General features: G+C 36.0%; 1 protein-coding gene across 10 annotated transcripts; it reads left to right on the forward strand.

Annotated features, from left to right (window-relative positions):
* Positions 1 to 32022: 32022 nt before the first annotated feature.
* LOC129902327 (myb family transcription factor PHL7-like) lies at positions 32023 to 38232 on the forward strand. 10 transcript variants are annotated; one of them, XM_055977528.1, is made up of 9 exons: positions 32023 to 32161; positions 33312 to 33366; positions 33579 to 33727; positions 35384 to 35596; positions 35964 to 36040; positions 36135 to 36177; positions 36324 to 36381; positions 36592 to 36664; positions 37503 to 38232. In XM_055977528.1, the coding sequence occupies exons 4-9, from the start codon at positions 35467 to 35469 to the stop codon at positions 38040 to 38042; spliced, it is 921 nt and encodes a 306-aa protein (XP_055833503.1). In that variant the 5' UTR covers positions 32023 to 32161; positions 33312 to 33366; positions 33579 to 33727; positions 35384 to 35466; the 3' UTR covers positions 38043 to 38232. The 10 variants fall into 10 exon arrangements, with proteins under 10 accessions (XP_055833503.1, XP_055833509.1, XP_055833504.1 ...); XM_055977534.1 differs by having other exon boundaries at positions 33673 to 33727; XM_055977529.1 differs by lacking the exon at positions 33312 to 33366 and adding an exon at positions 32264 to 32414 and having other exon boundaries at positions 32050 to 32161.
* Positions 38233 to 72089: the final 33857 nt, after the last annotated feature.

Below are 72089 nucleotides of genomic sequence, written 5' to 3' on the forward strand. Positions count from 1 at the left end.
TACAAGTGAGGACGTAGCCCTATCTCGAACGTTTACTCCACCTTCATTATTCTCTTCGAGTCTAACTCCCAATCGGGCTAATCTATGTACCTCATTTGCTAATCCCCTCCTTCCCTCCTCTACATGGTTAGTGCTACCCATAGACAACCTGCTAAGAGCATCAGCAACAACATTAGCTTTACCTGGATGGTAGATGATGCTCATATCATAGTCCTTGAATAGCTCGAGCTATCTCATTTGCCTAAGGTTGAGTTACTTCTGGCTAAAGATGTATTGTAAGCTCTTGTGATCGATGAATACATCAATATGCACTCCATACAGGTAGTGGCGCTAGATTTTAAGCGCAAACACCACCGTTGCCAGCTCAAGGTCATGAGTTGGGTAATTCCTCTCATGAACCTTAAGCTATCTTGAAGCATAGGCTATCACCTTCCCCCTTTGTATCAACACACAACCCAAACCAATTCTGGATGCATCACAATAGATTACAAAACCCTCTGTACCATCGAGCAATGTTAGAACAGGAGAAGTGGTTAGCTTGGTCTTCAATTTCTAGAAACTCTCCTCACAAGCATCGGACCATTAGAACTTAGGCTTCTTTTGAGTCAGCTTAGTCAATGGTGATGATATGGATGAGAATCTCTCTACAAACCTTCGATAATAGCCAGCCAAACCCAAGAAGCTCCTTATCTCTGTCGGGGATGTGGGTCTGGGCCAATTCTTCACAGCTTCAATCTTTTGAGCGTCAACCTGAATGCCATCTCCAGATACAATATGGCCTAAGAAGGCCACTGATGCAAGCCAAAATTCACATTTAGAGAACTTCGCATACAATACCTAGTCTCTCAAGGTTTGTAAAACGACTCTAAGATGATAGGCGTGCTCCTCTTCATTCTTGGAGTAGACCAGAATATCATCTATGAATACAATCACAAACATATCAAGATATGGTTTAAACACTCTGTTCATAAGATCTATAAAAGTTGCGGGGGCATTAGTCAGCCCAAAGGACATGACCAAAAATTCAAAGTGGCCATAACGAGTCCAAAAAGCGGTCTTCGGAATATCACATTCCTTCACCTTCAACTGATGGTAGCCGGATCTCAGGTCTATCTTTGAGAAACACGTGGCACCCTGAAGTTGATCAAATAAATCATCTATTTTGGGGAGAGGGTATTTGTTCTTTACAGTGACCTTATTCAGCTACTTGTAGTCAATACACATTCTAAGGGACCCATCCTTCTTTCGCACGAATAGGATCGGAGCACCTCATGGTGAGACACTCGGCCTAATGAATCCCTTATCTAACAAGTCCTTCAATTGTTCTTTCAACTCCTTCAACTTGGCTGGAGCCATTCTATATGGAGGGATTGAGATAGGCTGGGTGTCAGGAAGAACATCAATTCTGAAGTCGATTTCCCTATCAGGAGGGACTCCAGGCAGATCCTTGGGAAAGACGTCGGGAAACTCATTGACAATTGGGACCGACTCGAGAGATGGAGACTCAACATTGCCATCTTTTACTCGGATAATGTGATAGATACACCCTTTTGAGATTAGCTTCCTGGTCCTAAGGTAAGAAATAAACTTACCCTTAGGCGTAACAGGACTACCCCTCCACTCTATGATAGCTTCGTTCGGGAATTTGAATTTGACAACTTGAGTTCTACAATCAATAGAGGCATAACAGACATAAAGTCAGTCCATGCCAAGGATCACATCAAAATCAACCATGTCCAACTCAACTAGGTCAGCCAAGGTATCCTTGTGATGAATTAACACAGTGCAATCTCTATAGACTCTCTCAGCTAAGACAGAATCACCGACCGGAGTAGCTACACGGAAAGGCTCAAGAAGGCATTCAAGAATTTTATTAAATTTATTAGCCACGTAAGGAGTCACAAAGGATAGGGTGGAACCCGGATCCATCAATACATAACAATCAAGAGAAGAGACTCGAATCATACCCGTCACGACGTTAGGAGAGTTCTCTTGATCTTGGCGACTACCCATGGCATATAAATGGTTTGTACCTCCCCTTGTGCCTGAAGTAGTGCCCCTCTGATCACCCCTAGTCGGTGGTGCAGTAGTAGAGAACTGGGCTCTATCTCCCCATGTTGGACACTCTCTCTGAAAATGGTTTATTTGGCCGCACTTATAACAACCGGCCCTCCCCGCTCTGCACTCTCCCAAGTGAAGTTTACCACACTTGACGCATGGTGGCTTCCCTTGCGAACCTTGACCCACGCTAGCTTGTGATTGAGAACCCTGGGGTCTAAAATTCTGGTGACTCTATCCTTGCCGGTCATACCTTTTCTACAGCATAGGTGCACTTGCGGTAGATGAGGCATAATTGGGAGACCTCTTCTGGAAGAAGGACCTATTGCCCTTGTTTTGCCTCTGCTCATTCTCATGCCCAGCTGATCTTGCCTTTTTGCTCAGATGCTCCTCTCTGTCCTTTTTCTTCTCATCCTTCACCTGTTGAGCATACACCATTAGTCTGGAAATATCCATATCGGAGATCAACAATGCTGCTTTGCACTCCTTCTTCACATGCCTCCCTAACCCGGAGATGAACTTCCTCATCTTTGACCTCATATCTGGGATCATTTCTGGAGCATACCTGGACAGCTGGATGAACTTCAGGCCATACTCCTTAACTGTCATGCCTTCCTGTTTCAAATTTACTAACTCCTCCACCTTTGCTTCCCTCAATTCTCGGGGAAAGAAGTACTCAAGAAAGGCTCCCTCAAATTCATCTCACCTAGCAGGTTCAGCATCCTCACCCCTACCCTGTTCCCATTGGCTATACCAAATGTTCGCCACATCTTTGAGTTGATAGGATTCCAACTCAACCCCCTCAATTTCCGTAGCATGCATAGCTTTCAGAATTTTCCACATCTCATCAATAAATTTTTTGGGGTCTTCATCAACCTTAGAACCCGTGAATGCCTGTGGATCATTCTTAGAAAGTCTCAAATTCTGGCTACAACAGACGGCTCTTGGGAACTAGAGCTGGGAGTTGGTGAACTCTGGTTACCATTTTGGGCAGCCACTAATTGAGTGAGCATTGCAATTGCCCCTCGAAATTCTGCCTCTGATGTGGTTGCAGGCGGAGTAGCAGGCACTTGAGGTGCCTCCACATATCTCGCAGGTCGGCCTCTAGCCCTTGCTGGGCGTACCTCTGACTAGGGCATCTCGGCGTTATCAACATTTCTCTGGCTAGCCGTACGTTTAGGAGGTATTATCTGTAACGTACAAACGCACGAATTAGAAAGGAGTTTTATAGAGTTTAACTCTATCGCACGAAGTCAGAGTATGAAAGAAGTGAAATAATTCCTAATGTCCTATAGCCTCCTACTTATAAGTGTGGTGCACAACACACACATAAGCAAGACTCTACTAGACACGGCTTCATAGACTCCCTAGGACACTTGAACTCTAGGCTCTGATACCATGTTTGTTATGCCCCGGGAGGGTACCCTAGGCATGGCCGGCACTCAAAGGCCATTTCTGACCTCCGAGTGAACCACCTGGTCCAGTCATACATTCATTCAATCATATTTTCTTAGCGGAAACTCAATTAAGGGTATACTGTTCATAAGTTAGGGCCAAAGGCCAAACAATCATCAACTCAACAAGAAATTTTAAAAAGGGATACTCAAAAGGACAATTCAACATTTCTACACTCCGGTCAATGAAGCCTCTATCTACAATCTAGAAGGTGCCCATGCCAATAATCAAAATAAAGGAAATGACAACACACTATACAAGAAAGCTCAACATCCTCTGGAAACTAGGAGGACTCACCAACTAGCTGAGAGTGTATGTGGATCTTCAACGGAGTGCCGGTTGATGATCTCTAGTACATGTCTCTGCATCATGAAATGATATAGGCCAAATGGCGTCAGTACATGGAATGTACGAGTATGTAAAATGGCCGAATACAACGAACATCAAGGGAGAATCAATCAACTCGGAATCTCAACTCAAAAGGGATAACAACTCAATCACATGTCCTAAGTCTAAACAAGGATATGATTTAGATGGGACCAATCACATACAATTCAACTCAATCTGACTCAGAATACTAGCAAGTCCTATTTGAGAGTTTCTCTTACCCGACAACTATCACTTATGAGCCAGTGAAAGTACAATAAACCAACGTTGTTGCTGCGTCCGTTCATACTTTGCCAGGGTATGAACGAATCAACCAATCATGGATCCAATCCAACCAAGTCCTATAATATCAGGAAAAATATCTCGGGGAAGCATCCGACTTTAACGGTTCAATCCCCCCTACATTTGGCGACGTAGTTAATGGGTTCGAGTATGGACTATACCCTTGCCCAATTCGGTGTTCGATACTCCTCCCAAGACTCAATGCTCATAAAACTCCATCCAATCAACTCAATCAAATCATATCGACAAGTCTCATTACAACCTTGTCAACTCATCAACTCTATCACGCTCAAATCTCTCTCAATCATACTATCCGATCAATCTCAATCATATCTTTCAAAAGAAATTTTAAAAGCACATTTATAGCAACATATAGACATAACCAATCATTTACTCCATCCATTTGAGAAATCCTTGAGACTCATCACAACTTCAAGACTTTAAATCACACAATAAAATAGGCAACACTTCTTAAGAAAACAACATCTTTTATCATAATCCACATAGTTAAGAAGATCAATAAAATGTATTATAACAACTCATTTCCATCAACTCATACTCACATAAGGGCTCATTTTAGGAACTTCCTAGCTCAACAACATCAACACATATAGAATCAAATAAATTGGGGACAAAACTCATTCAATCATAAACCATACCAAGAAACTCCATTTTCATGGACATCTAACCTCAAAGCAAGAGTAGGGCACATAGGTGGACTCAACCCATGTTTTGGATAGCTTTACATACCTTAGAATAGACTCTTGAAGAAACCTTGTTGTTGGGTCTTCAATGGAAAGCTTGAAGTCTTGAAGCTCTTGGAACAATCTCTTGTTGGAAATAGAGAAGAAGAAGAAGATGAAGAGGAGAGAATTTTCTAGGGCTTTTCTAGAGAGAGAGTGGGGGCTGAAAAATGTGTCTCCAAATGCTCAAGGAGGATACATATATAATTTGGGACAATTCCCAAATTGCCCCTTCTCAAAGTTCTGAAAAATAGACAAAAATGCACCTGGCGCGATAGTGGTGCATCGCGCCATTGCAGCACCAGGCTGATTATGCCTAAAACCTGCACACCTCATAGTGGCGCGCCGCGCTAGAGACCCAACTACTGAGGCATGCTTTTGGCGCGATAGTGGTGCGTCGCGCCCTTATAGCGCCAAGGCCAATATTTTCTCGGGGTTCTAGAAATTGGCTTGAAAAACCCTGCACACCTTTTAATGGCGCGCCGCGCCAGAGACCAAACTATTGAGGCATGTTTCTGGCGCGATAGTGGCGCGTCACGCCACTGCGGAGCCAAGCCCAGTTTTCCAGCAATTGCAACCCAGGCCTGGAAATCTCTGTTATGCTAGTTCATCTTAGGATCGTCATTTCTTTTGACTCCAAACTCCAAAATGTACATTCTTGGTGGCGTTGGAAAGAAGACTCAACGACCATTAATTTAATAGATCGTGGGCCACCCAGATTATCATATATCAAAAGATAGGGTCGTTAGAAGTCAACCCCTCATGCGAACTCCTCCTCAAACTTAGTCACGACGAATCTTTTGGACTTGGCTTGGTCCTAGGGGTCCTTTGTGACCCCACATCACCTCTAACACTTCTCAATTTCTCAAGGACTCGTCTTAACTCATGCAAATGACTCGAGTTCGACCCTACCCGAATACAAGAAGGGTCCGAATCTTAGGGAAAAATTTTGAGAGGTGTTACAATATCTAACTAACCAGTGTAAATAATAGTAATAACTAATAAATATGTTGTCTTAATGTCTAAAAAGAAAGACATGAGAAAATAAGAGGATCTAAGACACCCAAATGGAAATAGCTCACCCTCAGATACTAGAGCGAACTCAACTAAATGCGCGGTCTGGTCGACACCTCTGGATCGTAGGTTGCACTGAAAAGAAAGTTCAGGATTAGCATCAATGCAAACACTATGTACTGATAGGCTTCATAGGCCGACTAAGATTAGTAACAAATATATAATTATGGTTACAAAACATTTAGGCATGCATTTGCACATAGTTAACACATAAGCACATTTAGCACCAATCCACAAGTCCTCAGCTAGCACATATAATCATGAAACACTGAACAAACTCATTTATCAATTTAACACATCATTAAAATCATCACATGCTTGTCAAAATGCAACAAGTCAATTCAATATACTTGTCATGACGCAATAGGGTAATTCAACATCAACATACCAATAAATCAAATTGTAATCATATCCATCCTAGCCTTGCAGTTGCATAATCACTACACCTACCAGGAATCAATCACATACTCTCGAAATCGTCAGCCTCACTTTTATTTGTACACATATGCTAATGAAAATTATGTTTACCCATCAAGACTTGACATTCATAGGAATCTAGATGTACATGTACTATACCGATGTGGTACTCGTTCCCACACAACGGCTCATCCATAAGCTCACATCGGACTCAAGTCACTCATCATCCGTATAGTGATTATGTACTCACTATATCTGCATATTTCAATATCCTACCTCTTCAATTACCTCTCAAGACAACATATCAAGCATAATAGCCACAATATCATCATTCAATAACATCTAATTACAAGTTCATAAGTCATAATATCAATATTAATCAATTCAGTAGTTTGCATGCCAAATCATACTATCAACACTAAGTTTTATCAAACAACCAATACCTATTTTCAAAGATCAAATCAACATGCAATACAACTTACATTACATATTGGCAACTTAGCAAAGTCTACTCCAAGTAAATCTTAACCTACCTTAATCGACAAATTGGAAGCGAACAAGCTAAATTGTCGGAGCTTTTCTTTTTTCAATACCTCAGAATGCTCAAAGTCTAATAAAAAAAGTATAAGATTACTCTAATACTCTATTTTATTCAAAAAAAAGTTCTTAGGTTTTAAAACTCACTTAATTCTATCATTTTAGAAGGTGTAACAAATAATTAACGAGATATTTATCTAACTGAAGGTTTATGATCAAGCCAATACCATTCATGGGGTTAGATAAATTCATCCTTGATTCCTTGGTTTAGGACCTTTATCTAAACAGAGGTTCTCTTGAATAATTTATATTTTTAAGAACTCCTTTTTACGGGGTTTCTAAATTCCCCCAATACTAAAAAATAAGTCTATATTAATTATTCAATGCTAGAAGATCATATTTAATAGAAAGCAATTGGAAGCATGCATAAACACCCTAACTTTACATCCTTCCCTAGAAATTATAACCCAAAGTTTTAACTTACAAGGTTCTACGAAAAATTCACCCATCAATTCTATGAAAAAAATAATTCTAAAGGAAAAGACGGATAAACATTACTTACCTCAAGAGAGAATAATACTAAGGCTTGAAAAGGTCGCTCTAGGTGTTCTATGGTCGAATATTATAAGTTATGATCAAGATTTAAATAAAAACCTGACTTAAACATGAGATAAAAAATTCTGACTTCTCTAAAGCGAAGGTCACTATAGCGAACAAAGCCTTTGCTATAGTGAAGTCTCGCAGCTTCGAAAGACTGACAGATTTTTTTCACTTTATTCATTTTTATTATTTTTGCTAATTCTCAAACCGTGGAGACCTATGCAAGATTAGTATGTTCTTAAATAACTATACCAATGGGAAATGTCATTACGGATAATAGAAAAGATTCTTTTTAGCGAGCTTGAGAATTGATGTGTATTCAAATCATGGGAGCTAAAAATTGACCCGATATGATTATATGTGTGACGTTATTATTATTGTGATCAAAGAAGCAATATCAAATATGCCCCTAGAAAGATTGGAAGTAGTCAGAGCGGTAATTCTTATCTCATGTAATTTTTTGTGATAAAATATCAATTGAAGTGGAAGGTTTCCTCAACCAACAAGGGATAGGGTCAACTACTTAAGCAAGTAATATTGAACATGTTTTTCATCTCTTCTCAAAATATAAGTGGGTTAGTTCTTTGTAAAACTGTGCTCAATGTGACCCGATTCAACGCCAAAAATTGGTTTGTCTCTACCATAAAGAATTGATATTTTCTAAAAACGATAAATCACAATAATTAATAATTTAAAATATTAAAAATAAGTATAAAAGATTTGATTGACTCTCGAAATTACTGCATAAATTGGGATAGAGGGAATAACATATATTATTTGAAAATGCTATAAATATTATAAATTATAATAATTATATTAATTAACAACTTAAATATTTAAAGAAATGTTAAAAATTTTGATGACTCTCAAAAGTCTTATTGGTTCAGCATAAATTGGAACAGAGAGAGTAACATTTATTATTTGAAAATTACGTAGAAAGTATTATAAATCACAATAATTAACAACATAAAATATTTTAAAATTATACAAAAAATTTGATTGACTCTCTTATTTTTTTGTGTCACATAAATTAGAACAGAAAGGGTGATATATATTAGGCCCATACTGGCATGAGCTCCTGTATCCAGTCTTATGAGAGGGAGTTAGCACACAACAGATCGACATGCCTGCATGGCATTAAAGGGTGTTAATGGGTCGCAATTTTGACCTTTTTGAAAAACCTACTTAAAGAGACAAAACATTTTTATGACTTTTAGAAAAATATCTAAAACTGAGTCATTACTTAATTTTTTTAAGACAAATAAGAAAAAACTTTATTATTTTTAAAATATTTAACAAAAACAATCTTTTAAAAATTCAAAGATCTTGGTAAGGTATCAAACAGCATTTTAAAAAAGATTTTACGCACTTCAAAATATTTACAAACATGTTATTTACCAGCGATATAGCAGTCATAATCATTTGTCTAACTTAGAAAATTACTTTTTTAAAAAAACAAAAAACTAATAGTAAACGTAACTTATTCCAAAATTATCTTTCTTAATTTTGAGAAAAGAGAGTAAATTATGTGAAGAGATATACAATTTCTGATTTTTAATAATAAACCATGATACTTAAAGAAATTTGAATGAAATTTATATTAAGGCAAAAAAGACCATAATTAAGAAGATGACTTGTCTTAAGAGAATTCAACTAAACTACTTTTAGAGTTAGTTAGGAAACAAACACATATAATTACAAGTATATCAAATAAAAAAAAATAAAAAATACACATTTTATTTTACCATAATCTCTAAAATTCTCTACCATTTAAAAAAATTATAAAAAATCTGTTGTCGGACACATCACTATCCTCTCTCGGATACATCTATATCCCCTCTCGGATACATCCTAATCCCCTCTTGGATTCATCCCTCGCCCCTCAGAGCCGTTTCTTTTTCCGTCCCCCCGCCCCGGCATCCCTCTCATTAAGTAATTTATCATTTGCAATCTATGAGCTATGTATCCGCAGATTTTCTCATGTATTTGAGATTCTGTAAATTTAAGGAATTTTTATAATTTGAGAAAAAATTATGATGTATTTATTTCTTAACACCATGGGATATATGTAATTTCAAAAAATATCTTGGGTCGTCGACGCAGATTGCTGAGAATAATTTTGGGCTGAAAGTCCATTTCTTGAGAATTTGTTGGATCTCTAAATTTTATGGTATGTTGGCCCATTTTTTTGCTTGCTAAACCCATATATCAGCTTCATTTAACTTGTACATCACCTTTGTTTTTTGTATATCATTCCTTTTTGTACTTCGTATATAAACCTTTTGACCTATGTACAAGTCCTTTTTGGACTTGGTTGAGGTTGATTTCAAGATAGTTGGGTTTGGACCAACAAAAATGCAAAAAAGAGGGTCCATTGAACTTATTTGAAGGATATCATGCAAAGAATAAGAAAAAGTAATGAGAATTCTTAAGAACACATGAACAGATTTCATGCAAATGTGCAATCGAAGGACTAAGTAAAATTATTCTATTCAAATATTAGCACATCAAAGATTAGGACACATGAACAAATTTCAATTTTAAAACTAAAACTAACTTGATGTTATAAAATAAAGATTAAATACTAAAATTGAATTAGTAATAAAAAGAAAATCAAGAAAGAAGGGAATAGTAGAGAAAAATGAAGTAGGAAACTTGTTTTCCTTAGATTTTTTTTTGTGTGTATTTTCTATCAACATTACAATGCCTTTTATTGGCATAAAAAAGGTATAATGAGGGTATAATGGACATTCATAATTATTTAAAATAATCCCCTTTGAATGTCCACATAAAATAAAAGTTATAGTGAAAGAACAAATATATATAATTATTCTAATACTCATTGTTTGTTGCCTCATTAAAAATCTTACAAGGAAAATCCATTGCGACAAAACCTCATTAGGAAAACATATTACAACGCATATTAACTCCCACTGATGAGAACATCAATCCAAAGACTTGAATCTTAGCATTCCAAGCTTGTATACCATCTTCTTGAAAGTTGCAGTTGATTGAGACTTGGTGAATAAATCAGCTACACTTTCACTCGAACAAATATGTTGCACGTTGATATTACCATTCTTCTGGAGCTCATGTGTTAGAAAATCTTTGGCGAAATGTTCTTCATCCTATCTCCTTTAATGAATCCTCCCTTTAGTTGTGTTATGCATGCTGAATTATCTTCATATATAATTGTGGTTGTTTTATCACATTTCAAACCACATTTTTCTCGAAAGAGATGTATCATAGACCCAACCACACATATTCTCGGCTTGCTTCATGAATAGTTATTATCTCAACATGATTTGATGAAGTAACCATGATAGACTACTTTGTAGATCTCTAAGATATGCAGCACCCTCACATATAAACACGTAGCTGTTTGAGATCGAGCTTTGTGTGGATCAGATAAATACCCTGCATCAGCATAACCAATAAGATTGGAACTGTAATTGTTAGGAAAAAATAAGCCCATGTCGGTAGTCCCTTTCAGATACCACAATTTATTTTTGACTCCATTCCAATGCCTCCTAGTAGGAGCAGAACTATATTTTGCTAACAAATTAATTGAAAAGGTTATGTCAGGCCTTGTAGTGTTAGCAAGATACATTAGTGCATCAATTGCACTAAGATATGGTACTTCAGGATCAAGAATTTCCTCATTCTTTTCTTGAGGTTAGAATGGAACCTTATTCATATCAAGTGATTTAAAACCATCAGAGTGCTTAATGGATGTGCTCCATTTATATAAAATATTTTCAATACTTTTCTGTATAGGAAGATTGATGGACAAAAATACTATTTGTTAAATGCTCAATTTGCAAATCAAGAATTAATTTTGTCCTACCAAAATCTTTCATCTCAAATTCATTCTTTAAATAATAAATTGCCTTTTGAAACTCTATTGGAGTTCCAATGATATTTATGTCATCAATATAAATAGCAAGTATAACAAACTCTGATGTTGTTTTCTTAATAAAAATGCATGGGAAAAATACATCATTTATGTAACCTTTCTTAGATAAATACTCACTAAGACGGTTATACCACATGCGTCCAAATTGCTTCAAACCATACAATGATCTTTGCAATCTAATTGAATACATTTTGCGAGACTTTGAACTATATGGTTTAGATATCTTCAATCCTTCATGAATTTTCATGTATATCTCATTATCAAGTGATCCATAAAGATAGGTTGTAACCATATTCATCAGATGCATAACAAATTTCTCATTGATCGTGAAACTAATGAGATAACGTAATGTTATTGCATCCATAACGGGTGAGTATGTCTCATCATAATCTACACCAGGCCTTTGTGAAAATCCTTGTGCAACAAGGCGTGATTTATACCTTTGTATTTCACTTTTATCAATTTTTTTCATACAAAGATCCATTTATAGCCAACAGTTTAACATCATTAGGTGTTTGAAATATCGGTCAAAAAAACTTCACGCTTGACAAGTGAATTCAACTCTGATTGATTGCTTCTTGCCATTTTGGCCAATCATTTCTTTGTCGATATTCTACAACAGATTGAGGTTCAAGATCCACACTCTCTTGCATGATTTTTGTTGCAACACATGTTATGCAAAAACATAATCCACTACTATTTTGGATCGATTCAGATTTGTTTCAGTATCGCTTGAATTTATGGATAGTTCCTCATTTATTTGAGTCTCAAGCTCATTGGGCCCCTCAAGGATATCAGAATTACTCACATCTTGAATTTCCATATGAGATTCTTTCATAGTGTAATATTGACCTTTTCTTTTTCTTTTTCAAGGATTTTGATCCTTGGAACCTAATGGTCTACCACGCTTCAAGGGTGCTTTTGACTCATTAACTATAACACTAGTAGATGGTCCTACAGGAACATCAATTAGAATTGGGACATTCTCTAGAGGAATATGTGATTTAGTAATTCTTTTAAAATCTGTAAATGCGTCTGACATTTGATTTGCAATTTTTTGCAAAAGAATAATCTTTTGTACTTCTTTTTCACAAGTAGAAGTTCATGAATCAATATGATATAATGATGGATTTTTCCACAAAATTTCTCTTTTTGGATTTCACTATTTTCTACCTCTAATTTTGGGAAAAGTGTCCCATCAAACTGACAATCTGCATATCTAGCAGTAAATGTATCTCCATTTAATGGTTTAAGATAATAGTGAATAATGGAGGGCAATTCAAACCCAACATATATTTATATCCTTCTTTGGGGCCCGATCTTAGTGCGATGCGGTGTGCTATAGGCACATATACAAGTGCAACCAAAAAATCTTAAATGGGATATATTAGGTTATTGAGCCAAAATTAATTGCAATGGAGAAAACTTATGATAATTAGTCGGTCTGAGATGAATAAGTGTTGCAGCATGTAAAATATCATGACCCCACACAAAAATGGGCAACCTAGCTTTCATAAGCAATGGTCTTGCTATCAATTGCAGACGTTTAATTAATGACTCAGCAAGGCCGTTTTGAGTGTGAACATGAGCTACAAGATGTTCTACTCTTATCCCAATCAACAAACAATAATCATTAAAGGCTTGGGATGAAAACTCTACAGCATTAGCAAGGCAAATTGTTCTAATCTGATTATCGAGAAACTGTGCCCATAATTATATAATTTATGCTAATAATTTTATAAACGTCAAGTTGCGAGATGACAATATGCACACATGAGACCATCTAGACAAAGCATATATTGGACCATAAAGTACCTAAATGACCCACTAGGTGGGTGAATAATTCCACAAATATCCCCATATATACGTTCCAAGAATGCAGGGGACTGGTGATGATCTCGCAATTAACTTACCTTGATAACAAGCAGTACAATAAAATTCACCATTTAAAAAAATCTTTAGATTCTTTAATGGGTATCAATTTGAATTTTCTATAATTCGCCTCATAATTATAGATCCAGGATGTGCCAAACGATCATGCCAAAGTAAAAAAACATTGAAATTATTAAACTTCTGATTTACTATAAAATGTGCCAAAATTGCACTAATCTTTGTCCAATACAATCTAGAAGATAAGGCCGGAAACATTTCTATAACACATGTCTGTCCAGAGATATTTTTGATTATACCTAGATATTCAAGATCCATTTCATCAATTGTCTTTATATGATAATCATTTCGATGAATATCTTTAAAACTCAACAGGTTTCTCTAAGACTGAGGAGAAAATATAGCATTATTTATTATGAGTTTAGTTTCCCTGAAAAAAATTATAATGGCTTTTTCAAAGCCCTCAATCAAATTAGCACTACCAGAAATCGTATTGACATTTATATTGTTAATACGTAAATGAGAAAAATATTTCTCATTTTTTAATATCGTATGCATTGTACCAGAATCAATCAAGCAAATGTCTTTATAATTGCTTTAAAAATTATTCATATCTTCAAAAAGAATGAAATTTTTTTATTAATACTTTATTTATTTATTTATTTCAAAGTAAAAGCTAGATAATATAATAACATATAAAACTGATGATAATTATCTAGTCATCATAACAAACTTAAAGTCTTGATTAATTTTTCATCGCAATAATATATATAAAATTAGGACTCCCTTTTATTGTAATAAAGAGAATCAAATAAATTAAATAATAGATAAATTAGTAGTAATAAATGAAGACCACATTTTGTTTAATCATGTATAAAGAAGAATGAGGGAGGCAAATCTTATCAAAAAAGGTGATAAATAAAGTGGAGGGGAGATAAATTTTATTAATAAAGTGATAAATAAAATAAGGGAAAAATCTTATCAAAAGATTCCAATAAAGTGGAGGGGACAAAAAAAAAATTCCATTATCAGAAAAAAAAATCATTATCCAAAAAATTTCCATTAATATAAGTGGAAATAAGTTTGTTTGTAGATGGCATTCTTTCTCATTATTTTATGTCTATTACTAAAAGGTAAGTTAGTAGTAATGCATGAACTACTATACGAGAATTTTAATGTATGTGCACAAGAACAAACACTTATATAATTTATTTTTTAATAGTACAAAAACAACAAACATTAATAAACTATCATTAATAAAATGTTAAAAATGATCATTATATTCTCCCATATTCACATAACCACCACCAATCAAGTGATCTATCTTTCCTTCTGGGTGGGCAAAGAAATTTTCCACATCCAAGTGTGTGAAGGCATCATGATTTTCGGTCATGAAATTAGCTTCAGGATCTTTATCCTTCTTTCTTAGTGATGTCTGATAAAGTTCAATCAAATATTTGGGAGTAAGACAATCACGTGCATAGTGACTCCTTCCACCACATCGAAAGCAGTTTGTTCTAATTGTTTCATATTTCTCATCTTTTTCTTTTTTCTTTTTATATTGATTTTTCTTTGGTGAATGATTAACACCAGGAAAAGAATTCCGTTCTTGGTCATAATTACGAACACGACCATGTCCACGACTAGGACCACGACCTCTTCCACGTCTAGCGTGGTGGGCGTAACCTAATTCACTTCAGGAGATGGTGTAGATCCAGTAGGTCGATTCTCATGATTTTTCATTAATAAATTATTATTTTGTTCAACCATGAGAAGATAAGAAATCAGTTTAGAATACTTTTTAAAACCTTTCTCTTGATATTGTTGTTGTAGGAGAACATTCGAGGCATGGAATGTGGAGAACATTTTTTCTATCATATCAATATCACTAACTATATCTCCACATAGTTTCAACTAAGAAGTAATTCTGAACATGACAAAATTGTATTCATGAATAGACTTAAAATCTTGTAGACTTAAATGCATCCAATCATATCGTGCCTTTGGATGTATGACTATTTTCAAGTGGTCATATCTTTCTTTCAAGTTATTCCACAAAACGAGTTGATTCTTGACTATGAGATATTCAATTTTTAAAATTTCATCAATATGATAATGCAAGAATATCATTGCTTTAGCACAGTCTTGTTTTGATGCCTTATTTTTAATTTTGATGGTGTCTCCTAGACCCATTTGCATCCAAATAGATTTTAGCATCTAGTACCCATGAAACATGGTTCTTGCCCGAACTTTGAAGAGAAACGAACTCAAGTTTAGTAAGATTAGCCATAATAAATAGAATGAAAATAATAATACCTTAGCCTTCAAATTTAGCCTTCGAACTTTGAGATGGTAGATCTCATATTGATAATGTGTTATAAAATAAAGGCTAAATACTAAAATTGAATTAGTATCACAAAAGAAAATCAAGAAAGAAGGGAAATAATAGAGACAAATGTAGTACGAAACTTTGTTTTCCTTAGTTTTTTTGTGTGTGTTTCTATCAACATTACAATGCCTTTTATAGTCATAAAAAGGGTATAATGGACATTCATAATTATTTACAACACTTAAAGAAAAGAAATGTGTCACGTTCCAATTTCTTAGGTCATGATGACAGCTACCATAACCCCCCGATAGGTAAGCCAAATCCGTAATCCAGAACTGCAAGTAATGGGTATAAGGGGGAAACACTAAACAGCACTAAGAGAAACCTGAATAAATGCTGAAATAAAGAGAACATAGATAAATAAATACAAAATACACAAAATGAATCCCTCCCAGAATCTGAAAGTCACTAGTATAGAGCTGCTACCAAAATAAATAAATACAAGTCCCAAAAGTGGACCAAAATATATATACAACACTAGCTAGTCTCAAAAGTACATTAATACGAGCTATCCAAGCTGAAGGAAACAGAATTGATCTCAAAATGGCAAGTGTTCACCCTGATCTCCGGAAATAGCTACAATAGGCTTGATCTATCTGTGATGGTAGCTGGTGCTCGGCCATGCATATCGAAAATAAATATAGAGTGTAGTATGAGTATCAGATATAAGGTACCCATTAGGCATCATAGGTCGATTGAGCAGGAAAGGTAAAAATAAGATGAAAAAGAGGAATAAGCCTAAACAAGAGTCGTAATAAGAATCTAAGGTAAGGAAGGAAAATATGCCAATGAACAGGAAGACACAAACTAGGAAGACTACAGCTAGTTACACCCAAATAGGCCCCTCAGCCGAGACACTCGTGCGCAAGGTTAAATGAAACTCCCACCGGGTATACAAAATAGTTAATGAACGGGAAGATAAAAACTAGGAAGACTACAGCTAGCTACACCCAAATAGGCCCCCATAAGCCCAGCCGAGACACTCGTGCGCAAGGTTAAATGAAGCTCCCATCGGGTACACAAAATAGCTATGTCTATAAGGCTAGAAACTAGGAATCTACAATACCAAAAACTGAAGAACCATTTTATTCCCGAACCAAGAATCTCCAAGAATCGATTAGCCATGAATGCTCTAAGGGCCGAGGCCGGGACTAACACTCGAATGTTCGCCCGAATTCTTAATATGATCAAGGCCGGGATTAGGACCCGAATACTCGCCATAATCCATCGATACGGTCAAGGTCGGGACTAGGACCCAAATGCTCGCCATACTAACAAGTCTGTAGAGGCAGGGACTGGAACCTGGATGCTCCCCGATGAGATTCTAGAATGGAGGCTATATTGGGACCAGGATGCTCACAGATGTTAATCGATGGTGCCGAATATTTTCTTTTCCAATTGAACAATAATAACCACAGAGGATCTCTTCCCTAATGAATCAATCAATATATCGCCAGAGCTTCAACCAGAACTGTAAGACCCTAAAAATGTGAAAGGTCCTAAACCAAGGAACCAAGAATGAATTTTTAGAGAAGTTGTAGAAACTGGCACCTGAAGCCGACCATGAAAGCCATCACGGACTGTGGTAAGGACCATAGTCTATAGTGAGACACCGTGGTGGAGATTCATAGACTTATACTGTAGGGACAAAACACGATGGAGGACCATGGACCGTGGTGAGCACCACAGGCAATGAAGCCCTCCGTGGTAATCCTTTCCCTAGGATCCTCAGGAATTTTCTTAAGGCACGGTCCACGGACGCCCATTACGAGTCATAGAAATCTACACAGAATGTGGTGAATCCTCATGGTGGACACTCTGCAGGTCCACTTATAGACCTGCACCACAGCCATATTTCACGGCCCGTAGTGATCTTCAAGGACCGTGAAGATGTCCCATGGAGAAACTTCAGAGACTACCCCTGCAGACCCTTTTCTGAATTTTTCTAAGTCCTTCAACATGGGACCCCACCATTGACAATGGTGAGCACCACGGACCATTAAGGGTCCTCTGAAGTCCTTTCTGGGCAAATTCCTAAAGGGGTATTTTAGTTATTTTCTGCATTTTAATCCAAAATGATGTCATTTTGGAGGATGAATTCTTCCATCTAAAGATCCTAAACCCTTCCAAGACCTCATTCTTCACACTTAATACTTAAGACTCTCAAATTCTCTCTTTCCAAAACTCTCTCAAGAACCTCAAGTAAGGACTAGGGTTTTCAATTCAAGGAATTCAAGTAACCATACTGCCTCAAGTTTTCTTTTGGGTATTATCTCCTACAAGGTATGTGAGCTTTTTATCCATAGGACATTCGACCCATAGAGTCCAAATGAATTTCAAATTTGATATTCCAACTTTCTTATGATGAATTCTTTTGGGCTTTCATATACTGAGTTTAACTGCATGGACTATGATATATTTAGAGTTTATATACCTATATTGATGTATTTTGGCTCTTAATTTCATGATTTGAATGGTTTAATATTGTGCCTCTATAAAGGCTTGGAGGAGGTTTTGAGTATGAATGGTGGGTTGTTTAAGTTATTCTAAATTGATGCATTTCATCACTTACATGCATGCAATAATTCTTCAAAATGCATTTAGAGATTTTATGAAGAGAACCCACCTAGTTTTCCTCATGATTTAAGTAAAGTTGAAGTGAAGTTTGACTCCAAATGAATGGTATAAAGTAAATTCTTATGTAAAGAGAGTCTTTATAAAATGAATGATTGATGAAAGAGCTTCTTAGCTGAACTAAGGTTTCAATGTGAAAGGACAATTCTTGCACTGAATCAAATAAAAGGTTTTAATAAGGTATTCCACCGAATGATGTTTTGTTTTTATGTAAAAGTTATATGTTATGCTACGATGATGTTTAAACGTCTTCCGTGGGATCTAGCACCGAATGTATCATGTAGATAGGGACTCTACTAAAGGAGTTCTTAAGTAAAGTCTCATGTTATATTAACTATGTGCCATCATAGGGGCCCTTGTCGGCTATTTTTAGGCTAGTGGATCTATAATTATCCCTTTAAGTTAAAGTTGAAGAATGTTTAAAATTGATGGAGTACTACCCTGGCAAGGTAGTCTCCCCTGTCTTGATGCAAGAGTCATCGGGTTGTCCCGATGCAGGAGTTATCAAATTTCATATAATAGCTCGCATGAAATTAAATTTCGGTTATAGTCACTTCCCTAAAAATTGATGGTTTAAAGGTTTTATTATGATATTTCTCATGAAGGCATTAACTTATGCATATATTTTATATATATGACATGATGTCCTTCATTTCAGCATGCTCTCATACTTAGTATATTCAAAGTATTAATGGATACTTTTGCCTGCATGATATCACCATGTAGGAACTGGCATTGCTCCACAGTCTCCTTCTCGTGGCTAAATTGTTCATTGAAAGCTACTACTAGTGGTGAGTTTCCATGATCCGGAACAACACTTTTATTTCTTTCTAGCTTATTATGATATTTAGACATTTGAGTTATCTTTGGTATCTTTTGACTAAATTTTGAGAGTGAGCTAGGGACATGTCTTAGCCTCCACCAAGTCTAAGGATGTAGAGGTATTATTGGGCAAGTTGATGATGTCTGATATTGTGAATGACCTTTATTTTATGTTATCTCCCTTAGCCCCACTACCCCATTTATTTTTGCTTTTGTTCATCATTACTGATGAAATGCTTAACGAAAGCTAAGAAGATTGGGTGAGGTGCCTCTGGGTACTTCATTCACTGTGTCACATCTAGGCCCTAGGTTTGGGTCATGACAAACTTAATATCAGAGCACGAGGTTTTGAAATAGTCCTTGGAGTCCAACATACCGCGTCAAATAGGGTCTTATTCATGGTTGTGAAGCACGCCACAGGTATAAATAGGAGACTATGAGATATTTAGGTAAGTCTTCACTTCTTTCAATTCATGTTGTGCCCTAGAGTATCCTAAGTTTTCCTCTGATTACAACCAATTTTATGTTCTCTAGATAATGCCTCATGGAAGATCACCTCCAAGAGCAAGGGTTGACGATGATGACTAAGCTCATTTGGTTCCCGTTATCCCATATCATGAGGAAGGGGTAACCCATGCCGAGTTTCGCAATGCCATTACATTGTTGGATCAAGCCTTAGACAATCCAAGGCATCAAGGTGTACCTTCCCCTTAAATATAAAATTCAGACTCTAGGATTCGGGATTTTCAAAGGATGAATCCGTCTGAGTTTTATAGTTCTAAACTAGATGAGGATCCTATATCTTTTATCAATGAGGTGTACCGAATTATGGACATCATGGGTGTGCCACCAAATAAGAAGGCTGACCTAGTAGCATATCAACTCAAAGGTGTATCTAGAGTGTGGTATGAGCAATGGGTTGTGGAGAGGGATGAAGGCATAGGACCGATAGAATGGAAAGAGTTCAAAGGTGCTTTCCTAGACATTTTCTTCCCATTAGAGCTTAGAGAAGCCAAAATCCAAGAGTTCATCAACCTCAATCAAGGGAATATGAGTGTGAGGGAATATGCCCTTAAGTTCACAAAATTGTCCAAGTATGCTCCCTTTATGGTCTCCAACCCCCGAGCAAGGATGAGTAAGTATATTTTTAGAATCTCAAACTTATTGTCCAAGGAGTGCAAAACAACCATGTTGGTCAAGGAGATGGACATCTCCTGGTTAATGACTTATGCCGAACAAATCAAAGATGAGAAGTTGAGGGAGAGGTATAGAGGGTTCAAGAAAGCTAGAGTAGATGGTGGAGGGTCCAACCCTTAAGGTTCGGTTATGGTAGCAATGTCAAAGATCAAGGTGGGCAATATTTTATGGGATAAGGTTCCACTAATACTCCTCTTCCCAAGATTTTCCCCCATGTAAGAAGTGTGGGAGGACCCACAGAGGAGAGTGCTTGAGGGCTCAAATATGTGCTTCAAATACAGCAAACTGGGTCACCATGCTTAGGATTATAGAGGTGGTGGGGGTAGGCCTCAAGGAAAAGTTGCTCATAGCTAATAAGCTCAAGGAGGTGGCCAACGCACCAACTGTTTCTATGCGCTACATGAGAGGCAAAAGGTTGAGGAAGCACCAAATATTGTTAGCAGTATGTTAAAGGTCTAATAGGTTTGGTATCTTGCCCGAAATGTTAGTAGAGCCTTATTTGGTGTCTACCCCTATGGGTGAGTCAGTTGTGGATATAAAAGTTTATAAGGGTTGTCCCGTGTCCATCATGCATAAAGTTGTCCCTTGTGATTTAATAGAGCTTGACATGATGGATTTTGATGTTATACTTGGGATGGAATGGTTATGTATTTTATGCTTCCATAGATTGTAGGACTTGTGGAGTCAAGTTCCAATTTCCAAATGAGTCTGTTCTTGAATGGGAGGGTCATGATTTGGTGGTGAAGGGTAAGTTCATCTCTTATCTTAAGGCATGAAAATTGATTGCTAATAGGTGTATTTACCACATAGTAATGGTTAGGTATGTCAACTCTGAAAGTCCTCCTCTTAAGTCAGTCCCTGTAGTTAATAAGTTTCCTGATGTCTTTCTCGATGACCTTCTTGGTGTCCCTCCTGAAAGAAAAGTTGATTTTGGTATCAATCTCCTCCCCAATACCCAACCTATCTCTATTCTGCCTTACCAAATGACCCCGACAAAATTGAAGGAGTTGAAGGAATAATTAAAGGATTTATTAAAAAAACGGTTTATAAGGCCAAGTATTTCACCATGAGGTTCTCTCGTTCTATTTGTAAGAAAGAAGGATGGATCGCTCTGAATGTGCATAGACTATCGGCAATTGAACAAGGTGACTATTAAGAATAAATACCTGATCCCTAGAATAGATTACTTATTTGATTAGTTGCAAGGGGAAATCTACTTCTCCAATATCGACCTTCGGTCCGGCTATCACCAACTATGGGTGAGGGAGAGTGACATTCCCAAGATGGATTTCCAAATAAGGTATGGTCACATTGAGTTTGTAGTAATGAGTTTTGGGTTGACTAATGCACCAGCGGTGTTCATGGAACTAATGAATAGGGTGTTCAAACCCTACCTTGATACTTTTGTTGTAGTCTTCAATGATGATATTTTGATCTACTTATGCAGTGAGGAAGAACATAAAGACTACTTGAGGGTTGTGTTCCAAATATTGAGGGATAGGCAATTATTTGCAAAATTTAGTAAGTTGAGTTTTGGTTGAAGGAGGTGGCATTTTTTGGTTACATAGTGTCCGGTGATGGGATCAAGGTTGATCCTAAGAAAATGGAGACAGTCAAGAATTGACCTAGACCATTGTCTCCTTCAGATATTAGGAGCTTCTTGGGTCTAGTCGGGTACTATAGAAGGTTCGTAGAAGGGTTTTCTTCCGTCTCATCTCCTATGATGAAATTGACTCAAAAGAAAGCAAAATTCATATGGAAGGATGAGTGTGAAAAGAGTTTCCAAACTTTAAAGCATTAACTTACCTCTGCTCCTATTCTAACTCTACCAAAAGGATTAGAAGGCTTTGTGGTTTATTGTGACTCTTTGAAGATTGGTTTGGGTTGTGTCTTGATGCAAAATGGAAAGGTCATAGCTTATGCTTCTAGGCAATTGAAGGTGTACGAACGTAACTACCCTACCCATGATTTTGAGTTGGTAGCCGTTGTTTTTGCTTTGAAACTTTAGCTACATTACCTCTATGGGGTGCATGTGGATGTATTTACCGATCATAAAAGTCTTCAATATGTGTTCACCTAAAAGGACCTTAATATAAGGCAAAAGAGGTGGCTAGAACTCCTAAAGTACTATAATATGAGTGTGCACTATCATCTGGGTAAAACCAATGTGGTTGCCGGTGCACTTAGTAGAGTGTCTACAGGGAGTATGGCCTGTGTTGATAAAAGGAAGGGGGAGTTAGTGAAAGATGTTGACCGGTTGGCTAGACTAGGAGTAAAGTTGTATAGTACAAAATATGGTGGTATGGTTGTCCAAAATGGGTCCGAATCCTCTTTGGTGGTGGAGTTTAAGTCAAAACAAGATCTTAACCCGACACTTGTTGAGTTAAAGAAGTTGTTGATGGAAAAAAAGGTAAAAGTCTTTTCTCAAGGGGGAGATGGGGTGTTATACTACCAAGGTCGGGTAGGTGTTCTGGATGTGGGTGGCCTAAGGAATTTGATCTTGATGGAGGCTCATAATTCTTCATACTCCATTCATCCCAGTTCAAGAAAAATGTATCGAGACTTAAAAAAGTTCTACTGGTGAGGTGGCACGAGAAAGAACATAGCAAGGTTTATGTCCAAATTATCAACAAGTGAAGGCCGAACATCAAAGGCCGGGTGGCCTAGAGCAAGATATCGAAATACCTACTTAGAAGTAGGAAGCGCTGAATATAGACTTTGTAGTGGGTTTTCCTTATACCAAAAACGTTACGATTCGATATGGGTAATTGTGGATAGAATGATTAAGTCGGCTCACTTTCTATCGGTTAAGACTTTGTATCATGCCGAAGATTATGCTAAGTTGTAGATTTGAGAGTTGGTAAGGTTGCATGGTGTGCCGTTGTCCACTATTTCGGATCGTGGTACCCAATTCACCTCTCACTTTTGGAGATTATTTCAAAAGGGCCTCGGTACTAAGGTGAAGTTAAGCACCGCATTCTATCCTCAAATTGATGGACAAGCCAAAAGGATGATTCAGACACTAAAGGATATATTAAGGTCTTATATGTTGGAGTTCAAGGGAGATTGGGATTATCACCTACCACTTATCGAGTTCACCTATAATAATAGCTACCACTCAAGTATTGAGATGGCGTCATTCGAGGCTTTTTATGGGAGACGATGTAGATCTTCGATTGGCTGGTTCAAAGTTGGTGAGATGACCTTGTTAGGTCCCAATTTGGTGCATAATGCTTTAGAGAAAGTGAAAGTCATTAGATAGAGGTTGAAGATGGCCCAAAGTCGTCAGAAGTCCTATTCCAATGTTAGAAAAAAAGATCTTGAGTTTAAAGTGGACAATTGGGTGTGTTTGAAGGTTTCACCCATGAAGGGTGTGGTTAGGTTTGGCAAGAAAGGTAAATTGAGCCCTAGGTATGTGGGGTCTTATAGAATTTTAAAGTGGGTTGATAAAGTAGCTTATGAGTTGGAATTACCTTCGGAAATGGCCATGGTCCATCCGATGTTCCATGTGTCTATGTTGAGGAAATGTATGGGAGATCCTAGCTCCATAGTTCCTTTGGAGATAGTGTATGTTGAAGAGAATTTGACCTATGAAGAGATTTCGATTGAGATTTTTGACCAGCAAGTCAAGTGATTGAGGAACAAAGAAGTTGTATCCGTTAAAGCTCTTTGGAGGAATCAACAAGTTGAATGTGCCACATGGGAAGCGGAAGCGGACATAATGAAATGTTACCCTCATCTTTTTCATTCTACTCAAGCCAAAGGTAATAAGTCCGCCATGCTCAAGTATTTAAGACTCTTATGTTTCAGTTTTCCAAGTCTTCAGATGTATGCATATTCATGAAGTTGAATTTTAAAGTTATGTTTTATGCAAAAGCTTAAAGGTTTCATGTTTGATGCATTTTGAAGGTCATTGATATATATGTTGTGTTGCTAGTCCTTGTGCCATGTCCTCTTCTATATCAATGGTTCTCATTCGAGGATGAATGTTCCCAAGAGGGAGATATTGTAAGACCCCGAAAATGTGAAAGGTCCTAAACTAAGGAACCAAGGATGAATTTTCAGAAAATTTAGAGAAACTGGCAACTGAAGCCGATCACGGAAGCCATCACGGATCATGGTAAGGACCACGAGCCATGCTGAGCCACTGTGGCATAGATTCAGAGACTCAGACCGTAGGTACAAACCATGATGGAGGACCACAGATTGTGGTGAGCACCAAGGGCCGTGAAGCCTTCCGTGGTGAGCCTTTCCCCAGGACCCTCAAGAATTTTCTTAAGGCAGGGTCCATGAATGCCTACCAAGAGTCGTGGAACTCTCCACGGAACATGGTGAGTCCTTGTGGTGGACACTCTACAGGTACACTTGTAAACCTGCACCACGACCATATATCACGGCCCGTAGTGATCTTCACGAATTGTGAAGATGTCCCGAGGTGAAACTTCAGAGACTATCCTTGCAAGCCCTTTTTTGAGTTTTTCTAAGTCCCTTATCGTGAGACCCCACCATGTACCATGATGAGCACCACGGACTGTGAAGGGTACTCGTGAAGTCCTTTTTGACCAGATTCTTAAGGGCATTTTAGTCATTTCCTGCGTTTTAATCCAAAATGATGTCATTTTGGATGAATTCTTCCATCTAAAGACCCTAAACCCTTCCAAACCCTTATAAAATTCTCTCTTCCCAAAACTCTCTCAAGAAACTCAAGGCAAGACTAGGGTTTTCAATTCAAGGCATTCAAGTCACCATTCTTCCTAAAGTTTTATTTTGGGTTTTGTCTCCTACAAGGTATGTGAGCTTTTCATCCGTGGGTCCTTCCACCTATAGAGTCCAAATGAATTTCCAATTTGATATTCCAACTTCCTTATGATGAATTCTTATGGGCTTTCATATCCTACTCCTCCTTCTTCTCCTTTAGGATAGGATCCTCCTTGGTCCTTTTTACATAACACTCTCGACCGCCCAAGAGAACTGGCTATCTTTCTCTTTATACGCAATATCTTGAAAGGCAAGAAAAAGTATATGGAAAGATGTTGTATATGTCGCAGCCTTCTTAAACAAAATGAACGCAGGCCCAAGGGCTTTTATCCATCAGACATGAATGAAAGGAGATGACACCACTCTAATGATTGGAAAAATCATTAATATCATAAAACTTAATATCATAAAGGAAAGGTCTTTTTCTTAAAACCTTCAGTAATAGCAAAAGCAGCCTATCTAGAATGGCTTACTCCTTACTCAAGCAAAGTTGTATGCAACCGCATAGAGGAAGTTAAGCCAATCCCTCTATTTTCATCTTGAAAGATTCGGAAAAATAGAACATGCTCTACCCCTTCCTTCGATTACTTTCATTTTTTGGCCCGATCAGGCTTCATCTTCTTATCGGAGAAAGCCATGAGAGTCCACGTTTGCGTGGGGCCGGGTAATGAGTTTAAATGCATGGACTATGATATATTTAGAGTTTATATACCTATATTCATGTATTTTGACTCGTAATTTCATGAGTTTAATGGTTTAATAATGTGCCTCTATGAAGGCTTGAAGGAGGTTTTGAGTATGAATGGTGGGTTGTTTGAGATATTCTAAATTAATACATTTCATCACTTTCATGCATGCAATAATTCTTCAAAATGTATTTAGAGGTATTATAAAGAGAACCCACCTAGTTTTCCTCATGATTTAAGTAAAGTTGAAGTGAAGTTTGACTCCAAATGAATGGTATGAAGTAAATTCTTATGTAAAGGAAGTCTTTATGAAATGAATGATTGATGAAAGGGCTTCTTAACCGAACTAAGGTTTCAATGTGAAAGGACAATTCTTGCACTGAATTAAATAAAAGATTTTAATGAGCTATTCCACCAATGATATTTTGTTTTTATGTCAAAGTTATATATTATGCTATGATGATATTTAAATGTATTCTGTGGGATTAAACCTAGCACCAAATGTAGCATATAGATGGGGACTCGACCGAAGGAGTTCTTAAGTAAAGTCTCATGTTATATTAACTATGTGACACCATAGGGGACCTTGTCGGCTATGTTTAGGCTAGTGGATCCATGATTAGCACTTTAAGTTAAAGTTGAAGAATGTTTAAAGTTGTTGGAGTACTACCCCAAAAAGGTAGTCTCCCCTGTCTCGATGCAAGAGTCATTGGCCTGTCCCGATGCAGGAGTCATCGAATTTCATGTAATAGCTCGCATGGTCTTAAATGTCGGTTAAGGTCACTTTCCTACAAATTGATGGTTTAAAGTTTTTATTATGATGTTTCTCATGTAGGCATTAACTTATGCATATTATTTATATATATGACATGATGTCCTTCATTTTAGCATGCTCTCATACTTAGTACATTTAATGTACTAACGCATACTTTTGCCTACATGATATCACCATATTGGAATTGGCGTTGCTCTACACTCTCCTCCCGGTGGCTAGATTGTTCGTTGAAGGCTACTACTAGTGGTGAGTTCCATGGTTCGAGAACAACACTCTTATTTCTTTCTTGCTTATTATGATGTTTAGACATTTGTGTTATCTTCGGTATCTTTTGACTAAATCTTGAGGGTGAGCTAGGGATATGTCTTAACCCCCGCCAAGTCTAAGGATGTAGAGGTATTGTTGGACAAGTTGATGATGTCTGATGTTGTGAATGACTTTTATTCTATGTTATCTCCCTTAGTCCCATTACCCCATTTATTTCCCCTTTTGTTTATCATTACCGATGAAATGCTCAATGAACGCTAAGAGGCTTAGGTGAGGTTCCTCCAGGTACTTCATTCGCCGTGTCATGTCTAGGCCCTAGATTTGGGACATGACAGGAACTGAACAAGCCGAACAAGAAGTAGAGTATCACTGACACATCTCAAAAGTGTCAATCATAGGAAGTTATGGATGAGGTATTTTAGGAGAGCAAAGCTACCGCCTAGCTAAAGCCCAACTACCAAACACTAGTCCGCTACACCATTCTATAAGGATCTAAGTCCGTCAGAGTGACTCCAGGGCATCTAAAGCAAGTTCCACAACCTATACTAAGTCCAACATATTCCACAATACCAAGTATAAGAAATCGACGCCACTTGAAATATTAACATTTAACAAAAGAGATCACATGCTTTCAATTACCCAAAATACCTAATAAAAGCCTAAAACATGATTTCTAGCACCTAAGGTATATAGATAAGCTATCCAACCCAGAATTCCATCTATCTCAACATGCTCTCATATATTTCAACTCAATCTAAAGAAAGGAAAGTCGTAGCCTATATGTAGGTTGAACATGCGCGCTCCAAATCACTTTGCCGAAGTTTTTCCTTTCTGTACAGCCTCAGAACAATGCCAAGCTGTCAAAAACAGATTCACAACATCAATACGGTTGTTATGACATTAAAATTATCGAATTCGAAGATGGGTCAATTTTGGATTCAAAATCGGGAGTTGTGGGACTCACCCTGAAAGTTTTGGAACTAACCCTAAAAACAGATCCTAATCAGCCCCCTGAACTCATATCCCAAATTGGGACACAATTCGGGGATCGAAAACTCCACAAATGAGTTCATTCATCAAAACCCAATTCTAGGCCAAAATCAATAACAGGGGTAACAACTATTTTTCGCAAAAATCACCAAAACAAAGCCTCAACAACTGAAACCAACTACCCCACGACGTTCTTCACAAAAAAAAAACCCACAATTTAGCACCTATATTTTCCAAAATCGGACTTAAAACTCCTAAGAAACTAGTCCCCAAATGTTATCAAAAATTTACTCTGAAATTCAACAAAAATAGCAGCTAAAATAGCAATTTTTACCTTAATGAAATGCCCCAAATCAATTTCTGATAGTAGCATAATGTTCTCCTCGAAATTCCACGCGAGATAGGCTTTTGAATTGCTCAAATCGGACCTAAAGTGGCCAAGAAATCACTTCTCAAAATTTTTCAAAATTTCACTCCAAAAACAACAAAAGACAACAACTAAAATGCGAAATTTATCTCAAACAGTGTTCCCAAATCACCTTACAAGCTTACCAACGCGTTCCTCTCGAAAATCCCTTCAATTTCGACCTTTGAATAATTGAAATTGAGCTCAAAATGGTGGAGAAATCATTTGTCAAAGTTGGGACTTAAATATGAAAAATTTGTGGTTAACAGTAACCGCGATGAATAATGATAACACAGTCCAAAATTTAATTCTTTTTGATATTCCGTACTCATTCGGAGTCCCATGAACGCAAACCATATATGGATTTTCATTCGAAACAATATTATGGACCCAATGGTCTAGTCTAAATTTCCAATGGAGACCGTTTCGATGAAAAGTGGGTCCCGCACCCAAGCACCAATTTAAACCAAAACCACAAAAGGGCTCCAAATGAGATCAGAAGCCTCGGGACACACACGAAAGGTCGTTCTAGACCAAACTCAATATTTTGGAGCTAACCGCTCTGACGGAATTTCAATCCGAGAGCGTTTACCAAGAATGTTGACCAAAGTCAACCTTAGGCCAAGTTTCAAAGGCTAAAGCGTCAAATGGCTCCAAACTCATACCGATTGTCTCGATACACGTGTCAATCATGCAACTAGCCTAATTTGGCCATTCCAAAGCTGACAGAACCGTCAGAATTCTGTTATGAGGTCGTTTATATGAAGTTATGACCGAAGTCAACTTTTTAAGTTATAAAAGTTCCAAAACAGGAGAAACGAGCCTTAAACCCAAAGGAACGACTAGGCGACCGAGCTACCGGCGCCAGCAGGTCAATGACCTGGAGTCGCTATATGAATGCTCTAAACGACAAAATGGAAGCAGAAATATAAACATGACCAGAAGGGTCATTACAACATAAGGATTCCCAAGAACAATAATAGACAAAAAGCACTTATACACTCACACACCACTACAACAAACAAGATAACTATAAATCTAATAATTATTCTAATTATTAGGCAATCACATAAGTCATTAAAGAAGGAAAAACATAGTATCATTGAGGCTAATCAGTGCACTTCTAAAGCAACAAAATCAAAACAGAGATAAAGTGATAACAAGGTCTTGCATTTAAAATTTATGAAAAAGTCAACGTAGGCAAGAAAGTAGAACAAGACGGTTTCAAAAATATACCAAAACGAGAGAATTAGGTTAGTGGATAATCTATTTGAGACTTTAACCAACCACAAACCCTATGTTAAACCAAAGAGAAAGACATGACCTTACTAATTGGGACAAAAAAACTTTAAAAATCTCAAACAATTTAGACATAATTACTTTGGAAACAAAAATTGAAATAAAGATCAACCAAAATTATAGTAAAGGAATTGTATTGTTTATCATTAACAAGGAAACTTAAGATTGGCCCAGCTTCGCACAATAAATATTGAAGAAAATGGTATGTTTTGTATGTCTTCAGCACACAAAAGCACTATTGATAAACTTGCTTAAGCTCAAAATCAAAACAAAGTTCTACTCTTGAACAAATCTTACAAGTTCATGATCACAATTATGCTAAGTCAATGATCTTGACTGTGTTACTGTACCTAAAAAGGAAAACTTTACGTCCTTTATAATCAGAGGCAGATCTAGGATTTAGACTTTTTGAGTACCAAGTAGACTTATCGATTAGCGGGCAATGAAAATTTTAACGGGCAATGAAAATTTTAAAAAGTTTGATGGAGGAGTTAGGGTTTGAAGAGGAAGAAAAAGAGGAAAAAATTATTGTTTATGTTTAGTCAAATAAATTATTTTAAAAAAGAGTGCCAACAAGATTTGATCCAGCAACTTAAGACTTAAGCTTCTGCACTTTACCACTGGCACGACAGAGTATTTTTGTTCTATGGGTGGCACGTCTTTGACTTATATATATATATATATATATATTCTATTCCGTCGAAGCTTGTGGGTGGCTTGACACCCCCTCCTATATACCTAGATCTGCCCTTGTTTATAATTGTGTTCAACTATTCAAAATAAAAATTAATTTGACCATTTTAAGACTTGCGTAAACAGGCTATGATGATGTTGCATTAACAAAGAATTTGGGGGGGGGGGGGGGCGTTGTTCCTTGAACAAATTTGTATGTTTAAAATCAAAATTTGGCTCAGGTAATTAATATTCACCGCAGCAAGATAAGACTTAGAAAGGTCTTGAGAAATGATGTTAGGCTATGGTATAATCCTAATTCATTCCAAATTCTTGTCACGATTCAAAAATTGGGTGTGAATAATGTGGTGGTACCCGTCTTATCCTATCAGACAGGTTATTCTAAATAATCCTCGATAAGATAAATGCGAAAAAATAGAAAGTAAGAACTAATCACAACTTAAGCGTGTGGAAAATAGAATATAACTCAAAATGCCCCAAAATTTGGACTCACGTGCATAAGCCTTTAAGTATTACAATAGATTCAAAAAAACACAAGTCCAAATGTCTCCATTTCAATAGTAAAACAAGGATATAATGAAAAAGTCAGTGACGTCTGCCGAAAGGACAAATACAAGTCCAAATCATCATACATTCGAGAAATATGCTACTAACAGCCAGGGGCGGACCTAGAGGTAATCGAGGGGTTCACCCAAAGCCCCTCGGCAAAAAATTACATTGTGTATATAAGGTATTTTAAAGAATTTTTATGTCTATATGTTAATTTTGAACCTTTAGAATATAAGAATAGAGGTTGGGTTAGTGGTTAAAGAGTTCAAAACTAACCTTGAGGTTCCAAGTTTGAACCTTAAGCTCTTCCTCTCTTTTTTTCCGAACCCCCTTAGTGAAAGTTCTGGATCCGCCACCGCTAATAACCCTCAAATCACGTAGAAAAATTAGAGAGAAGAATCAAAGAAAGAACTCAAAATTTATTAATAAAATATTCTTATTTACTCTAATTTTATTTGTGATGGATTTTTTTTCATACATTAAAATTTATTGCACACAAATTGGCATGTCCAAAGGACCAAATATGCATTTTATCTCTCCTCTCATAAATCATATATACAAATTTGAAGCTACAAAACCACAAATCAGATCTGCAAATCTAAAGCCCCAAAATAACAATGATGAAGGCTCCATTTTTTATGGGTACTTCAAGCTTATCCTAGAGTTTCATCAAGTCTACACTCTGACAAGCCTTGAAGTAAGAGACATTTTGTAGACATCGAAATTTTATAAAACTCTACAAGACGAGTTCAATTTCAGTTAGGATTTTTGGAGGATACTCTATTCTAACCCCTAGCTTATGCCTATATAAAGGTAATATATTCCCTTTAAGAGCCATCTCATATATCACATACTCTTGCGATATTCATAAAGAGATCAAGACGTGATTAAATTATTTTTGACAATCAAATAATTCAAGAAGATCCACTATTAGCCGTCCTCGAATCATGTAGAAAATTCAAAAAAAAAATCAAGGAAAAAACAAAATTGTATCCAAACTGTTTATTAATAAAATATTCTTATTTCTTTGAATTTTATTTATGATTGATTATTTTTCCATACATTAAAATTTATTCCAAACATGATGGTGGAATTAATGAACATCCACATTAATATGTATATATATAATTTGTTTTTCGAAAGAAAAAACGAAGGTTTATCAATGTTGTTCTCACCTCGGGCACCACGGGAATTATTTTTCATCATTATTCATAAACATAAATAAATATTCCATAAAATTAATTTTAAAAAATCACTTTGCACTCGGAAAGAGGGGAGAGGACCGAATTCGAAGATCTCTCACAAAGATTTGATCTTTTTCAGCTCTTTTCATCACTGTAAGATTGCCATTCATTTTTCCCTGTAAAGATCGTTATTTATGTCTTCCTTTGTTTTCATTTTTAGCTAAATTTGATGGGAAAATTTTGGTGAATTTGTAGAGTTTTATGGGGAATTTGCTGTGTGGAAGTTTTAAATGAAGTTTTGGGTTCGAATTATCATAATTGGCGAATTTGTTTGGGATACATATGCGACTAGGGTTATCGTTGAAAGGGTGGAAGAGTTGACTAGTATGATTCGGAGTTATGGAAGGTGAAAACAGAAAAGGGTTTTTGGTATTCGGAAATTCTTTTCTTCTGTAAAGATTCTTGTCTTTTCTTCAACATTTGCTTTTTCCTTTTTCCATTTTAGCTGAATTTGAAGGAAAAGTTGTTGAGTTTTATGGTAGGAGTTCTAGAATGAAGGTTTGGTTTTGAATTATCGCAATTGGTGTGTGGTGTTTACACATGCAACTAGGTTTACTTTTGATAAGGTGGAAGAGTTGGCTAGCATGGTGGAGCTATGGAAGTTGAAAAATATCTTATCTTGGAGCTGAATTGACATCTTTTATGTTATTGCTATAGTGCCGAGCCAGTGAAATGAAAGGATCTTTTGTATTCGGAGATTTTTAGCATCTGTTGTTGAATTTCTTGAGGTAGTATTGGTTATAAGCTTTGAATTTAGAGAAATAGCCATAAAAAAGGAAAATCTTTAGCTGTTCTAGGAAATTCTTATTCGAAGTTTGCTAAATTATGCCCTTTCCATTTTTCATAAATGGTTGACGATGTTTCCTCAATGACGAGTTAAATATTGATAGATTGTTGAAAGCTAATCTTTGGGCTGTTGAAGACTTTGAGTGCTTGGTGGTAACATTGAATTTAATGAAAGCACTTTTATACTGCTAGTCTCTTCGACATCAATAATACTTACCTGTATAATTTGTTTTTTTGTTATTCAAAGTCATACATCAGAAATGGAAAACACAACTTTAGATCAAACAGTGTATTTGAAGTAAATGAAGGGAATTTCTAATTACATGGTTTTGTACCTGTTGAGTATCGTCATTTGTCTGCAGAGATGCTGCTTCATAATTTTGTCGCCGACTAAAGTTACAACGAAGGTTGAATGACATGTTAGTAAGTCATATACTTGTTTTTTTCAATGATGCAGGACAAATTGAAAGTTTATCAAGATATCATACATAAATGTTATTACTGTTCAAGTGGTAATAGTTTTGCACTTTCAATCTATTAGCTTTTGAAGCAAAGTATAGTGGTAACAATAACCTGTACAATAAGTTTAATACTTCTAAATTTTCACCTTTTAGAGTTTCTTGTTCCTTCATGCATGAGATTATGTTTTTAATTTCCAGTTCGAGAGACAATTAAAATACAGATAATGCTTTAGATATATGTACTTAATGATATTTTCTTGTAGTGCTGAAGTGATATCATTTCGCTGAGCAAAGCAGAAGTTCTCCCTCTTGACATGTTTATTTTCTCATTGTTGATAACTATGATGTTCGGGCCAGCTTTTATGCACCTCGATTGATTCAAGGAATGCCTGCCTCCTCCCATCAACAACAGGTATGAGGTAACTCTGTCCACCAAGGCAAGGACAGATGAGAAGAAATCACCTTGTGTTTTTGTCTTTGCTGAGATTTGCCCCTGAGACCTCAGGGTTCAGCCAACGTCACATTCATTTGTCCTCCCTTATTTCAGTTTTCTTTCTTCCATGTTGTGTATGTGCATGGAGAGCAGGACGATTTCCTTTACTTTATTATTAAGCTTAAACAAAGAATCCTTTGATTGAATGCCGATTCCGCAGTCTTCAATTTTAGCTATTTTCTTGCTTTCGGAAACCAAAATCCATCATTTTGCATAGAAATTGATTCTACCCTTTTTTTGTTATATGAAACTTTGTTAACCGTGCATACCATGTTTTGCATACTGAATATCCCAGTTTTCTGTCAACTCTGCATGGGTAATAAATTATTTTCCTCAATTTCACACTTCAGAATCAAGTAGTTTATTCACTTCGGTTTGAAATAACTAATGAAGTTTAGGAATATATACTTTCATGCATATCTGCGGAATACTCACTATCACTTCTCTATAAGTTGCGTGAACACTGTTTTTTCCACTTGTTTCCAAAGATGTAATTAATGATCAATGTGGAAACTTGTGTTTTTCCTTTTCCTCTGGTTAGTCGTTCTTGTCATTATAGGGATGGCAAGATAACCATCAAGTTTATACATCCTAGTTTTCCTGATAGATTTAGAAGAGATCTAACTAGGATGTTTCTTTCTGTGATGATTTGAAATCCTAGCAGAGGCAAGAACACTAGGGGCCTGTTTGTAAAGCCATCTTGTATATTGGTTTTAGGTGTAATTGGGTGTTATACACTGTTTGGCCAAGCATGGAATTGGTGTAATTGAGGGAAGCAATTACACACTCCAGTTTTCTAGGGGGGCAAAGAATTGGTGGTAGTTACACTTATAACTTTTCATAATCTTTCTTTTGTCATTTTTAATATTTTTTATGAACACATACTTTGGTCACAGATTGAAACTTATTTACACGTTCATCGGAAATAAAAAGTGTATTTAATTTTTATAATTAGCTTTTACTTAAAATATAAGTATATCAACTATGTATTACACGTGTGCAACCAAATATGACGCTGCAATTACACCATAATTACGGTTACGTGTTATGGAAAAAAACAGGTCATGTAACTTTTATACTGCATAATTACTTGCAAGTGATATTACTACCCTAGTAATTACATTTATTTCCAACCAGGTCCTAGGTGATTTCTTCCCATCCGCCTAAGCCAAATGGGCTTAGTTAGATAGCTGGGCGGGTGGGAGGTAGTAGGTACCCAGTGTAATAGTCGAGGTGTGGGAAAGCTAGTCCAGACACCACCGTCGTTAAAATAGAAAAAAGTGTTGATGCTTCTATATATATATATAATACACTACGTGTAAATATTAGATGCTGCTAAATACACTGGCTATGGTATTTTATCATATGTACTGGTCAACCTGGTAAAGTTCTATTAGATTTTACATTTTCACAGAGAACAGAACATAATGATTAGATAGCTCATCTCAGTGACTAACTTCCATCCAATGTTGATGAATGTTTACTAGAGAATTGGTTGATGAAAGAATCACTAAAACTATAATAAAAGATATGTTCAAGTGTGTGCTTATCTTTTGATTCTTCTTTGTATATCAGGCTAAAGGCGTCCTAGTTCAAGCTTAGTTCACAAAACCATTACAGTGACATATAGTCAGATATTATATTGCTGTGGCAGCACAATGGACCCAACAACTGGAGGAAACAACCTCAATAACAATCCTGGTCTTGCTTCAAAGCAGCGGTTGCGTTGGACCCATGAGCTACATGAACGTTTCGTTGATGCGGTCGCACAACTTGGTGGCCCAGACCGTAAGATCTCAAGTTTAGTTGTAATTTTGCTACTATGTTCCCTCCCAACCGTTCCTTTATACTCTTGAGAGGAAAAAAATCTCCGAGGGAAAAGGATCCTTATTTGAGTTGCTATGGAGGCAGACTACCTTTCCTCTAATTCCTTGGACAATATAGTAATGCAGATACGTAGATCATAAATAATTGTGATCTTTTCCCATAATTATTTGTGTTTACATTTTGACATTAATAAATTTTTACGCTTTCTAGATGCAGTGCATAGAAAAACTCTATAACAATAAATAATCTCCAGCGGAGGTGATACTGTATTTCCCCATTTGGGCTTGATCATTTAATTGTTCTGACAATATTTCTTTTCCTGATTCAGGGGCTACACCTAAAGGTGTTCTTAGAGTCATGGGTGTGCAAGGGTTAACAATTTACCATGTAAAAAGCCATTTACAGGTATACATGCTGAAGTAAAATATTCAGAATCGACTTGTTAAATCGAAACATTTCGTTTTAATGAGTGAATTGCATTATTTTCCTGTTCATTCAGAAATATCGGCTTGCTAAATACCTTCCAGATTCGTCATCCGATGGTAGGATCCTTTAGAATTCAAAATTTCAACTATTTTCATTTCTTAAAGCTTTAAAGAGGCTTAATTCTTGAAAATGTGGTGATTTGGTGCTCCTCCAGTAACACACATTCTGATGCCATTTTTTTGCCTGCAATTGTGATTGCAAGGGAAACAATCTGACAAGAAAGAATCAGGAGATATGCTTTCCAGTTTGGATGGTTCATCGTGAGTAGATTTTCCCTGTTTTCTGGTAGTTTATGAAGTTGCAAGCTTTGAATGTCTCATAATTTACAGTTTTACACTAATTTTCTGTATACACCTACTAATGCCTTTGCATTCTCCATTCTAATGATCTTGTTTCTTAGCTGAAAAATCTTCTTAAACTGTTGTACTTTCTGTGATATTAATAATGTGAGAATTATTGCTCTTTTCTAGGGCTGGTGTGCAGATAAATGAGGCTCTAAAACTGCAGATGGAGGTACAAAAGCGACTTCACGAGCAACTGGAGGTATGTTCTCCTGGACTTCTTGAACACCTTTGGAATGCATATAATGTTTTTGGATAATTAAAACATGGGCCGGAAAGTGAAACACACCGTTTGGTTAGCAATTTAATTTCTACCTATTTGAGAGTGTCTTTCAACAGTTGCCAACATTTTAAGGAGATGTTAGGCACCTGTTTTCTTTTAACCTATTATTAACTTTTGCTTTTATCCTAAACTTGCCATTGAAACAAACATGCATGAGAAAAATGTTTGCCTTCTGTTACTTACGGTAATACATTAATTGAGGCTTAAATTTCTTCATCTTTGGTTTGAATTTCTTTAGTCTTCAAATGTTGTCATATCTACTCTATACTATCCGTTGTAGACATGAAAGAAGCTCTTTTTCTTGTAAGAGCTGATCTTTGCATCCCAGTTTAGATTATCTTTTGGTTTAAACATTCCATTTAAGATGATAAAATATAAAGTAATTAATTATCCATTTTCCTACGTACCGCACCTAAATCCCATATTTTATTTCTGATGGCTGTTGCACATACTTATGAGTATGGACATTGCTATCAAATGAAGTGGCGTTTTAGTTGCATCTTCGAACATTTCCCTTGAAATTTATCTGGACTCTTTTTCTTTCATCAAAAGCGACTATATATTGGGCAAACTGATATTTGTATACAGATAACTTGCTTCATTTTGACTTCATCTCATATTATCAGTTTGCTAAACAGGAAGTTGTGGGACCTATGAAAGAACACCCTCCAACAAGAGTTCCCTTGGAAGTTAGAATTAGTTCTTAGGGATTTTGAAGGTTACTTGTTATCACCTACTTTATGTCTTACCTTTACAGGTTCAAAGACAGCTACAACTTAGAATTGAAGCACAAGGGAAGTACTTGAAGAAGATAATAGAAGAACAACAGCGGATCAGTGGAGTTCTCTCAGAAGTTCCTGTTTCTGGGGTCACTCCTTCAGCAGCAGGTGACAATAGTTTAGATTTCGATAACCGGACTGATCCAGGGACTCCTGCACCAACATCTGAGTCTCCTCACATTGATACGTCTGTACAAGAACATGCCCGTTCCAAGAGCCCTTCTATTGATCAATCATTCTCCTCGCAACATGAGCCTCTTACTCCTGATTCTGGTTGTCGTGAGACTTCGCCAATAAATAGCTCTGAAGGTGAAAGGTCATCAAAAAAACAAAGGGTGGGCACAAGTGTCACATTTACTAAAGCAGATATGCTACTTCCGCACCAGATATTGGAGTCGAGCTTGAGCTCACCATACCAGCAACCAAATCCTGTTTTCCTGGCCAGCGGCCAATTCAATCTCTCATCAGGATTGTCTCTTGGCAGTGAAGGACCAAAAGTTTCTGGAAACGACATATAGTTACTCTATGTGCGACAGGACTTCAATTCAGCTACTATTATGTAGTGTGAAAATATATGTTTTCATTTGGTCACAGAAGCTACTTTGCTTACTGAATGTGCTCATGTAGTACTACTTTACAGCTCTTTTTTAGTGACACTCTTAACGTTAGTTCATTTTCTTTTATCATTTAGAGGTTTGAAGTTCTGAAGTCTTGCCTGCTACACTTACATTCCTAAATGATGCTCTGAGGTTTCTTTGTTTACCTTAGTTACTAATAGCAGACTAGATCTTCTATAGATCTCACCTTAGGTTAGACAAAACATAGTCCTATCCTAGTGTAATGCTCTTCCAAATTTTTGTTGTAGGACCATAGATTGTGCAGATCTAGGATATAGACGAGATATATATACTTCTTTTCTGCACATATATATAGGGTACTGTTGGATTTGTGATTTCATTGTTGGGTCGGCCAATTGTTTACACACAATGGTAATTGGTACCTAGTGAAGCGTGAATCTCGTGTCTGTTCTCGAGAACTGGTGTATAATTTCAGTAGACAATCTTTCACAAGCCCAGAGAAGCCAAAAAAAAGAAGGCAAATTATGCTAGATTAAAGCATTGGAAAGAAGGGGAAATATCCTTCTGTTCCGATAAATCTAACTTCATCTTCTTTATATGTTATCCCAAAAGAATTTGATCGAGCACGATATATCCCACTTCTGAGTCCATGATTTTCACATCAATAACGGCTAGTGGAGTTAGTTAGCTAAGTCAAACTTATATAATTCCTAATTTGTAGACGATCAATCTCTTATCTGAATACAATTTTACATGATATTGTTCACTACGAGCAAACTTATTCATCGTTCTAGGAAATTGAATAAGAATTTCTTTCCCTTTTAATTCTGTTATTTCTATTATTCTTTATTGCTTCCCCTGGTTCTATGCACCATTGGAAAGTAGTCCCTCCACCGTGTTTCTGTTGTTGTTGTTCATGAATGCTCGCTCCCAAGTGCCATTGGAGAGGAGTGGTCCCTACGCCACGTTCGGTCGATCATCAACACCATTATTGTTTGTAACCATCATAGTTTATTCTGAATAAACACACACATCTAAGCAAGTGAGTAAATAGAGCTGACTTAAATCAATACCATAACCTTCCTGGTCCCATGAGTAGGCACCAAACTGTTTTTCTAGAAATTACTAGGCTAGAATTTGTCACCATGTCAAGAATACGTGGTTCATTTTAACTTGTAATTCAGAGATTAAGCAAATAGATATGTTATTAAATAAACTTATAAAGAACAATAATGTAATGAAATAAACGAATGGAATAGTGGAGTACAAGTGTTGTTGATTCAGTTTCGATTTCCAAATATAGTTGTGTCGCTCAAACTACATCATGGATTAAAGCGGTCGATGTCAAAATATAGTAACCCAATAAAATAGGGGTCAAATCCTACAGAGAGTATGATGAGAGATCTTTATAATTTGCTATTGAAATTCAAACTAGTAACTTTTATTGGAGTTGGGGTTTTTGAATGTGGAATTATTAACTAACTAGTTAATGTACTTGCACTTCGTGCAGACCGAACTTACTTTTTAAAATTTAGTTTCTAAAAAAAAAAAAATCAAACTTAAATATAGATATATAATGTGGACATTCACAAAAAATTAAAAATCAAATGTATAAAAAAAACATTTGTGGAAAGACATTCGAAAAGTCAATTCCAACATAAAATCACTACAGAAGAGAAGGGAGCATAATGCTGGAGCAAAAACTAATAAAAGTCCCATGTTAATTCTCTTAAACGTGAACCTAATAATATGTATTATGAGAAGTTTCTGGTGATTCAAAAACTTTATAGAGCTTTACCGCTTTACCCCCTTGTTTGGATGGTTGTTACCCGTTATATTGTATTGTATAGTTAGTTTAAATACAATGTTTGTTTTAATTGTTACTTAAAGTATATTATATCGTATCATTTAAATCTATCGTTAGGTAATGACGAAAAGACCCATTTTGGTAAGAATCGATTTGGTGTGATCGCATCGTTACCTTAATATTTTCTTCTTATTTTGTCTTTACTTATTAGTTAATAATTATATTTTATCATTACCCTACCTTTTCATATTACAATTTCTTGTGGGTTTATCATTCAAATTATGGATATGTGACATTATTTAACGATGAAGAACGATATAATATATCCAAATGATATATTCATTAAAACAATACAGTATGATACAATACAACACAATACGTACAATATGATACATGAAATAATACTTAACAACCATCCAAACAAAGTACGGTAGCATCTCCCGTATGATCTTATAGACACCGTGAAACGTTTAAGCTATACCTAATATTCTTTATTTGTTTAGTTGATATTTTGTCTCACAAAGTATATAAATGATCAAGCAACATGTTATGAACAACAATTATAACTCACTAGATGATTTCCTCTAGAACAATTAACTCTGTAAGGGATGGGGGGACAACATCCTGGAGGGATCATGCCATCATCGTAACTTCCAATCAAATATATATTAGCCTCATTAATGGTGGTCCAATACAACACACTATCATCAAATTCATTGAAGCATACCTATGCATATGCGGTGAACTCCTTCCTACAATCAGTAAAAATTTCTACTGCTGAAATTATATCTGATATATGAGTGAAAAAGGTTAAAAATACACTATACACATACACAATCTTTCGATTTAACCAACTCTCATATTCATCTTCGAGTATCTATGGTAGATCACTGAAAAATAGCATAATATGTGGTTGAATACCTGCAATATTAAAAGATACGAAAGACTTTTTTAGTGTACTCTTAAGAGGAATTTGGAAGTGCAGCTTTTTGAAATTTCCCAATACGTTTATGTAATAAGCAAAATGTATTGAAATTTCCCAATATTGGAATGTTTATAAAGAAATTTCGTTATGATCGTGGTTGATAAGTTCATCAATGTAATTGGTATAAGATTTTAAGCCCTTTAGTTTTATAGGTCCTCTTCCACCTAATAAGAGAACAAACATGACATAGAAGGGACGAAAATAAAGCAAAAATTTGTGTCGTGTTTTCACGTAGTATTAAAAGCTTAAAACTATCAGAAATCAATCTTAGACCATGAGATGGAAAATTTGTAAGTTTCTAAGCTCAGGTCAATCATGAGTTGGACATCGCCCTGCAACAAAAATTTGATGTACTCAAAATACCTTTAAAGGGCAGTCAGGTGCACTAAAGCTCTTAGCTATGCACAGGGTTCGGAGAAGGATCCGACCACAAGGGTCTATTGTACGTAGTCTTACCTTACATTTTTGCCGGAGGTTGTTTCCAAGGCTTGAGCATGTGATCTCCTGGTCACATGACAACAACTTTACTAGTTACTCTAAGGCTCCCATTCGCTCAAAATACCTTTCTTTATGAAAAAACTAGATGAACTGAAGTGCTACCAACTCTTTACAATATGTAAAGAACAAAACATTTCTTGAAGACTATAACCACAATAAGAAGATACTTAGGGGCATTTTAAGATGTAATAAAAATTATACTGTATGTATTAGTTACACATCCTATTCAATATTATAGGGTGTATAACTAATACATAGTAAACTAAATATCCTATGCAATATTATACGATGTGTAGCTAATTTATAGAAAAAATATGATATTAGCAATATAAGGACTATTAATACATGGATAAGCATAGTTAAAGATAGAACCACCCTTAATATACCAAACCAAACAATATATATATGAAATAGTCTCAGCATAACTAATCTCAACATTACTTATAAACTTTATTCAGTGCTATTCTTAAACACTCTACCAAATGACCCCTTAGAGGTATCCACACCTAAGGTTATTCTAATGTGTGAGAGACCTAAACTATGTAAGGTTAATTTTATGACGCTTAAACAAATATGTTTTAAGAGTAATGCTTAAAGAGCCAGAGTCAAATGCTTTCTTTGGGATGTTGTTAAGAAAATTGAAAGGTTGAAACCTGATACAGTCCACAACATTGCATTTCTGTAAAATACATTAACCAAGAAATTTATTTGGTTATAAATTCTAAAACAGAACTGAACAAATATAATTTGCGCATTCTAATTGTCCATTTTATCGCTGATATCAATCAAACATCTACGCAGACAACCCTCTCCTTTAACTTATGACTATACCAAATTATGTTATATCAAGTTAATTTATAATTCTCACTTAAACCTAGACTTTTTCAAGGATTTAAGAGAGGAAATTCATTGATAAATATGATGGGGAATTGAAAAAGAAACTTACCCACACAAAAACTTTCAAGAACTTGACCCAAAATCGCCTACTCAAAGCTCAAAATCAATAACAATGTTGGTTTTTCCAGAAATGGGACTGATATCACGACTTAACATTGTTCAGGTCATTTTTATACATCGTGATCGAGAGTCATTAAACCTCGCGATCGCGAAGCACAAAGACATCCCCTTCGCGATCGCGGAGAACCCCTTCGCGATCTCAGAGAACCCCTCACAATCGCGAAGCACACTAGAAGAAAAGATCCTTCACGATTGCGTTTCCTACCCTCGCGATCGCTAAGCCCATAAATCTAGTACATCACGGTCACATGACCCCATATCGCGATCACGACGATGGAAATGTGTCGCACCAGAAACCAGATGACAGTAACTTTTCCAAGTCTAGAATGCTTTCGGTTGGACCCTCGAAAATTATTTGAGATCTGATAAAAAGAAACTGGATATGCTACTACACTGAATTCGATATTCCGAACTTAATAGAATCATCAGATTTATAAATGAAGTCATTTTGACTGAAATACCCTCCTAGACTCCTTATTGGCCTAAAACTCAACTTTTGACCTAAAAGCCCAAACGACAATTGAGGTCCTGGGGCTCTAAGTCAATGTTCAACTAGACCAAATTCTATGTTTCGGATGCAAAGGATATGACAGAATTCTCATCCGACGCTCAAATCTCAAAATGTTGACCAAATTCAAACTAACTCATTTGATACAACTCTTTTCAACTTAAAACCTCAAATTCACGTTCAACCCCAAATCTGATTCCGATGACTCCCCAGACCAATGTCCATATTTCAGAGCTGACGAAACTAATGAAATCTCATTTTGAAACCCGTAGCTCCGATTGGTCGCAAAAAATACCTTTTCACCTCTCAACTCTATAAAACTCAAAAATTTTGTCAATTCAGTAACTACTAAGACTTTAACACATTCAACCATACAAACTGAACAAATAACACTCAGGGGTACTAATGGTAGGGGTAAAATAGTAATTTTGCTCAAATTTCCAAAAAATAACCCTCAAGGTCATTATATTATGGATAAGCCAATGAGAAAAGAAATTGGGATAGAAAACTTTCGGGTAGTGACTTGAAAATATTGAGTCTGGGCCAGACTTGGACTAAATCTGAGTCAGATGAGGTCTAGGGTAATCTGATAATAGATGGGGGATTGATTTATTAGGTTGATCATTTGAGTATATAGCCACAATACGAAGCCTGTACAGCTTTACAAAATTATATTCAGGCGAGTAAAACTCTCAAAAATAAACTTGGCGTGAAGTATAGATGTTAAAACGTCATGGAATGAGGGTGTGTTACAAAATGGGAGACTTGGGACTCAAACACGGATATTCTATCTCCGTGCATCCCGCTAGGGTGCTGCTGCTATAGTGGGATAGTCCCGCAGTGGTGGGATAGTCGAGAGTAAAAATGGGAAGATTCCCAAAAATGTTATTTTCTGCAAACCTTCTTTCTTAAGAGTTAAGAGGAAACCTAGAGCAGTTCCTCACCATTTTTCCATGAATTCTCGCACCAATGATAAGTTAATTACTCCCCTATTCCATTATTTTGATTCTTAAAATTTAGAATCGTAGTTGATTATCATTGGGGGAGGGTTTTGGCCTGAAATTAATGAAAAAGGCCCTAGTTGGGCATTAGGATCATGGGTTTGTCCTAGGGTTGAAATTGTGATATAGTTCAAATAAATTAGGTCATTTTATTGATCCTTTGAATATATGTGACTGTTTTTAGACCAAGAACAAAATGAAAGGCTTTGAAAAGGAAAAGCTCTAGCAGTTTAGAGTTTTCAAGGCTTGGTTTTGAGATAGGTGATAGTTTTGTCTTCCCGTATGTGTCATATGTGCTTGTTAACTACTTCATTTGTATACATATATGTATGTGAATAAGGAAAGATGAAATGAACCACATGAAATGACTACTTACTGTCAATGGCATGTATGAACATGTTATTGGTGTTTATGACTGTTGAGGCTATTCGTTGTATTTGTGATTGTGTAGTGTTTGATTGGATCGAGTATCACATTTCGACACATAACTGGATCGGACGTCACATTCCGACATATATTTGGATTGGATGTCACCTTTCGAGACAATATTGGACTGGGTGTTACGGTCCGACACACTAATAGGTTAAGTATAGGTTCCATGAGAGAACCATTCTTTGACTATTCATTGTAATTGAGACTGTTGACTTCTGCATATGTGTGTTACTGTGTTGTAGTTACTTGTTTCATATCTCACTTACTGAAATAGCCGTGTGATCCTACTAGTACATGTTGACACCCAATTTTGACCCTCTACAACTTAAATAAACTATCGAGCTTCATCAGTTTTGAACAATTTAAAATAATTAGCTTTTATAAAATTAAAATATTTTCATGCTATTCTTAATTAATTTGATCATTTTTATAATTTTAGAATAATGTATATATATATATATATATATATATATATATATATTATTTTTTATTTAATTATATCCTTAATTACTACTTTATAATTATTCAAAAATCATCTCAAAAAGATTTTATTTTTAATTAATATTTTGTGAGCTAGTTTAGTTTAATTAATTGATTTATATTTAAGTTAATTAATTTAAATTTAAGTTAATTATTTTACTTTATCAAGATTAAGAAGCTCGTTAATTAATTAATATTAATTTGTCCTATTTAAGTTTTAGCCGAAATCCCTAATTAAATTCATTTTGACTAAAATCGTAATTCAATTGGCTATAATTGAAACCATATGTTCATTTATTAAATTGCCATTCTAGCCAATTCCTACCCAATTCCACTATTTCCTACATTTTAACACAGCAAACCAAGTTCCCATTTTCCCATAACAATTCCAATTCCCACGTGACCCAACCCATTACCCAAAACCTATACAACTTTACACTACAACAACAATACCCAAGACGTATACAATTGACAACAACATCAACTCCATGCCCTTGGATTCTTGTTTAAGTTTAGGCCCTAGATTATGGTTCTCAAGTTTGTTGTTTGTTTAAACTTTGTACTCGCTTAAGTTGGTTCATCTCTGTTTAACATGTCATTTGGTTACATTACATGAAGGAAAATCTGTTTAGCTTCTTCACATGTTTAAAATATCCAAAATCAACGTATAGTCTTTGATTAGCCTGTGTCCGGAATCTTCTGTTCATTTTATTTTGGAATTTTTCTTTTATCTTTACTTAAATGGACTTTATGGTTGTTCAATAAAAGCCGCCTTCTGATCACTGTTTTGTTCCAATAGATAGTCTCATCTTTGTTTGTTTATTTTTGCGTTACATCTTAACTAAAGTCTCTCGTCTTTAAACTCCAACACTACTGTAACACCCTAAAAACAAATTCGCCAAGACTCGAACCATTCTTCATAAGCGTATAGATTCGAACTGAATGACTTCTAATTGTATATATGAGTTAGGATCAATTACTAAGTATTTAAAGAGTATTAGATGTGGTTTAGGCTAATGAGGGATCTCTAACACAAAGCCAAATCCAAAGAATTTCTATTGGCTAAGTTTTCGGATGAGTTAGAATAAGGGTCAACTTCAAACGACCATAACTTTCAGAATATTAAGAGTTAGGTGACCCATGACCTATCAAATTAAAGGTCTTTGAGTCCTATTTCTAATGCCATCGAGTGTGCCACATTCTGAGTTTAGAGTAAAAGGTTATGACCATTTTACCAAAGACTACTAACGCAGCAGTTTGGGAGCTTGGCTCGGACCGCCACTAACGCGCAGGAAACTAGATACAGTAGTTTGGGCTTTGGCGCGGTGCGCCACTATCGCGCCTACAGGGTCTTGAACCCGTTTTTCTAATTTTTTCTTGAGAAAGGACATTCCAGGCTTTTCCTCACCTATCCCAAGTATAACCCTAGACATTTTGGGACTAAAAAACAATTCCCTCATAGTATCCAAGAAGGTTTTCCTCTCCTTCACCTTAGGATATTTGAGAGAAGAGACTAGAAAAGAGAAGAAGAGCTAAGATTCAAGATCTTCAAGCCATGTTTTTGATTCTTGGTGAGATTATCTTCATTCCAGGTATGTAAGACTACTCACAACGTTGGATTGATTTCATCCACGTGCCTACATCTTCATTGATTCGAGTTAAGTTGAGTTTTGAGGTTGTATGAGTTAAGTTCTTGAGTTATCTATAAATTCTATTGAGTTTTGTATATAAATCCATATGTATTAATGATGTTATTGAGTTAAGTTTTATTGAGAGTATGGATTCATGTACTCATTCACATAAACCCAAGATGAGATTTCATTTTTGTCATAATTTGTCTTGAGGTTGAGATTGATGGTTTTCATGTATAAATAAAAATATTGCTTTCAGAGTGAGATGATGCATTTTTTATGAGTTTGATGAAATTGAACATAGAGTTAAATGAGGATTTTGGAGCAAGATGTTTGATGATGATGTAAATAATGTCTATTTTTTTTTAAAAAAAGTAAAATGATTGATGAAGAGGTAATGTTGATGATGATGCATGAGATGGAGTGGATTGGAGTCTAATGTCACCAGATGATATAATTTGCATAATACAATTTGATTAGAGTCTTATGAGGATTTTGAGTATAAATGATTGTTTGAGAAGGAGTCTTAAAAATGATTTGTGAACGTTTTTGTATTTATGCACTATTTTGAGTTTAAAGAATGATTATCTTCATATTTGATTTAGAAAGAGTTTAAGCATGAGTTGAGTTTGAGAAGTCTCTTAATTACTATTTTGAGCATGAGTATTTTGAGTATAAACAAGTTGAGCATTATTACATTAAAAATCTATTTTGAGATTGAGTTAAGGAGTTAAAAATTATGTTTTAAATACATTTAATATCTACTGCATTGGTTGAGTTGAAAGCATGTCTTAAGTGAAAACATTAATGATTGTTGACTCTGAATCCTAATGAGTCATGAATAAGTCTTGAAAGGATTGTTTGATTGAAAGAAGTGATAATTGAGATGAGCTGATTTGATGAGAGTCCAATGAGACTAAATGAGTTGATTTTGAACTACAATTTAAATTTTTTTCAATAAAAAATAGCTATATTATAGTTACATAGCAAATTAAAGGTATCCCAATATACTTCCTACTTTTTGTCAACTTATGCACATGTTTTTAGTAGAACTAAAAAACTGAAAACTGACCCACGTTTTCCCCAATTCCCACTTCTCTCTATACATTTTTTCACTTCCTGCTCATCTCTGCTCGCTCTTAAAGTTTTTTTTATCAAAATTCCCAAGGTTTCTCTCCAAAGAATTCCATTGATCCAGGTAAACAAATACTCATCATATATCATGGTAAATTTTTATCGACTTGTAGCTTTGCGATTTTTATGTAGCTCTTAGTTTATATTGTAGTTGATCTTCGAATTTTCTATTTGTTGAGCAATTTATTGATTTTAGTTAGGGTTTTTTTATAAGGAAAAACACCAAAATTGAATTCAATGCCTGATTCAAAGAGGGTTACAAGAGATATCCTATGTAATCATCAATTTTTTGGGGATTTTCCCTCTTTTGATCTCTGCATTACTCTGTCACGACCAAGGTGTAGGGCTAGACATGACATGGCAAATGAAAAACCCGAAAGTACCTCAAACAAGCCTCTTAGCATTCTTAAGCCTTTCATAAGTAATGAAAATAAATAAACAAGAAGAATTAATAATAGTAAATCTTCAACTTACATATGTCCAACAATACCTCTAACTTTTAGATTTAACGGGGCTAAGACAAGTCTCTATCTCACCCTCAATCATAATAGAAAGAAATGTCATAGTAAGTGTCTAAAGATCTCAACAATCATAAGCTAGAAAGATAAAAGAGTATTGTTTCCGGAACATGGAAACTCATCAAAAGTAGTCTTCAAACGAAATCTCAACTAGCCACGTGGAGAAGAACGAGGAAGAGCACCGGTTCCTACATGGTGATATCATGTAGGCAAAAGAATATACATTAGTACTTTGAATTTACTAAGTATGTAAGCTTGCATGAACATTGAGAAAATATTAAAATATTTATGCAATATGAAACATAATGCAATGCATGCATAATCAATCATATATATGTATCCTTTAAAATATTCATTTGGTGGAAAAATGATCATAACCGACAATTTAAGACCATGTGAGCTATTACATGGAATCCAACATAATGCAATGCATGCATAATCAATCATATATATGTAACCTTTAAAATATTCATTTGGTGGAAAAATGATCATAACCGACATTTAAGACGATGCAAGCTATTACATGGAATCCAACATAACTCCCTACGTTGGCTGGAGAGACTACTTGCCGGGTAGAACTCCGTCAACTTCATTCATTTCTTTAACTTTAACTTTCAGGATTTTCATGGATCCATTAGCCTAAGCCTACAAGGGCTCCTATGTTGGCACATAGTTAATGAGACAAGGGGTTGTTATTAGGATTTTCTTACCGAATCTCACCTCAATGACCCATTCAGTGTTAAGTCAATCCCACATAATAGTTTAATACTTCAAAATAGTCATAGCATATAGCGTGAGAATTCAAAATATGATATTCGGTAGAATATCTCATTAAAATATTTGGTGATTCAAATATGCAAAAATTATCCTTATAGCATAAAGAATCCATCATTTATAGCATTTCATCATTCTTTTATTTTATAAGACTCTCTTTTAATCATAGACATTGCTTTCATAAATATTCATTTGGAGTCAAAGTTTTTAAGTCAAACTTCATTGAAAACATAGTAAAAATTAGGTGGGTTCAAATCACTTCAACATGAAAACATGTGTGTAAATGAATATGCATAAATACTTTGAAATTCATTAATTAAAAATCATGCTTTAAACAACCCACCATGAATTTCAAGAACCTTTAAAGAGATAAATAGAAAAATTACTTGCGAACCATCAATTTATACATATGAAATCATGTTGCATCAAAATAGACCAATAAACATTAGTTTAACCATGATTCATGCTATTAAGTAAAAATAAGAATTACCCATAAGAAAATATTACTTGAAATCAAGAGATTTAGTTGAAAGAATTTTGGACTACATGGGTGAAAGAATCCATGGATAAACACCACATAACTTAGAGTAAAGCTTAAAGAAAATAAATATAATTTATCATATAATCAAAATACTTTAGGCATGAGAGTGGAAGAAATAATCTCATTGAAACCTTACATACCTAGAATCCGAAGCGTTACTCAGAATCGAAGAATTTAATGAATACTCTTGAATCCTAGCCTTTTCTCCTCGTCGGAGCTTTTTGTGTACTATCTAGAGTATATGAATCACCAGAATAGTATTTCTACACTACTAAGAACTAAAACTATATTTTGAGAATGAGTAAAGAAATGTATAGAGAGAAGAGTTGTTTGAGAAAGCTTGATGAACAAAATGATGAAATAAGGTGGGTATTTATAGGTGTGAAAAAGGGACCTAAGAATAATTAAAATATTATAAAGAAAAATTTGAAAATTTTATGGAAGTTTGTGATGTCTTGGGTGATGTCAAATGGAGGACTATTGATGTCATAGATGATGTCAAATGGATCTAGATCTTTCCATGATTGGTGAGATAAACCTTCTTTTAACGAAATACATTTTTTCAGAGTTGCGTTTGAATAAGATAACTTCCTCATTAGGATTTAGTGTCTTCATATCAATTGTTGCTCTAGATGTCTACTTTCATTTTGTTCAAGAATCAACCGATTTGGAGAATCCTACAATGAGATATGATATTTCATCTACAAATACTCCATTTCATCTCTGCACCATGTCTTGCAAAAATTAATTTATTTGACCTACTTAACTTAACATAAATATAGCCACTGGAGCCATTCTAAAAAGGGAGAAATTAGCACCTCCAAAATATAAAATATGGTCTTCATAAAGTTTTAGGTAATGATGTTTAGGTTATTAAGAAATTTGAATTACCTAATTTGGACCAACCTATAAAAAGTTATTCCCAAAATACAGAAGCTGTATCATTTTTATCGAGAATTGGAATATCATATACAACATTTTTAGGGGGTGTTACATTATCTCTTCCTTGGGAACATTCATCCTCGAATGAGGAAAGACTAACTTGAGTAGAGTAGAGTGTAAACCAACAACCTATCATTAATGAAATAGTGCAATTTTAAACATCATTCGAAACATATTTCATAATTTTGCAAGCATATGACAAGAAAAGTTGAAATGCAAAGATTTCAAGTAATTGAACAAGGACAACTTAATACCTTAGGTTTAGGTAGAGGGAAAGAGATGAGGGTATCTCTTAATCATATCCGCTTTCGCTTTCCATGTAGCACTTGCGACTTGTTGATTCCTCCAAAGGACTTTAACAGATGCAACTTCTTTGTTCCTCAATCTCTTAACTTGTCGCTCCAAAATTTCAACTGGGACTTCTTTATAGGTCAAGTTTTCTTCAACATTCACTACTCCCAAAGGAACGATGGAAAAAGGATCATCCATACATTTTCTCAACATAGACACATGGAACACCGAATGAACCATGGCTATTTCCAATGGAAACTCCAACTCATACGTAACCTTGCCAACACATCTCACGATTCTATAAGGCCCTAGATACCTAGGGCTCAATTTCCCTTTCTTACCAAACCGAACCACACCATTCATGGGTGAAACCTTCAGATAAACCCAATCGTCCATATTGAATTCAAGATCCCTTCTTCTAGTGTCGAAATAGGACTTTTGGTGACTTTGATCTATGTTCAATCTTTCTCTAATGATCTTTACCTTTTCTAAAGCATCAAGTACCAAATCGGGGCCCAACAAGGTCATCTCACCTACTTCGAACCAACCAACCGGGGATCTACACCATCTCTCATTCAAAGGCTCAAAGGGTGTTGTAATGACCCGTTAGGTCATTTTGAGAACGAGTCCTTCTCCTTTCATACGAGACCCTTCCTGTAAAAGTTTAATGGGTTATTTGGACTATTCGGTAATTTTGGTTAATTAGTTGAGGGATAATTTTAGAGAATTAATTTAATTGATGCGGTAAAGTGTGAATTTATTTAATACCCTATAACACTTTTCTTATATTTATTAAAATAGGTTAGTATGGTTTGTAAATTTTAATACATAATTAGTTTGGAAAAGAAAAATAAATAAATAAATAATAAAAGAAAAGAAAAAAAATTATATATATATATATATATATATATAATCTGATGGCCTAATGCCATCAGATGTAACGAGAAAAAAAAAGAGAACAGCTACGCCGATGAAAAAAAAATCTGGAAAAAAAATACGGAGGAAGAAATAAAAGAAAGGGGAAAAGAAAAATAAAGGAGAAGAGAAAAATAGGGATTTTCATTCCAAAGCGTCAAGGTAGTTATTCTCATCCTTTCCATTAAATTTTCATGTGATTATGAATAAATTTTTAGGGTATATTGGCGGAGAAATAACACTGAAATAAGAAAATATGACCCTAGGGTTCTTCACAAAAAAAATCGTGATTTGAGGGTCGAATAGCGATCCGTTTTAGCTGAAATTTGACATGTGAGTTTATTTTATCATAAGTGAATATAATCGAAAAGAAAATTTCAGATTTAACTTTAATGACTCGGGATGACTTTTTGACCCAATTTTTTATCCAAAAATAAATATAGCAATATGAGTGTCATTGGATTCATATTCTTATGAAGATTATGTATTTGAAAAGATTTTAATCATTAGAAAGCGTTACAAAAAGCTCAAGTTTTAAAGTGATTATTCAATTTAATTAAGGTTTAACCCTAGTTTTGAAATTCAGAAAATATGAGAGTTGACATGTTAAGTGACATCAAGATTAAGAACATGTTTATAGATTTGCTTAAATTTTTGGGTCTAGGCTAGACATATGGTAATAAGGGTGTTGTTAGTTTCAAAAATCTTATTGTGATTATTTATTTGACTAGATTACGTTGATTTGGAGGCTAACAAAAAGGAAAGACTCAAGTCTCGGAGTGATTGCTTGATTAATTAAGGCAAGTGAATTTCTAAATCTGAGTTTAAGTTTGTAGATGCTTGTATTTCCGTGTTATGTGTACTAGAGAGTAATGAGAATTAGACTTGGTTATTGACTGTATGATTGACCTTAAAAATAGAAATGAGGGGTATAAAATGGTGATCTAATGACATGTATTGGTGAAATTAATATGTTGTGATTATGAATTTATTTTGGACATGTGAAATGACTATGTTGATGTGAGATAGGAAAAATTATTGTTGTTGTCATGTTATTATCGTGAATTATATGAACATGAATTGATTGCATTGGTTCTGACATATTGTGTTGAAACTGAAAATGATATGAAACAAAGGAGTCGGGTCACACGCTCCGTGGCAGGTATTATGAAACAAAGGGGTCGGGCCACACGCTCCATGACAGGTATTATGGAAATAAAGGAGTCGGGCCACATGCTCCGTGGCATGAAATATATATTGAGGGGCCGGGCCACATGCTCCGTGGCAAGTTACATGGATAGAAATGTCCCCCATGGGTTTCGGACTGTAATTCAGCGGATGTGTACCAGTAGGACAGACATGCATCCTCTCATTGTATTGCATCGCATTTTGTTGATATTTGTGAATTCGTATTTTATATAAAAAAATGTACAGAATCATATTTGTGCAAGGAAAAAGAAAAAAAAAGGGTTCTAACAGAATGCATATTTCCACTGATCAAGACTTCTACATTCAAATGACAGAGAAATCGTCACATAATTTCACAAAGATCTCTCTTGTACACAATAACGTCTTAAATCCTAAATGATATCGAGAACAAACAAACACAAAAATACTACAAAGCAAGACTGCATTTTCACGATATACAAAAAAATAAACGCATTTTAAAATATAAAATGGAAAAATAAAAAAATGAAATGCACTGACCTATTGTGGTGCAGTGAACAAGAGACTTGAAGGTTTCATATCTACTTTCGAACGTCAGCAACTATGGATTCAATTGCCTTTAAATCCACAATCTCAGCAGAAAGATGAGAACAAATTTTGGACGGTTAAGATTAGAGTATGGCTGCTAAGATGGTTCGAAAAAAAACAACAGCATTAATGTGAGGTTTGTGGCTAAAAAAATCGATTCCAGAACATCCAAAACGAATGCAAAAGGATGGTATTTATAGGGACTACGTTGAGGTTATGGGATATCTTTTAGGCGAGATTTGAGTCCCATTTTGAATTCAAAACAACTCACTGGCCTCCAACAGAGGCAACTCAAAAAAGAAACAGAGAGAGACAGGGATCTCGATGCCAAAAACGACGAGAAGAAGGAAAGAAAGAAGTAAACGTTTTACCTTGCTCTGTCGGTTGCAAAAAAGGAAGACTGAAACTCAAAATCTTTGGTGAAAACCTCGGGATTTCTCAACGATTCTCCATAAATGTTTACTCTAACTGACCTTACAAGCCCATGCTCGCAAAAATGGTGATCGAAGCGATCCTCAAAATGTAGCAAAGGACAGAACTTATCCTCCGCCATTGCAGAGCTAAAGGGAGAGAAAAACTATTTTGGGGGAAAACAAAAGCTGCGTTCTTTTGTTGGTTGGTGAAAAGCCTACAAAACTTTAGGCAACACCCCGATTTTTTTTAACTAAGACCGAGCGATCCTTCATAGGGGTATGGGATTGTACCGAATGAATCAAAATTGTGTGCATGTGTGAAGGTTCATTCTTTAGTGTGAGAATAGATTTGAAGATGAATTAAGGTCATAAAAATCCTCTAGCACAAAGTCGAGTTGAAAGCTTCCTTACCGATTGAGTTTCGATAAAAGATGTTATTTGGGTCAAATTCAAACGATAATATCTCCTAGAATATAAAGAATTAGGTGGCCCATGACCTATAAAATTAAAGGTCTTTGAGTCTTCTTTCCAACGCCACCAAGCTTGTTTCATTCGGATCAGATTAAAAAGTTATGATCGTTTTATTAGAGGCTGCCAGAACCCAAAAGAGTTACGACTCAACTCTATGACCTGTAGTGTTTTCTACGAGCCGTAGGAGTCAAATCCGCAGAAAAATTCTGCACGTGCTCTAGGGCTATGTTGATCCTTTCCCAAGCTTTTTAGCCTTATTCTTAGTCATTTTTGAGTGTTTTTACTGAGTATATCATCCAACTAACTAGTTTTCCTCTCATAATCATCAATCTGAATAATCTAGTCTCAAGAAACTCTCTTAAAACTAACATAGGGTTCCTCTTCTTCATCAAAAAACCTAAGGCTTTTCAAGTCAAAAGATTCAAGAATCAAAGAGAATCCCTTCACCCAAGGTTTTTCCATGTTCTTCCACTCTAACAACTCCATAAAAGAGTTTTTTTTCTTGAGATCAAGGACAAAGATTTCAAGATAAAAGGTTTCCTTCGAGACAAGCTAGTATTTTTCGAGTTTCGATTGTAATATCAATCTTCCACGTGCCGAATTGAATTCATCCACGCGCCCTACATCTAATGAATAAATTAGATTAGTTTAGTTGAGTTTTATCCCTAGTTTTTTGAGCTCCGAATGAATAAATTTTTTGTTCATTGAGTTCTATATAATTATGCATCGAGATTATTATTGATTCTACACTTTGAATTCTTGTGATTTCTGTTCATGGTTTCATTCACATGAACCCTAGTTGAGTTTTGAAGTTTCATGAATTGAGTTCTTGAATTATTTATAATTCCTATTGAGTTTTGTGTATGAATTATATTGTGTTATTATATATGTATTATAATATTTCTTGACGAGTTTCTTGAGTTGAGTTTTGTTGAGAGTATGGATTCGTGTTTGTATCCACATGAACCCCAAGTGAGATTTCATTTGTATTTTATGCATTGATGGAATTTTTAAAAAATGATGTGTGAACATTTTTGCATTAATTATTTCATGCATTATTTTGAGTTTAAATAATAAATATTTTCATCTTTGATTGAGAAAGAGTTTGAGCATGAGTTGAGTTTGAGAAATTCCTTAATTATTATCTTGAGCGTGAGTATTTTTAAGTATAAACGTGTTGAGCATTATTACATTAAAACATCTATTTTGAGATTGAGTTGAGAAGTTAAATCATATTTTTATTTTAAATGCATTCACTGAGTTGAGGTTATGCCTATTTTAAAGAAAAGAGATGAGTTGAGGAGTTAATTTATGCTTTAAGTGCATTCTTTGAGTTGACATGAGTTGAGTTTTTAGCTAAGTCCAAAAGAGACTAAATGATGTATTTTGAGTATTTTCTCACTTGACATATATGAGCATAATACAATATTTAGGGAGTAATATTGATCACCGATATAGGGTTAGCCCATAAACTATGTAGCCAGCGTAGGATAGAGGTCAAGCCTCTCTTGTCCCAAAAGATGAGTTTTATATTGGATCTATGAGGTTGAGCATCCTTTACTCGAGCAAGGTATTGGACGGCTATGGCAACGACAATTTTAAGCATTGTATCATCACTAGCTCATAAGTGATAGTTGTCGGTTAGAGAAACTCCCTAAGAGTAAAATATTATATTTTTATATATTGAGTTGCATCTCTTATTGCATATCATTTAAAACATTGTATTATTTTATTTCATGCTTTATTGAGTTTAGTCTTTTTAGAGTGAGCCACATGAGTTGAGTTGAGTTGAGTGTTTTTGAGTAATTTTCCTTTCAGCTATATTACATACTCGTACATTTCATGTACTGACGCCATCTGCCCTGCATCATTTTATGATGCTGACACAGATATTAGAGATCATCAATAGGCGCACCGTTGAGGATCTACTTCTCTATTTTTGGTGAGACCTATTTTCATTCGGAGGAGCTCCTTTCTTTCTAGTCGTTCCTTTATTATTTAGTAGTTCTTTGAGGTAACTGTGGACTTGTCTCGGTACCTTCTTATGAGTCAATTAGAGACTTCATATACAAAGCAGAGTTGAGTAGAAGGATTCTTTTAGAATCTATTTTTAAACCATAATTTTAGTATTGAGTTTATGACATTGAGTATATTATACTTTGAGTATTTTAAATCTATTATTTACTTATTGATGAAGATGTTTTTAAATCCCACTTAAGTTAAATTTATATTAAGTTGAGTCTTCCATTGAATAATTGAATGAGTGATCAAACCAAGTGGTTGGCTTGGGGCCAATATTGGTCTTCGAGTTTCGGTCATGCTTAGGGTACCCTCTCGGAGCGTGACAAACTTGGCATCAGAACATAGAGTTCAAGTGTCCTAGGGTGTCTATGAAGTCGTGTCAGTAGGATCTTATTTATGGTTGTGAGGGCCCCACTTCTATAAATGAGGGACTACGGACATTTAAGAAAAGATTTCCTTCTTTCAAATTCTAAATCGTGCAATAGAGTGGTATCTCTGAAGTGACTAATGCAGATTCATGCGTTGCTCAAATCCGTTCGACTACCCCTCATACTCAAGGAGGTTGGAACAGTAAAACTCATACCCTTATTGATAAGTTATTTTCAGATAAAATATTCAGATGTTAACTAGGCTTGAGAGGGGATGATTAGTGTACACAAGTCTATTGATTTGAAAGAATGCACCCTCATTCATTTGAATCGGGCATTGAGCCAGAGCAAGATGTATTCCCATACTCTCTTCTCTAAAACCTTGCTTCAGATGTTATCCTCGAGAGGAATGTTATGTCTCTAAATGATTAGTGTCACAATCTGATGGAATGTGATTTGAGGTATGATAAGCTATGATTCGTAGAATGATCCTAGAGCTAGAAAGATAGAGTTAGAAGAGTAGAAACCAAATAGTGAGAAGGGTGGTTGATTGAAGAACATACCTAGAGTTAGGTATCTATAAGGTAGGTGATGGGTTTATAAGTTAAGCCTCTTTTGTTTTGATCAAAGAATAGTAAGCATCGTGCAGCTTTCATGATAGAAGATAGAGGAAGAGTTGTTAGTTAGGATGAGTTAGAGTGCACTTAAACCTAGAGGGGAGTTTTATGTTGAGATATCATTATGTTAGTCAAGACCAAGTATAGGTTGAACAGAAGGGATGAGTAGTTATGAGTTGATAGATCTAAGCTAGGCTTATGATTTTGAAGGGAGAGGCTCAGGATATTCATAGAGTTATAGCCTATTTAGGCAAGAAGGTGTAATAAATGGATAAATAGTGCTTAGGTTGTGAAGGGAGATGTAATTATAGATTAAAACTAGACAGACTATGAGATAAGGATCGATTTCTTTTCATGAAGTTTTAAGTGGTCCAATGATTCTCAATTTTATCTAGTAGCTATAAGTCAATGTAGTATGCGAGAGTGTGAGGATGTGCATGTTGAGTACTAGTCACTAGGCTTGAACTTTAGAAGAGCATTGTGAAAAAGGGATAGCACTATGAGAGTGATAGTGTTGGCTTTGAGATTTGCTCTAGTAGGCTTGGCCTAGCGTATGTGCGAAATTAAGATATTGACATGCAAAAAGTGTGATGCTATGAGTGTGGTGTATATGACTCTTAGATAAAAATTATGAAATGTGACCAAGTCATTAGATAAGAAGAGGCTTGAGATGTGTATCCGAGATAGTATATAGTTGTATGAGGCTCTAAGTTTATGATTTGCTATTGGTGCCTAGTTAGTATTTGTTAGTTACCAATAGGGAGAAGGTTGAGGTAAGAGTTATATTTTATTTAGTATCCATAAGAATTGGATTGAAGGGGTTAGATATAAATGATGATGAGTCTCCTATTATAGTTCAAGTTTGCTTCAACGAAGTTAGAAATATGTGAACCTAGAAGATAAGTGTTAGCAGGCTAAAGAGAAGAGGTTAGATCATAAGAGTTAGAGAAAGTGGATGTGTACGCCAATAAGAGCAGAAAGTATAGAAAGATGCCTAAAAGATAAAAGGAAGTTAAGGGAAGTATCTTAAAATGCGGCTCTAGTAGCAGTTTGGTACCTTCGGGTATAGTATAATCGGAGAGTTTAAGTGTTTTTGTGAATAGTAATACTCTGCCACGTGGAGCAGTGTGCTTACCTCTCATTGAATTTGCATACAACAATAGTTATCATGCAAGTATTCAGATGACTCCCTATGAAGCTTTGTATGGGAGAAGATGTAGATCACCAATTGGGTGGTTTAAAGTTGGTGAAACTGAGTTGATTAGATCTAATTTTATCCACCATGTTATGGAGAAGGTGAAGGTTATTCGAGAGAGGCTGAACACAGCCTAAAGCCGCCAGAAATCTTATACTCATGTGAGAAGGAGAGACTTAGAGTTTGAGGTGGATGATTAGGCGTACTTTAAAGTGTCACCCATGAAGGGTGTCATGAGGTTTGGAAAGAAAGGAAAACTTAGTCCCTGATATATTGGTCCCTACTACATTGTGATGGAAGTGTTGCTTATGAGTTGGAGTTAACTTCTGAGTTAGCTGCCATTCATCCGATATTTCACGTGTCAATGTTAAAAAAGTGCTTGGAAGATCCTTCATTGGTAGTTCCCATTGATAGTATTGGAGTAAAACATAATCTGTCCTATGAAGAGATTTTGGTTCAAAACCTTGATTGTCAAGTTCGCAAATTGAGGACCAAAGAAATTGCCTCAGTCAAAGTCCTTTGGAGAAATCAATTTGTTGAGGAAGCCACATGGAAAGCTGAGGATGATATGGAAGCTAAATACCCGCATCTATTCGTGCCTAATTATGAGAATGATGAAGTTAATATCTCTACTTTTGACTTGAACTGATTTGTCTATTCTTGAGTCTGAATAATTGATTGTCTAGATTGTTTGATTTGATTGATTGATCGATTTGATTGAGTCTTGGCTGTTATTCATGCCTTGCGTTCATTTCTAATGGCTTTTCATTCGAGGATAATGTTACAACTGGTAAAATTATAAAAATACCCCTAGACAAAAGAATGCTTGCACAACACATCTTTCTTAACTTTTTCGGTCAATCCGAGGCTGGAATATTGATCAGGGTGAGAAATTAAGTGGGAAAATGGTCTTGGTTGAATTTTAGGCCAATCAGATCAAAAGATAAATTTTTGAAGTGAAGCGACAAAAATAGAGAAGTGGGCGACGGGTCTATGTCGCGGACCTGCCGCGGACTTGGACTTAAATTTATCCTATTTATTTTCTATGGGGTTATAATTCGATCAAAAAATTTTTAGAAAAATTACACTATGAGGGAACCATTCTGCTTCGTGGACCTGGTACCCAACATGCCATTTTTGACCATTTTATGTAATGACCCTTAAGGTCATTTTTGGAATTTTTATAAAATGACCATCTTACCCCTCCCTTTAGTTGCCCCGAGTCATTTCTGATTGGCACCGGGTGTTGATTTTTAGAAAAATCCTATGAAAAGTTAAGTCTTTGGATATTTTGAGTTTTGATAAGCTTTAAGTATTAAAAAGTGGTATTTGGGTCAATCGGAGCTACAGGTTTCAGAATGAAATTTCGTTAATTCCAACAGCTCCAAAATGTCGAAATTGGCTTAGGAGACTTTACAGAATCAGTTTTGGAGTTGTAACAAAGATTGGAGGCCTTTAGTTGAGAATTTGAGGAATTTTAAGCCAAGCTTTTTCTTTGGTCAACATTCTTGGAAAACGCACTTGGATGGTAATTCTGACAGTACGGTTAGCTCCGGAGTGTTGAGTGTAGTCTAGAACGATCTTTTGTTTGGTTCTCGAGGCTTTCGAGTTCATTTTGACCCCCTCGGTGGATTTTGATATTTGTAGGTGGGACCCACTTTTTATTGTAACGATCTCTGATGAGAATTTTGACCACGCTGTTGAGTCTGAATTATTATTTCCAATTAGATTCCATATATGGTTTGTGTTTTTCCAACTCGGGATATGTCCGGAGCGTCAAAACCAAGGAGTTGGTAATTTCTGAAATCTAGTGCGCGAGCAATGACGTGGCATATGTACTTAAATCTGAAAAGTATCAGATTTTAATACATTTTTCTCAAAACTTTGACTTGCGATTTTGAGAGCAATTCTGATTCGATTTGAGTGATTTAGGAGGCTATCTTACGTGGAATTTTGAGGAGAACATCTTGGAGGTGTCGGAATCTGCTTTTGGCATGTAGTTCGAGGTAATAAATCAATTTTTAGCTGCAGATTTAGTATTTTTGGAATTAAATTTTGTTGAATTTTGAAAGAGTGTATCTTGATCAATAGAACTCCATTTTGAGTGATTCTTGATGCTAGATTGTAGGGGTTTTCACAAGGAACATCATGGTGTAATTTATTTTGATTGGGAGTATTTTACTTTTGAGAAATAGACGCGTAAAGAGGCTGCCTTATTTGTTTTCTTAGTTTGAAAATATGGGAATTGATTGTTTGATCGTCTTACGTTATTTTTCCACCTCGAATTATGTTATAAATCTGATTTATGAGCTTGAGGTGACGTTTAAAATCTATTTTGGGGGTCAAATCTAGAATTCTGGATGTGGGTCCCACATTCTCCATTTTAGATCCCATTTTAGAAATTATGAAATAAATGTCTAAATGACCGTATCGACATTGTGCTTCTATTTTTGACAGTGTGGCAGTGTTTTGAGACTGCTCAAAAGGAAAAGGCTCTGACACTGTGATTTGGAGTTCACGTGTTCAGCCTACAAGTAGGCTATAATTTTCCTTTCTTTAGATTGAGTTGGAATATGTGAAAGCATGTTGAAATAGTTGGAAGTTAGGTTGGGTAGCTTAATGATATATCTTAGGTGTTACAAATCATGCTTTAGACTTTTTATTAGGTTTTTTGGGGTATCAGGAAGTATGTGTATCTTGTCGTTATTCGTCGGCATTGTTAGGATAGTTAAATGAGTATGTTATTGATATTATGGAGTATGTTGGCCTTAATATATGTTGTAACCCTGCTTTAGTTGCCCCAATGTCGATCCAGCGAATTTAGATCCTTGTAGAATGGTGTAGCGGGCTAGTGCCTAGTAGTTGGCCTTAGCTAAGCGATACCCTTGCTCTTAATAACACCCTTATCCATAACTCGGTATAACCATGACTTTGAAATGTATCGGCAATACTAGATTTTGTGACCATTTGGCTTCAGCTGCGGCTCAAGTTTTGGTGGCATATTAGTTGACACATTGGGGAGGAGATCCTCGGTACTGTTGTAGCCTAGTTGGGAAGAAGAATATTCAGCACCATAGGATAAATTATATATGAGCATTCCGGTACCTAGTCCCGGCCTCTGCCAGCTTTCTAGTATAACGAGCATCCAGTTACCTAGTCCCGTCCTCGACCGTATTGATGTATTATGGCGAGCATTCGGGTACCCAGTCCCTGCCTTGGCCACGTTAGACATTCAGGCAAGCATCTAGGTCCCAGTCCCGGCCTCGACTCCTAAGGCACCCCTAGTTCATTGACATTTGGAGATTCTGGGCTTGGAAATGATACAGTACTTTTGTTCCTGACATCACAAATTCTTGGTTCCCAGCCTTGGTAGTTGTAGCTATTCTGTAATATCGGCGATCTTATGGGGGTTCATTCGGATTTTTATTTAACTTGCACACGAGTGTCCTGGCTGGGCTTATGGGGGTCCAGTTGGGTATAGTTAGTTGTAGTTCTCATAGATAATACACTTTTCCCTTGTGATGCTTATATTGACTCCTATTTAGGCTTATTATTTTTTTTCATATTATTTTTACCTTTTCTGCTTAGTCAGCCTATGATGTCTATTGGGTACCTGTTGTCTTGGTACACATACTACACTCTGCATCTACTTTTGTGATACAAGACTGAGCACCAGCTACCGTCATGAATAGAGAAAGCATGTTGCAGTCAGATTCGGAGACTAGGATGAGCACTTGGCGTTTCTGGATCACTTCTATCTCCTTCAGTATGGATGGTCCGTCTTTTGCCTTTTGAGACTAGCCAGTTGTTATATATATATGTCTGGTCCACTTTCGAGACTTCTACTCGTCTTTTATTTTGTAGCAGCTCTGTACTTGTGACTTCCAGATTCTGGGAAGGATTTTAGTTGTTTATATCATGTTTTGGTTTACTTCCGCTTATTCATTCTTCTTACTTTTATAATTCGCCACCCTTGTTTAGTTTTTGCCCTCAAACCCATTACTTGATATTACAGATTTATGAGTTGGCTTACCTACTGGTGGGTTATAGTAGGTGTCATCATGACTTGAGGAAATCTGGTCGTGATATTTTATTCTTAAGGAGGGACATTCCAGTATTTTCCCTACCTTTTTTATGCTTACCCCATGACTGATATAGGTCATTTTTTACCTTAAAAGAGTTCCTAAACGCATTCCTAAGTCTTTTACGCTAATTTAACTTAAGAGCTAGGACTAAGGAGTGGAGAAGAGGCTAGGGTTCAAAAGATTCAAGTAATATCTTGCAAGATTGATTATCTTGTCTTCATCCCAGGTATGTAAGGTTAAACTAAAGCATGAACATTGTTCTTTCATATGCCCCATGATTGTGATAGGTTGATTTGTGAATGATTTGAGTCCCCATGATTGTGTTTCAAGAGATTTTCCTTAAAGTTATATATTTTACGTACTATTGCAAAATTTATGTTTTTCCTATGAACTTGTTTCTTGAACAAATGATTTAAACTACTTATTCCAAAAATCCTAATAATATTTTGCTAACATTGAATGTACATGCCTAAGGATTGAGTCTAGATCCTTAAACTTGTGAATGCATGATTGTGATTATGGTGTGAACATGATGATAGTTTTGATAAAACTTGATAGTCTTTGTATCTTTATTTTTGAACCCAATTGAATGGTCTCAACTAAATGTTGTCATAAATGATTGTCCCAACTACTCTTAAATGAATGATTGGGAATGATTGGAAGATTGATTGGTTGAAAGGATTGATTGGATGGAACTGATGAACTAATAAGAATCTATATGAGACTTGTTAATCGGTTGATTGGAATTGGTTGTCATATGACCATTAAGTCTTGGGAGGAGCATCGAGCACTGGATTGGGTAAGAGTAAGTAATAACTCAAACTCAATAACTACGTACCCAGCGCAGGAGAGGATTGAACCATTAGAGCCGGATGCTTCCCTTTATTTTAATGTCCTAAAAAGATAGGACTTGATCAATTGATTGGATCCATGATTGGATGATTTGTCCTTTACCCTGGCAAAGTACTGGATGGTTGTGGCAATATCAACGAGCTTGTTGTATGATCACTGCCTCATAAGTGATTATTGTCGGATAAGAGAAACTTCCATATATCTCTTGATAGTACTCTGATTTGATTGGATTGGATTGTATATGATGGGTCTTTGTCTAAACCTTAATCTTGCTTTAAACTTATGACATCTTGATCGAGTTTCTTTCTTCTTGATTTGATGTATCTGAGTTGATAGTATTCTACCTTATGTATATTTCATTCTAGCATATTACATACTCGTACATTCCTCATACTGACATCTATTTGGGCCTGTATCATTTTATGATGTAGACACAGGAACTAGAGGTCATCAACAGGGGCATTATTGAGGATCTATTTGATTGGTGAGTCTTTCTTATTTTTGAAGGATACCACATTTATCTTTCCAGTTTTTGAGTTTAGTTTTGTTCATTTGAATTGAGGTAACCATGAACCTGTCATTGATACCATTTAGATAGTAGTGATAGAGGCTTCATACACTAGATTATTGACTTATTGATTTAAGATTATCTTTTGGCTAGTTTCATTCGTACAAGTCTTGTTGATGGGATTAGACAGATTGTTGGCCTTTGGTCTTATTCTAAAAGTGTCTATTTGATCATCTTGTTAAGTTAAGCCTTCCACTGATAGAGAGTTTATTGAATAATTGTGTAAATAGGCCAAGTGGTTTTCTTGGGTACTATAAATAGTCTCTAAGTGTCGGTCATGCCTAGGGTACCCCCCGGGGTATGAAAAACTTGGTATCAGAGCACAGAGTTCAAGAGTCCTAGGGAATCTATCAAGCCTTGTCTAGTAGAGTCTTGCATATATGGGTGTGTCGTGCACCACACTTATATTCAGGAGGCTATAGTACATTACGAATTATTTTACATCTTTCATATTCTAAGTTCGTGCCATAGAATTTAACTCAATGAAAGTTCACTTCTAATTCGTGCGTTCATGTTTTGACTTCAGATCATGCGTCCAAGAAGAGATGCAAAAAGAGCTAGGGGCAGAGGACGCCCAGGCAGGTAAAATGTTAACCAACCTCGACAATAATTTCTTGAGGTACAATAAAACATAGTTGTGCATGCAGATCATCCACCACAGCCTAACATCACAAATGCTGAGCTTCGTCAGGAAATTCAAACCTTGGCTCATGTAGTGACAATGCCAGTTGCTAGATAGGGAACAGGTAGATAGGATGCTCCAAACACTTCTATGGTCCGTGAGTTCCTGAAAATGAACCCGCCTGAGTTCATAGGGTCTACACCCAATGAGGACCCGGAGAACTACATTGAAGAGCTGCAGAAAGTGTTTCAAGTAATGCATGTGGCTGATGTTGTTAGAGTTGAGTTGTCTTCCTACTAGCTCAAGGGTGTGGTCAGACTATGGTTTGATTAGTGGAGAAATAATAACGAAGAGAGTACACTAGTGTTGACTTGGGCAGTATTTGAGGAAGCTTTCGTAGGTCATTTCTTCCCGAGAGAGATGAGAGAGGCTAAGGTAAGAGAGTTATTGTATTTGAAATAGGGCTCTATGACTATGCAGGAGTACAATCTCAAGTTCACACAGTTGTTCCGTTAGCTCCAGAGATGGTTGCTGATATGAGGAGTAAGATGAACTTATATGTGGCTGGACTGGGTCGTTCAACAAACTAAAAGGCAAGGGAAGCAATGTTTATTGGAGACATGGATATTCATAGGTTGATGACTTATGTGCATCAGATAGAAGAGGAGAAGTTGCAGGATAGGGAGGAGTTTAAGAGAAAAAGGGCCAAGATATCCAACTATGAGTTTGGTAAGAGAGGGAATGGGAATAAGAGTCATTTCAGATAGGGCCATCATGCCCAACTCCATCATCTGCTAGTATGCCTGCACCTAGGATCAAAAATGAATAGGGGTCCCAAAACTTAAGAGCCTAGGGATCTCAGTCATAGGCTAGTAAGGCTTAAGGTTCTAGAGGTAAGCCACCATGTGATAAGTATGGAGAACTTCATATTGGAGAATGCCATGAGGGAGGGAACGAGTGTTATAAGTGTGTCCAAGTAGGTCACTTTCAGAGAGACTATCCGAAGTGGGTCAGCATAGCTCAATCTTCTTCTCCAGCACCATTAGTTCAAGAAAATCAGAGGGGTACTACTTCTGGTATGAGCGACGATACAAACCGTTTGTATATCATGGGTAGTCACCAAGATCAAGAGAACTCCCCAGATGTGGTTATGGGTATGATTCGAGTCATTTCCTTTTATTGTTATGTTTTTTTGGATCCGGATGCCACTTTGTCATTGTAACTCCTTATGTGGCTAATAAGTTTGATAAAGTTCTTGAGTGTCTTCTTGAGCCTTTCAGTGTGTCTACTCATGTTGGTGAGTCTATCTTAGCTGAGAGGGTCTATAGAGATTGTATTGTGTCAATCTATCATAGGGATACCATGGCTACCTTAAGTGAATTGGACATGGTTGATTTTTATGTGATTTTTGGCATGGACTAGCTTTATGCCTGTTATGCCTCTATTGATTGTAAGACTCGGATTGTCAAGTTAAAATTCCCAAATGAGCCTGTCTTAGAGTAGAAAGGTAGTCCTGTTGTGCCTAAGGGTAAATCTATTGCGAACAAAATCTATCACCACCTTCTTCGTCACAGACTTGTATGAGGACGTTTCTACCCATTTTCTGAAGTAATCAATAGCTACCAAATAAACCTATGTCCATTTGATGCGACTGGCTTGATAGGACCAACAACATCCATGCCCCATGCTGCAAATGGCCAAGGAGAACTCATTACTTGAGCTCATTTGGTAGAACTCGAATCAAATCACCATGAATCTGACATTGATGACACTTTCTCACAAAAAGCATACAGTCTGTTTCCATGGTCATCCAAAAATATCCAGCCCATAGAATCTTCTTTGCCAAAGCAAAACCATTCTTGTGTGGCCCACATGTACTCACATGTATTTCTTTGATCAACTTGCTTGCCTCTTGAGAGTCAACACAACTTAATAACCCTAAATCAGGAGTCCTCCTATAAAGTATTTCTCTAGTTAAGAAAAAGTGATTTGCGAGTCTCCGTAGTGTTCTCCTTTGAATATTGCTTATGCCTTCCAGATAGTTTCCTTCTTTGAGATACCTCATAATGTCATAGTACCAAGGTTCTCCATCCGGTTCCTCATTTACATGGAAATAATAGGCCGGTTGATCTTGCACATTATTCTTAATGGGATTTATGTAATTCTTTTTTGGGATGTTGAATCATAGAAGATAGGGTTGCCAAAGCATTTGCAAACTCATTTTGAGCTCTAGGAATATGCCTGAATTCTATCTTGACAAACTTCTTGCATAATTCCTTAATGCATTACAAATAGGGGAGTATCTTGACATTATTGGTGCTCTATTCTCCTTGAACTTGATGAAGTAATAAGTCTGAGTCACCTATAACCAATAATTCTTATATGTTAATATCAACAGCCATTCTGAGTCCAAGAATACAAGCCTCATATTCTGCCATATTGCTAGTGCATAAGAACCTGAACTTTGCTGAGATTGAATAATGTTGACCTGATTCTGAGACTAGCACTACCCTATCACCGACTCTTTTGGAGTTCGCAGAACCGTCAAAAAATATTCTCTATCCTGGATATTCTTCTGAAATATCCTCTTCAATAAAGAATACCTCTTCACTTGGAAGTAAGTTTTAAGAGGCTTATATTATTCATCCACAAGGTTTCAGCAAGATTATCAACTAGTGTTTGTCCTTTGATGGCCTTTTGAGTTACATAAACAATGTCAAATTCACTTAGGAAAATTTGCCACTTCACCAATTTTTCTGTAGGCATGGTTTTCTGAAAGATATACTTGAGCGGATCCATTCTTGAGATAAGAAAAGTGGTATACACACATGTAGTTTCTTAACGTTTGTGCAACCCAAGTTCAGGCACAACAAGTGCGTTTCAATAAAGTGTATCAGACTTCATATGGTGTGAACTTTTTACTTAAGTAGTATATAGCCTGCTCCTTCTTTCCAGTTTTATCACGTTGTACTAATACACATCCAAATGCATTCTCTGACACAGACAAATACAACAACAATGGTCTTTTAGGTTCAGGAGGCGCTAAGACAAGCGGACTGGACAAATACTCCTTGATTCTATCAAAATATTGCTGACAATCTTCCATCCATTTGGTAGCAACATCTTTGTTCAACAACTTTAAGATTGGTTCACATATTATAATTGATTGTGCAATGAATCAACTAATGTAAATGAGACGACCAAGAAAACTCATTACATCCTTTTAAAGTTTTGGAGGAGGCATGTCTTGAATAGCCTTTATCTTTGAAAGATTCAATTTTATGCCCTTCCTACTCACAATAAAACCCAATAATTTTCCAGCAGGGACACCAAATACATACTTTACATAATTTAATTTCAAATTATATTGCCTTAACCTGTCAAAGAACTTCTTCAAATCTATGATGTGATCTGAGCTCTTACGTGACTTGATAATTACATCGTCCACGTAGACTTCAATCTCCTTATGGATCATGTCATGAAAATGGTAGTCATAGTTCTCATGTATGAACGTTAGGCATCATTCGATAATAATATACTCCCCAAGGTGTAATGAATGTTGTTTTCTTAGCATCTTCTTCATCCATTAGGATCTGATAGTAGTCTGCAAAGCAATCAATAAATGACCGCAACTCATGCTTTTCCCAATTATCAATAAGTATATGAATGTTTGGAAGATAAAAATCATCATTCGGGCTGTCTTTGTTGAGATATCGATAATCTACACATACTATGATTTTCCATCTTTCTTTGGCACTCGCACTATGTTGGCCAACTAGGTGGGATTCTTTGTGACTCGGATGACATTGGCATCAAATTGCTTGGAGACTTCTTTCTTAACTTTTAGACTCAAATCAGACTTGATCTTTCTTGGTTTTTGCTTTATTGAGGGGCAAGATGGATCAATTGGCAACTTATGTGAAATAATGTCTATGTTTAGACCCGGCATATCATCATAAGACCAAGCAACACATCTATATATTGTCTCAAAAGATCAATAAGCTCTTTTCTTTGGGACGGAATCAGATGAACACTAATTCTTGTTTCCCTCATAAGTTGCAAATCTCCCAAATTAATCATCTCGGTTTCATCCAAATTTGGTTGTTCCTTATTCTCAAGATATTCAAAGTCCTTAGTCAACTCCTTGGGCTGCGGATGTTCTCATATTCTATAAAAACTCGTTCACTACTTGGGATTTATTCGCTTGTTTCATTACATATGTCATTCTCGATATTGACAGATTTATTAATTTGTTTGCTGAAAGAGAAGAAAATAAAATAAAATTAATAGTGAAAGAAAAATTTTAAAATCTAAAGCAAAAAATATATTTTGATTTGGCATTTAAGCTTTCAGAAGATAGAGCAAAACACATCAAGTTCATAAACGTGATTCAGGCCTCAATTTTGAATCATGATGTTTCATTAATTCTAATGCAATTATCTACCAAGATTTCTGGAGAACTGGGGATGGATTATAAGACTAATTGTTCAAAGCATCTCCAGGCTCAGCATCCCATATGGTCGGAATCTCGGTACTATCCTTCAAAATCATATGGCATTCAGTTGTTTCAATGAACTAGTTTTTGAGTCCTTCTACGAGGTTGTCTTTAGCGGCTTCCTCTGATTCTTGTGCAATAAATGCCTTGGAAAATGACTGATTTAAGAGTGGGATAGGTTATGGCAAGGGAATGTCACCTTTCTTTATGAGATTAGCCAAAGAGACTTCTTCAGGAGTAGGGTCTATCCCAAACCAAAGGTGTATTTCTGACCAGGCAATTGAATTGGTTCCATAATTCCATCCAAATTCACTCCAAGACCTCGACAGGGCATAAAACCATTTTTCAATATTTTCCAAGCCACCAATATAAGCATACGTGGCAATTTTACCCTTTCGACTTGAGTAGCACACACAATTTCTCTAGTATGGAATATAGACCCATCCAGTTCTTTCATACTTTCAACAACACAGATCGAGTTATCAGGATACATTGAATCATTACCTTTTTCATGAATAATAATTTCATGATAGTTCCAAATAAATTTCAAAGTTTGGTGCAGAGTAGAAGGGACTGCACTAGCCATATGTATCCATGGCCTTCCAAACAATAAATTGTAACTAGCAGATATGTTCAATACTTAAAATTCCACTATGACCTCCTTAGATCAAATTAGCAATGGAAAATCAATTTCTCCAATAACTCCCTTTTGTGTTCCATCAAACCCTCTAACCCTCACATAACTTTCACGAATTTTCCCAATATCAATTCCCAAAGCTCAAAAGGTAGTGAAAGGATATATGTTAACGGCTGAACCATTATCAATCAAAACTCTAGAAACAAACTTGTCCCTACACCTAATAGTAATATTCAGTACTTTATTATGGCCCTAGCCTTCAGGTGGCAATTCATCTTCATGAACAGAGACTCTGTTAGCTTCAAAAACTTGTCCTAACATGGTTTAAAAAATCTCACTCGTGGTCTCAGTCGGAACATATGCTTCACTTAGAACCTTCATCAAAGTGCCCCTATGAGTTGCAGAACTCATTAGTAATGTCGTTAAGAAAATTTGGATGGGAGTTCTCTTCAACTATTCAACAACAGAATATTCCTTAGTCGGGATTTTTCTCCAGAAATCCTCTATTCCAGCCTCTGTCACAACCCTTTTTTGATTATTTTTCTTATTTGGTCCTGCTCGTGCAACTTCTTCAGGGGCATATAATTCTAGATCATATCATTCCCATAACAACAGTTTCTACAACTATCTTTCCCTTTTCTTTATCCCTTGTATCAGTCGAGTAATTCCAAGGAACTTTTGTGGTATCAAAAGAAGTTGATTAAGCAACCAAAGTTGTGATCTTAGACTTGGAAACTAGAACTTTCACTTCAATTGGTACTCATGCTTGGACTATGATTATGGGAGCAATAAAGGCTAATGTTGCAATATTTTTCTCTTCTTTAACAGGTATAATGGTCCCTTCCAAATTTCATTCTTCATCAATGGTGATCATGTTCACATTTCCATAGTTTGGCAGAGGATTGTTAATTACATTAGGGGCAGCACATTTGAGTTTAATGACTCCTTCTTTGATCAATGCCTCAATCTTATCCTTGAGAGTAAGGCACTTTTTGATGTCATGTGCAACAGCTCCAGAGTGATAATCACAATGCTTAGTCTCATCATACAATCCTGGAAGGGGATTGGGAATTCATCCTTAGATTGGTTAAAGTACCCCTGCTGTTCTCAACCTTTCGTATAGTTGGGATAAAGGTTCAGCTAGAGGTGTATAGGTTTTAGCTGGTCTTTTTTCAAAGTTTGGGTGGGGTCTAGGTGCATTTAATGGATGATTTTGTATTGGTAGTAGAATTGAGATGGGTATGTAGGTTGATATCGTGATGCATTTGGATAGGCAGGTGCTCTGGGTGGATAATATGTTGGTTGAGTGGTGTAAATTAGGTAAAGAGCGGCTGAAGGTTGGTAATAGGGTTGAGGAACTTAGGTATACTGACTATAGTATGAAGGTTGGGGTAATGGGTTTTGGTATGTTAACATTTGGTTCGGCCGAAATTCCTGGATGGTCATGACAGCATACACTCTGTCCTTCTTCTTCTTAAGGGCTCCTCCAACTAAAATCTAAATGAATTGCCTTACTTGTTGCTTACAAGGATGCCAAATTAGTGATTCTTCTAGTTTTAATACCTACTTCAATGAATTTTCCCATCCTAACAACTTCAAAAAACTTTTGTCCTACCACACTTATCATCTTTTCATAGTGTGTAGCATCCTTTTGATATTGTATAAAAAGAGCGGCCATCTCACTTTCTGTCATTGGAGGTTGAAATTTTGATGTTTCTACTCTCCACCGCACGACATACTCCTTTAAAGAATCAGTTGACTTATTTTCTAACTTCATCAAATATAACCTATCCAGTATAGCCTCAATGTTGAACTTGAACCTATCCATGAACTCCTGTGCCATGGCACCCCAACTATGCCATTTCTGTAGATTCTGACTTGTGTACCAATCTAGGGCTTCTTCTGTCAAACTCCTTATAAACAACTTCATTCTAATTGCCTCATCTTTTCATACCCCAACTAACTTGTCACAATATGATCTTAAATGAGCTCGAGGATTTCCCTTCCCATCAAACACATAAAATTTTGGTACCTTATATCCCACAGGCAACTTAACTTCGGGATGAACACATAAATGCTCATACTCAAGCCCTTCACACCCCTTGTGGACTTGGATGCTTTTGAATGTTTCCTTCAAATAGGAATCTCCCTTGCTACTCTTTTATCTATTTTTAACCAGGCTTCTCTCTCCATCTCCTCATATGGATTAACTATTAGTATGCCTGGCATTGGGGTAACAAAAGGTTGGGCTTCCGCTATATATACCTGTGGCACATATTGTGTGTTAGGAATTCAAGTGTGTGCCAACGATATGTGTTGGGTCACTTGGAATTTTAGGGTGAGTGAGGTGGTTTGGATGAATGGGGTAGTTTGGGTAAGTGGGGTAGTTTCAGTGAGTAGAGTTTGGGTAAGT

The sequence above is a fragment of the Solanum dulcamara genome, chromosome 9 (assembly GCF_947179165.1).
Source record: "Solanum dulcamara chromosome 9, daSolDulc1.2, whole genome shotgun sequence".
NCBI classification, from domain to species: domain Eukaryota; kingdom Viridiplantae; phylum Streptophyta; class Magnoliopsida; order Solanales; family Solanaceae; genus Solanum; species Solanum dulcamara.

Coding starts and splice junctions, on each gene's coding strand:
- LOC129902327 (XM_055977528.1), top strand. CDS start 35,467: ATGGACCCAACAACTGGAGGAAACAACCTCAATAACAATCCTGGTCTT. Junction 35,597..35,963: donor ACAACTTGGTGGCCCAGACC/GTAAGATCTCAA, acceptor TTCCTGATTCAG/GGGCTACACCTAAAGGTGTT. Junction 36,382..36,591: donor TCCAGTTTGGATGGTTCATC/GTGAGTAGATTT, acceptor GCTCTTTTCTAG/GGCTGGTGTGCAGATAAATG.